The sequence below is a fragment of the Podarcis filfolensis genome, assembly GCF_964270895.1.
Source record: "Podarcis filfolensis genome assembly, chromosome: 8".
NCBI classification, from domain to species: domain Eukaryota; kingdom Metazoa; phylum Chordata; class Lepidosauria; order Squamata; family Lacertidae; genus Podarcis; species Podarcis filfolensis.
This window is the reverse complement of record NC_139611.1, coordinates 35,310,215-35,382,303: the sequence shown is the minus strand read 5'-3', so window position 1 is coordinate 35,382,303 and position 72,089 is coordinate 35,310,215. Positions and strand designations below refer to the sequence as shown.

Here is a 72,089-nt window from a genome sequence, read left to right as displayed (position 1 = left end):
GAATCGTTTCCACGTCAGCTTGTGGGTTGAGGGATCCCGCTGCATCTTGCCAGTGAAACCCTGTGCATCGCAGGGGCATTCTGGGAAATCAAGTGCTCACAGTGGGCTTGCGTCAGCTTTGCTGAACCTGGTGTTCTCAAGATGTTGAGCATTATGAATCCCATCAGCCGCAGGAAGCATGGACAATATTCAGGGGCAATGGAAACTGTAGTCCAACAACATCTGGGGGGCCCCAGCTTCCACACTCCTGTGTTATCAGGACCCCAATCACTTTACAGAGAAAAATGCAGGCAACTGTATGATTCTTCTGTTCCACAAAGGATCACTCCTTGACTATTCTTATGAGGGTGTGCTATGCACAGGACTCTGCCTATAAGTTGTTTTACAACTCGTAAGGAGAGCCGGCTGGACCAGGCCAGTGTCCCATCTTGTCCAGCATCCTGTTCTCACAGTGGCCAACCAGATGCCTGTGGGAAACCAGCAAGCGGGATTCAAGCAGAGGGGCCCTCTCGCTCCTGTGGTTTCCAGCTGTGGAGGCATTTCCATTGGACCATGCTTGGTCCTAATGTCTAGAGTAGGCTTTGCCAACCTCCATAAAGTTGTTGGACTAAAACTCCCATCATCCTTGATCATTGGCCATTTTGGCTATGGCTTACATGAGTTGGATTCCAGCAACACTTGGAGGGCGCCATGCATTTTCCACAAGCATCCTGAAAAAACCAGGACACCCCCTTTACCCCCACAAGAACATGGCCCAAGAGTTCATCCCAATATATCTCACAGCCCCACCCCATTCATGTTTTTGGGTGCCAGAATATAGCCATCTTGGCTAGTAGCCAAGCCATCAATATCCTCCTCCATGAATTTGTCTAGCCCCCCAAAACACCACAACTTTTTGGTCCCGATTGCCATTTGTTCCCGTTCAGAGCTAAAGATTGGGTTTCCCCAGAGGAAAGCAGTGGGGCACAAGTAGGTGAGGATAAGCCCTCAGGCAGGTCCCATCTCTGTTGTATTTTTGGTAGCCTTCTGCTGAAGACTTCCCCCTCTCAACAAGTCTTCTTAGTGGAGATTTGTATCTCAGTCAATATCTGCATATTATCAGTTTCAAATTGTCTTTACATATGTGGAACAGACTACTTCAGAAGGTGATGGGCTCAACTTCACTGAAGGTTTATAAACAGTTTGAATATCCATCTGTATCTGTGAATCCTGCATTGAAGGGGATGGATGAGATGACCTCTAGGGGTCCCTCCCAATTCTACCATCTCATGGCGCTGTGATATGTTTTAACTGTTTTTATATACAGTGGTACCTCTAGTTACGGACTTGATCCATTCCGGGGTGCCGTTCGCATCCCGAAAAATCTGTAACTAGAGCGCGGCTTCTGCACATGTGCGAAGTGTGCAGAATGCTTCTGTGCATGCATGAGCAGTGAAACCCGAAAGTATACACTTCAGGGTTTGCCGCGTTCGCAAACCGAAAAGACGCAACATGAACCTAACGCAACACAAGGTAGGACTGTGTGCAATTGTCTAGATGTGCTTTCATTATATTGTGAAATTGCTTTGAGATGCTTTCTAAGAAGCGATGCGTAAATGTAATAAGAATAATAGTAATATCCCCCCTTTTTCTCATATATTTGAAGAGATCATCCAAGACAATGAAATTAAATACTCCCGGTGGCAAGAAAGGTCATTTAAAAAGGATGTGCGTGTGTGACAATATTCACAAAAGGAAAAGAGGAGCTCAGCAAGCTTGGAAATCTATAGGACAGGAATTAAATGCTATAATCAGATTGTTTGTGTAGTCATTTACCATCTCATTTTCTTGCTGCGCAAGCAGAGGGACCACTCGAGACAGGCCATCTCGGAGAGTAACAAAGTGCGCCAATAACGAACATGGGATTAAAGGAATATTGATAGCCCGTGACAAGCGGCTTCCTGAGAAATGTTTCTTGGTCAAATAGCAGCAATCATTAAATATATGAGGGTCAGTCAATTTAATCTGCTCTTTTTATATGGATTGATTAGTTTAGCAAAAATAACAGAGTTCAGAGACAATTAATGGTTTGCCTCCCGTAGCTTTTCAGGAGGGGAGAGCCTCTGATTTCTTTTCTTTCTCCTTCTTTTTCTTCTTCCTTTTTTATTTTAAAGGAAGGCTTAAATCAGCAGCTTTCAAACTTTTGGGAAGCTCTTGCCCAGGATCCCTTGCGCCTCAGCAGAGGAAGTCTTAGGTGACACAGAGAATTCAGGGCCACATTGTGGGAAATATGCGGCACCAATTGCAAGAGACGGGGCAAAGCAGGGTCACTGGCTCGCCTTCTTCATGCAGCACATTGTTAAACTATGGAACTCACTCCCACAGGAGGCAGTGATGGCCACCAACTTGAATGGCTTTAAAGAAGGACTAGACAAATTCATGGAGGAGAAGGCTATTGGTGGCTTGGCTACTAGCCAAGATGGCTATATTCTGCATCCACATTTGGGGGCAGCAATGCTTCTGCATCCCAGCTACTGGAAACTGCAGGAGAGGAGAGGACTCTTCTGCTCAAATCCTGCTCGTTGGTTTCACACAGCCATCTGGTTCACCACTGTGAGAACAGGATGCTGGATTAGATGGATCACTGGTCAGATCCAGCAGACTTTTCTTAGGTAAACCCTCCCTCTCTGTGTACTCAGCATGTGTGTGAAGGAAACAAATGAACAAGCTGGTTTCAAAATCAGTGGTGTGAAATCTCCATCCTCCTCAGATACAAAATATGGATTTTCAATAGGGCTTATTCTGGCAGGGATGGAGAACTTAGACGTTGCTAGACTCCATATCCCCTCATCCCCAGCCAGCATGGCCAGTGCTCATGAATGATAGGAATTGTAGTCCAACTACATATGGTGAGCCATCAGCACCTTATCCCTGGCTACACTTTTATAATTTAGACACCAAGCGGAAACTTTTTTTAATTCTCCATGCTTTTTGGCTAATAAACTGATCTCTGAACTGCTGTTTGTTTGCTTTTTATCAGTTATCTTCCTGTTGCTATATTTATTTGAGGGGTTGTTTTTTGCTGTTTAAAATTGATTGCTTTGTGTGTGTTTTTTTTCCTAAAGGGCTTGTAAGCTCTGAACGCAGAAAATGACTGAAACAAAATAGATCAGGGATAGGGAAGCAGCAGCCTTCCAGGTGTTGTCAGATTCCAACTCTCATCGGCCCCAGCCATCTTGGTCACTGATCAGGGATGATGGGAGATGGAGTTCAGTAGTACATAGAGGACTACAGGTCTCCAACTCCAGAAACAGATAATTAGAAATTCCCATCCCCATGTATTAGCAGCAACATCTGAAAGATCTTTGGCTGAAAGTCCTGAATTTCAGCGACAGAAATGATGTTTTACTGTGATAATTGGAGGGTGTGCCTTTGCACACACGGAACATGTATGAAAAGTACCAATTGCATTTTCACGTTTGCACCTCAAAATGCACCTGGGCGGCCCTTCCCCAGAGACCCAGCATTTCCGAGCAAAGATTATGCCAAATCCCTTGTAGCATTCCCTTGGTTTCAGGTGCCCCCTCCTTACTCCTCATCTGACAGTTGTTTGACAGATGAGTCGAACCGCTGGCACACATTTGAAAGTTGAACATTTTAAGAAAAACAAATTACAGCGGAACATCTTTTTGCCATAATGCATCTTGACACCGACAGTTAAGGAGAGTGACACCGCTGGGGAAACGGGGTGGGGAATTAGGCTGAAAGCCTTTGGAAGAGCTCCTGTTTCAAGGTGACTTTGAGAGCGAGTTGGCTACTTCGGTAATTGCTCTGTGACCTGATTTGGGGGGGCTGGTCACAAAGGGCACCAATCCATTGGGAATCCTCCTAAGTGAATGCCCAGAGTTTGAATGGAACCTTTTTCTGAAAGGAAATCTCTAGGAGGGGGAGCAGTAACTCCCAGGCAGAGCTCCTGTTTTGCATGGGAAAGGTCCTAGCTTCCATCTCCAGCTTAAGAAAATTTAGGGGTGCAGAACTAGGAATGCTCCTTTAATTCTCCTCATCTAAATTTATCCCTGGATTTTAGAATTCTGAATGAGCCCTCTGTTTCTGAAGCGCAGCTAGTGATGCATTAGGAATTCTCCATAGTTCCCCCTCCCCCCCAAAGAAACCCCCACTTTGTATGGTATCCCGTGCTTGGGCAATTGTATGTTTTATTTTTTAAACTGTGGTGGTGGGGCAGTGCACTCAGAAGTGAATGCCAGAAGCATTCTTGAGCAAGGAAGATGGCAAGTAGCTGCAACCTCGCTTGGCACTTTACTTCTGCCCATTCATTGCCTGCCAACTGTTCTGTTCTTGTTTGTTAAAGGGTGCCGGTGACAAGTTATTGGTGAATCTGCCAGTTTCATTTTTTATCTGTCCCCACCCCATCTTCAACTCAGCTCTCCACATTTCCACAATAGTGTTCATTTCTTTAAAAGTCTCATGAAAATTCGCCAGCGTTTTAGTGCAAATTTCTCCCAATATACGTGTTTTTTATTGCAATTTTGCAAAGCACTTTCCCAGAATAAAATGCATTGCTGTATGTTCTCCTTCACAAATACAGTGGTACCTCGGGTTAAGTACTTAATTCTTTCCGGAGGTCCATTCTTAACCTGAAACTGTTCTTAACCTGAAGCACCACTTTAGCTAATGGGGCCTCCTGCTGCCACCGTGCTGCTGGAGCACGATTTCGGTTCTCAACCTGAAGCAAAGTTCTTAATCTGAAGCACTATTTCTGGGTTAGCGGAGTCTGTAACTTGAAGCGTATGTAACCTGAGGTACCACTGTATATGCCTTTTATGTCCATTTTTATACTAGGATATGCATTTTATTTTTATTTTATTACTAAGTTGTAATACTTGGTTGAAACTGCAAAAAGCAGGAGAAGTGCAAATTTCGCAGAATGGTTGTCTTCTGCACTTTGTTTGGGAAAATGTGAATAAGGTAAGTTCGCCTATATATGTAAACTGAATCGAGTGTCTCCCTCATCCCTACCTAGTGACTGGCATCAGGACCAGGGAATGTGAGCTTCAGGACCTGCCCCACCAAGCTGGGCACTGATACAAAGTCCAACCACTGAATACCAACTATAGAGGAGCAAACAGCAGGAGACGTTTGTTGCAAGCGTGGGGAATCCTTTGCAGTTTGAAGGCCTGTGTGACTTCCTGAGGTCCGTATGCCTATGGTGCATGGGACCAGGGGCAAAAGCAAGCAGAGTAACAAATGCAAATTTTACCTTTGTGCAATAGGCTATATACATTCCTCTCTATGTCCCATTCAGACAAGCAAGTGTTCAGGGATGCATTCCAGCCAGGGGGAAACATCTGGGGTAAGGAGGAGGGTCTGTGAGGGGTGTGGCTGGGAGAGCTTTCTGAGGCCCACAGATAGAGAGGACTGGAGGGCAATATTTGGGACCTGGGTCTTAGGTTCCCCACCCCTGGTCTGTTGGCTACATGTCCTACTTTGGGGCCTTCCTGGAAGGCCACTGTAGAGAAAAGGGTGCTGGATAGGATAAGCCTGGACTGATCTGATGCAGCAGAGCTCTCTTTATAGTCTCACGAACTGTGGGCATTGGAAGCTGTCCTGACTCTGGAGAGGCCAACTCTCAGGGACGTGTCCCAATTATACCCTGAGTGATCTATTCTTTGCCTCTTTTATACTCGAGCGATACAAAGTGACAGAGCAGGAAATATGATATGTTAATTCTCACCCAGTGAGTTGCTGTCAATGCAAATTAAGTGTGCATTAATTAACTGTAATTCTCTTTCTGGAGAGAGCACTTCCTTGAGATTATCACATTTAATTATGAAATATTATTCTTTGGAAAATATTTATCCACATTAATGAGGAGCTGATGTTCATAAATTTAAGTGCTGAATATTCTAGCTTATTTTTCCCTCCCTCCCTCTCTCTTTCTTTTCACATGATTATTTCTCAGTGCATTCATTAAAGTGCATGGTTTAATGCTGGATCAATGATTCTCTCCCTTCCTTTGCCCCAAACTGAACCAAGGCAACTGAAATTGCCCCTCCCTGCTTAAAAAAGAGAGTATATAAACCAATAGAATTTAGTTGAATTTGTATCATCAAGCATTACTTTATGCCGCTGGTGGTACTGGCATGTGAGGTGGGGTGGAGACAAGAAACCTCCCTCCCAATATTTGTGCTGCTGCTTATCTGGATGCCATTCAGGGCTCCGCCAGTAGAAAGCTAGCACATGAAGGTGAAAAGGATCTACCTGCTAGCACTTCACATGTGGAGAAAGTATTTGAATTTGGGGAGGGGACAAATTCAAATTAATTATGTTCATGACTCCATGTATGATCAACATCTGTACCTATATTTACGGCCAACTCCCACGAGTTCTAGACATTGACCATTGTGTGTCCAATTGGTCTGTGTCCTTGGTTCATATTGTCCAGCGTTTCAGATTAGAAAACAGGGGTCACAGGGGCTGTGCATGGAACCTTGAGAGGGGGAGGGGAAACCTGAGAATATCAGCCATCATACTAAGGAAATCAGCCTCTTTTGTCTGTATTTTCTTTTTCTATGGCTAGAGTGGAGAACTTCTTCCAGACCAAGGGTCTTATTCCCATCTGGACAGCCCTCGGAGGTGACCAGAGGCAAAAGCAGGCTGAGCAATCAATGCCAATTTTAACTTTATACAGTTGGTTAGTTTCTACAAACTTACACACTCTTCTTTGTCTTCCATCCAGGAAAGGAAGGAGCATTATCAGAGTTTAAGGACATATTCGAGCCAAGACAAAAGGGGGGGAAACCTCTGAGAGTCGGCCCCCCCCCCCCGCTCCCAAATTCTGGAGAAACTTCCTAGAAATTTCAAGCATTGCTTGCAGGAAGGAGGAAAACTGTGTGAGCATTGGTCATATCTCTGCACCTCAGCTTGGACATCTGAGGCAAGGGAGCCTTCACAGAGACCTCTAGCCACTCCAACAACTGATGGAGGCTCCTGAAGAGCCTTATGGCCACATCCAAATCATTCATTTAAAGCTCCCATATGTCACTTTAGCAGGCATTATGTCCCTGCAAAGAACCATGGAACTGTAGTCTTTTAAGGGAGCTGAGAGTTGTCAGGAGAGTTGTGGTGTAGTGGTTAAGAGTGGTAGACTCGTAATCTGGTGAACCGGGTTCGCGTCTCCGCTCCCCCACATGCAGCTGCTGGGTGACCTTGGGCTAGTCACACTTCTCTGAAGTCTCTCAGCCTCACTCACCTCACAGAGTGTTTGTTGTGGGGGAGGAAGGGAAAGGAGATTGTTAGCCGCTTTGAGACTCCTTAGGGTAGTGATAAAGTGGGATATCAAATCCAAACTCTTCTTCATCATCCCTATTCCCCTCACAGAGCTACAATTCACAGAGTTCCATGGGGATAGGGGCTGATTGTTGAAACACTCTGCAAATTGTGAGGCAAATAGGCAGATTTGGCCCCTTCAGTAATGCACATTACTTGAGTAATGTGCAAAAGGGGCCAACATTGTCAAGGTACATAGGGAGCTGCCTTACCCCAAGTCAGTGCTCAGTATTGTCAGAGATTAGTAATGTCTACACTGGCTGGCAGCCACCTTTCCACAGTTTCAGAGAGGAAACATTCCCACCTTACTTTAGGGCCTCCTGAATGTCAAGCAGATTGAAAATAAAAATAAAACAGGAACAGGAGAACTTCCCACTGCAACTTCATCATTATAAATAGTCTGTTGTTGTTGTTACTAAAGTAGTAAGCCTTTATTCAGACGGCCTGCAATCAATTTATCACTCTGTCCTAGTGAGCACCTGTTTGCAGGGTGGGGTAAAAACCTTTCTAAGAGGGTGAAAAGATCATCTTGATTGCAGCTCCCAGTTCTACATAACAAATGAAGTCTGGTGGGAATATGATGGGGCCTTCCATGTGAAGGAGGAGGGGGATGGGGGGACACGGGAGGGGAGGGGGCGGAAAGAAAGATTTTGTTAGCAATCAGGTAATCCAATCTCGGCAGCGACATTAAAACACACTGGTTCCTGAACTTGTCTGAAACAGATTGCAGGCTCTTGGGTTACCAGGTATCATGTGTTTGGCCGGAGCAGGGAAGGAGAAACAATTGCCATCAAAAATCTTTGTGAGCAGATTTTTTTTTTCCATCTCTCTTTCTCTCTGCTTTCTTTCGCCCCCCTAAAAGCCTCAATTGTATAAACCTCTTTCTTTGCAACACTTATCTGTGTGCACATAACATAAATAATCTTGCTCTTGTTCTGAAGTCAAGGAAAAGTTTTAAGAATGAAAAAGAAAAACCAGAAGCATTTTTCTGAAGTTAACAAATGGAAGCAGTAAAGGAATAATCTCTCTCTCTTTTCCTTTCAAATCCATGCTTTGCAGGAGCCAAAATTCAATCTTAGGCAGTGGTTTGGTTTTTTCTGGAGGTACGCAGGGGTATACATACCCCTAAACATTTTGTGAATCTTTGGTCCATTTACCGTATTTATTTTTCCTGATTTGAACTATAAAATGTTGATTTTCTTGAGTCAAAAGGAACATTTTTTTAAAGAAAAAAAGCACTGATCTTAGGTCTGATTTGAGTACCAGAGTTTGTATATGTAGAACAGGGGACCCTCCAGATGTTGTGGAAATCCATCTCCAATCATACCTGATCAGTGCATTTGCTGATCACAGCTCCCATCAACAACAACAAATGTGCATGAAAATTCATTTCCTGAAAAATATGGATTTTTCAATGCCTTTTTCATGTTTTTTCACCTGTGAATTCCATTGGAACTTAGGACCATTTATTTCAAAGGGTCTGTTTTGTATGACTAGCATTGACTATCACCTTATGACTCAGTATAAGTCGGGTTTGCATGCCCATCTTTTATTACACCCTTTATTCAGAACCACATCTGCTTTGCATGCAGAAGTTCCAGGTTCAATCCTCAGCATCTCCAGGTAGGACTTGGAAATATTCCTTGCCTGAAACCCTGGCGATCCACTGCCAGTCAGTATAGACAGTATTGACCTAGCTGGACCAAATGCTCTGACTCCGTAGGCAGCTTCTGATGGTCCTAAATCTGTTTTATGTTTTCATTGTTTTGCAAAATCGCTTCGAGCTGCTACCAATGAAGCAGTTCACAAATGAAATAAATATTAGCAAATAATAGATTCTGAGGTAGATCAGGCTTTAAACCCCAGTAGTTATTACGGTTCTTGTTGTTCTTTATAATTTCATTTCATTTATGATTCACTTTCTATGATGCATCTTGCAGGGATTTCACAAAACAGTAAACACAGTCACATAAACAGAGGCAGTACTCTGATATTTATTTTTATTTTCTAACAGCAGATAAAAGCTCCGGGAGCATCGGCCAATTCCGTGCAGGAGACGGGAGTTCAGGCCTGGGCTGGCTGCAAATATTTAACTTCCACCCCCCAATACACACACACACACACACACACACACACACACACACACACACATTCTGCTTCCTCTGCATCCAGCCACCAAATAAAATACAAATCTCCAATGCTGAAAAGTCCTTCCTTAAGCTAATAAAATCTGTCAGCTTCCATAACGGCTGACGCGACGAAAGTCCACAGGTGCGCAGCATTCTGCTCTTTGCGGCTCAGGGAGCCGCGGCTTATAATAAAAAGCTTTCCGTGTTACGGCCCTCCTTCCCCATCAATTCACATCAAGCATTATTAGAGTCATCTGCCACCTCCGTGGTGCTTCCTCTGTGCTTAGAGCTGCAGAGGCAACAATGACATTTCACCGCTCTGCAGGTGCTGCCGTGTGTGGTCGAGAGAGTGTAAGTGTGGCCCTCTTTTCTTTCCCACCAGCACTTTGATCTCCATCACAAAAAGCTGCCTAGCTGGATGCCCTGATTCATTTCCCACTGATATTCAGAGAGCAGGGGTGTGGGGTGAAGGCGGATGTGGTGGGGCTGGGGCTGGGGGAATGGGCCAATCCATAATATTTATTTCAACGCCTGCTCCAAATCTCTTTAAACATCATAAGAACATGGCTCATTAAACTACAACAGCCCCGAAATTGCGTTATAAAACCGCAAAACAAAAAATCAATACATCTGCTGGGGGAAGGAAGGAATGGCTATATGAGAAAAGTGGCTTGCATGAATCAAAAGAATATTATGGGGCATCACGTCTCATTCCCATACTTAAAAGTTAACCAGCTTGGGGAGGGGAGGGGAGGGGAGGTCACTTAAGCAGGTACTACAAGGTAGAGCTTAGCAAAGAGTCAGCATCAACTCGCATACATAAACACACACAAGCACACACACACTCTTCTCCTATAAATAATGTCAGCAGGAGCAAGGGAAAGGGCAGAGGGCTGCGTCAAAGGAGATCAATTCAACACATATTTGCTACCTGAGATTTAGCTGTTGTATTCCTTCAAAGTCTAATCAATACACCGGTCCATAAGAGCTCAGTGGAAAGTGACAACATCACTGCGATGGCTCGCCGTGAGTTTATTACTAGGCTAAAAGCATGTAGCTATTTCTAATTTGAAATAAAGATTAATGCTAGGAACCAGCGATTCAGGCGCTGTGCAGTGGCTTTTTTCTTTTTAAGTCACCGACAACTAAGTTATTTGTCTCCATTCGTCAGATCTTTTCCAGACTGACATTTCTGGAAAGTGGGCCCAAAGGTTTTTTTTTGGGGGGGGGAGAGGATTCTCTCCCCACCACCAAATTGACTTTCAATACGGCTTATCACTCTGTGAATGAAACCGAATCACCAAGACAATGGGTAATATTGGAGATGGCCAAATATTTGGGACCAATGTGCTCAGCCCAACTCAGGATCGAATGAGACTGAAATAGCAAATACTTCGTTGGGAACCATATCTGTGATGTGCTAAAAAATTAAATTATAGCAGACATTTGGGGGGACGGGCAGCATATTTTGAGAGGACCAATTCCTGAAGGATAAGGTGACCAGTGGCCATTAGCCATTTTGGCTAAGCTCTATCTCCATTGTCTGAGGCAGGTCTCTGAACACCAGTAGCTCAGAATCACAGGAAGGGAGAGCTGGACTTATGCTTGAGTCCTGTTTGCAGGTTTCCCTCAGATATCTGGTAGGCCTCTGTGATAATAGGATGCCAGAATAGATGGGCCTTTGGCCTGACCCAACAGGGTTCTTCTTGTGTACAGTTTGTCAGCAAGAGAGGGCCAGCCATTTTCTCCCCTTCTATTGGCCTGATAAAGAGTACCTCCCTCAACTGCTGTGACCCCAGCACAAAAACGTCTGCTGGCTCAGTGGAAACCTGTGTCTCTCTGTGTGTATGTGTGTGAGAGAGATTCATGCAAGAAAGGTTTCCTTTCCTTGCATGCTGTGCTCCCAACAAAAATCTCTTCTCTCGCAGCCCTACCTGCACCTTCTGCCTCCTCTGCTCTGACAGTTTCCCTCCTTTGGCAAGCCTTGGTGCTCGCCCAAGACTGCCAGTGCTTCAATGTGCATTGCTATGGTGTCTATAAGGACCAGAATTGGCTGGTGGATAGAACACCATCTCTTAGATTCTACGGCTTAGAATGGCATTCAGAGGATGCTTGAATCAGGGCCCGGGAACCTATCTTACCCCCCAGTAATGGACAGTAATAGGGAGGTCCTCGCCAGAGGATGGATAACCATACAATTACATTATCTGACTCAGCGAGGGGCTCTTGAATAAATCATGACTCTGGGAGCCAAGAGCATCTCACCTCACGCAGACATCCATTCACACACACTCAACTCCACTGGCCCACTCAGCAAGATAAATCGGCGTCAGTAATGAGGCCAGGCAGCTGAAGGAAGGGTTAAGACATTTAATTACATCCCTGAAGATCGCTTTCCTAACATTCTGATTACACCCAGGAAATGTGCCCAGGCCATTTTACGCTCTGGGGAATCTAAAGTAAAGGGTGAGGGCGGGGGATAGGGGTAGCGTTTCGCTTCTCTCATCTTTCATTTCAGGATGCGCAGGGTTCTAGCCCTCATGACGAATTTAGGAAGAAAGGTCAGAATATGTTCCGCTGCTCTCTGAGGAAGGACAGCATCAGGCAAGGCTTCCAGAAGTTTTGGGGCTTATATGAAGCACATAGCCCTCTCTCCTCTTTGGGTCAAGAGGTCAGGAGCAGCCCAGACCCTGAGATTTCAGGGGCCCAACCTGAAAACTAGGGGCAGCTCCTGGTGATGTTACAGGGATGGGCTCTGGAGACAGAAGTTAATTGGGAGAGGGGAGGACAGCAGACCCCTGACACACACCCCACCACCTCAGCATGTCTGTACTATAACTTGCAGCCACTTTGTGCTGGGCTGAAGCTTGCACACTTTTTAAAATACATATATATCAGTGGTGGTCAAACATGGCCCTCCAGCTGTTTTGGGATTACAGTTCCCATCATCCCTGACCAGTGGTCCTGTTAGCTAGGGATGATGGGAGTTGTAGTCCCAAAACAGCTGGAGGGCCAAGTTTGGCCATCACTGGTATATATTAAAGGCACTCTCACCCACCTGCAGATTCCAGTCCTCCACCTGGAGGGAGCCAGGAAACCTGGAGACTTCAGGTCAGACTTGAAGGTCTGCCAACCCTAGCAGCAGCTCAAGGCTTGCATTATGATGGGAAATTGGGGGGCTGGGGTACAATTTTAGCCAAATCCATACTTCTCCAAACCCTAATGAAAACAGTATAGGGACCCTCTGCCTGCCCTCACCCCATAATTAAAACACTGCAGGGGGTTCCCCTAACACCACCAGCTTTTATTTACTTTTTAAAAGTGAAAAGCAGCTGTACTGTGGTTGCAAAAGTCCTAAGAGGAGCCATGGAATGCCTGCTTAATCTGTTTTTGGGGTTTTTTTTGCCCCAGCTGTTTACCCATTCCATCCTCTTCCTGGACCTCCCCCCCCCCCCGAGAAAGAAAGGGTCTGAAAATGATTTCAAAATATGCAAATGATGTTTTGAAAGAAAAGAACTGAGCAAGTTACACGGGTTTGCTGTGGGCCCACTGAGTCGGCCTTCAGATGGCAACAGTAAATGGAGATGACAGCGCAGACAGGGCAGCAGTGAAGAATGATGGTAGTCCAGAAGGAATTGGGGGAGCAGATGGCCATTACTGTAGGCAGTAGGATGGTGTGTTCACCTTAACACCTTAGAGGGCAATACATTTCGCAGCTCTTCCTCCAACTGTTCACATCAGCACAGCTTCATTAGTGTCAGATTCATTGGAGAAGGATGTCTTGAGGCTCTGCAAAAACACTTAGGACTTCTCAGAGAAAAAGTGAGTTAGAGGTGGCCTGACATATATAAAATTTTGCATGACATGGAGAAAGTGGATAGAGCAAAGTTTCTCTCCCTCTCATAACACTAGAACCCATGGACTTCCAAAGAAGCTGAATGGCAGAAAATTCAGGATAGAGTGGGAAATGCATTGTTAAACTATGGAACTCCCTCCCACAGTAAGTGGGCAATAGCCACCAATTTGAATGTCTTTAAGAGAAGATCAAATTCATGGAGGAAAAGGCTGTCAATGGCTGCTATCCATGATGGCTATGCTCTGCCTCCATGGTCAAAGACTGCAATGCTTCTGAATACCAGTTGCTGGAAACCACAGGCGGGAAGAGGGCTCTTGTGCTCGGGTCCCGCTTGCAGGTTTCCCACAAACATCTGGCTGGCCCCTGTGAGAACAGGATCCTGCACAAAATGAACCACTGGCCCGATCCTGCAGGCACTTCTCATGGCCACACCTTGTCTAGAGCCAAATAAGGAATGGCTCCAGTCAATGGGAAGCTGATTTGAGTGCAATGCATCAAGCAGTAGGATTTTATCAGCCTACCCAGGTGTTTAGCTAGTTGGTGTGAGCTTTAGTCCATTTTAACTTTTTGAAAACCTTGCTTTAGGAATGAGGAACCTGTAACCTTTCAGAGGTTCACGGACTCCAATTCCCATCAGCTTCAGTGGTTAGCATGACGAATGACCATGCGAGTTGAAGGTGGGAGTTGTAACTCAGCAACAAAAGAAGGGCCAAAGGTTCTCCATACTGACATAGATTCAGGAGAGTTAGAAGGGGGCTTGGAAGCTATCCAGTCCATGGAAGAAACCAGAGCTACAGAAGGCTGCCTGGCCTCTGGCTGGAGTCCTCTGGGATCCTGGCTTGCAACAGCGGTCTGGCGTGTGCTTCAAGCAAGGGTCTTGCAGTTGGAGCCTGAAAGGGTCTTCCCCTTACAACTTAGTAGATTAGAGTGTGGTACTGATAACACCAAGGTCTCAGGTTCAATTCCCATAAGGAGCAGTTGCATATTCCTGCATTGCAGGGGGTTGGACTAAGCAAACTTCAAGGTCTCTTCCAACTCTACAATTCTGCCTCTCAGCAGAACTCCAATGAACCAAGTCAGGAGTTTATAACACCAATAAAACCAAGAACTGCACACATACACCAGAGCGGAAAGTTACATGTTTTGTTTTGTTTTTTTAAAAAAAATTTAAAAGCATTTGGGCTGAAAAGACTTTAGGTAACCGAATCCCCCTCCCCAATGCCTTTTGCCTTTATTTTATCCATTTGACAAACACCGATTGATTTACCCCCTCTGCTTAAAGGCCTTCGAAGGCTCCTTGAATGTGTTGTTTGCTTTCTTCTATGCACGCTGGCTTTTATTGATGGTGCCAGCACGAATATGCACAGCTCCAGGGAGAGAAGGTTGGTTAATTACTGCTTTGACAAAGCCAGCAGAGAGAGCACAGCCCATTGTTGTGCATAGGTCAGCCCAGGAATAGAGAGCAGCCCTGCGCTGTGGGTGAAATTCTGGCACTGTTTATAGCAAAGCAACACTCTGGCCTGGTTCACGAGACTCCCTACCTCTCTCTCTTTTCTTTTCTTTTAAAAAAGGGAAAGAATTTGGGATAAAAATAAATATAATTAATGATTCCCGAACTGTGAGGTGTGCTCTGTGTGGTTGAAGGTGCTTTTTAAAAGCCATGCAGAATAAAACAGAGAGCACAGAAATCACAGGGGCTAGAAGCTTAGCTATTGGTTCATACGTGCATGGGCACTGATCTTCCCCATCACTTGATTTTTATTGCACCCATTTCCTAAGAAGTGGAGAGTGACATATACTCTGTTCTTCTGTCCTGCCCTTTTGCTCACACACAACAAGCCTATGAGGTAGGTTCATCTGAAAGATGCTGACTGGCCCAAGCACTGGAGGTCCAGTTTGTGAAATTTCCCTCCATTTGAAAAGGAGGAGGAGATGCATTTGCACAGAAGTGGCGCAAGAACTCCATGCTCAGAAGTGACAGCGCTTGCAGCAGGGGAGGCCCACAACCCTGGATCTCCATATGGGAAAGGCCCACTACCCACCCAGGATGCCTTCCTGCTCCTCAGTGAGCTCTTTCTCACCCAGGCCAGGTGCGGATCAAACCCACACCTGACCAGCTCCCACAATGCCACAGTTCAGGTGCTCTTGGGACACTCGCCGTGCCAAAAATAATCGAGAAGGATCCGGCTGAAATGGGAACGGCTGCCACCTGATACTTCCAGGTACAAAAGCACAGGCCGGTTGAGCCTGGAGTTATTTCACGACCTTCCACATTCTTCGCGTTGGGTGTCATTTGTTTGTGTTTCCTGCCCTTCTCACAGATGCTTCACTCAAGGGAGCAGCACCTGATGTCTGCATCCAAAAAGTAGCTGCAGGCGCTTTTGTGCTCAAGCCCAGCTGGCATCCTGTGCCAAGGATTTCAATAGAGCAAGGTTTTAAGAAGCAAAGGAACAAAACAAAACAGCTGCTCTCGGAGCAGAGTCTCCTCTACACGTGAATTGTACAGAGCCACTGGTGGAGCAGCATCCATCATTTAAAGACAGGAGACGTAGGAAGCTCCCTTGGACCCAAAAATCTATGTAGCCCAGGATTTCAGACAGGGGAGCTTCCCAGCTTACCAGGCACAGCTTAGAGCCTAGGACCTTCCGCATGCAGAGCAAGTGCCACTGAGATACAGGCTCACAGAATTACAATTCTCAGAGTGGTTTAAGCAACTCCATGTCTTTTTCCAGGGAACTTTGGGAATGGGAACGGGGCCTCCTAACAACTCTCAGCATCTGTAACTACGACTCCCAGGATTTTCTGGAGAAAGTGACATCATAGTTCTTTAAACGTATGTTGTAAATGTGGCCTCTATTTAAAAACCTTCCCCCCCCCCACAACTTCCACATTTAAAACAATTCAAACTAGGGGTGCTTAAAGATGGTTGTGTGTTGCAAGACAGGAGTTCCTAATGCATGTCGGGGGTTGGGGTTTGGGGTGGTACAGAGCCCACAAGATGCCACTGGCATCTAGACACAAATGGATTTTCCTTCCATTTAATCCATTTCTGGGGTAAATCCAGTAAGTCCTTTATTTATTTTTTTGTTACCAATAGGCCCAACTGAGTACACATTTACCAGCTTAAAATGCAGCTGAATTTCTCTTCTGCTCAATTCAGATCGAAGCTGGTTTGTGGGGAAACACAGTGTTTCCAAAGAACAACAGAATAGATTTGGATTGTGGCTGATGACATGCTGCTTCCCAAACCAGCAGTGGGAGCACACTGGATGCAGAGTAAATGGCAGTGTGTAGTCACAGCCCCATATCTGAATGACCTGTTGCCAGCATTAAGTCCCCACCTGGAAGCCCCCAATTGCACTTTGAATACATCTTCTAGGAAGTGGGGGCAAGGGGAGCAGAAGCTAAGTGGTGGACCTTTCCCCCAAATACTTGCCTATTTTAAATAAATAAATAAATAAATAAGCAGAGTCACCAGCTACCTCTTTCTGCATCACCCCAAAATGCATTGTCCGTTCAATTAATTATGTCGTCTTCCTAGTGAGAAAAGGGATCAAAAAGCCATCTAGAACTATCAAGCACCCTAAGCCTGTAGAGAGAGCAACTTATGCAATTCACAGGACAGAGAGAGCAGGCAGGGTTAGAAAAAGGAGCATGAAGATCAAAGAGCTTCAGATGACTCAGGACAATGAGCCAGGCTTTGTGGGAGAGATAGGCAAAACCAAAACAAAACCACACACAGAAAGCCAAAACCCATAAAGCATCTGGGCAAGAGTCACCCTTCTCTAAAGCTCTACAACATATCCCCCCCCCCAGTAAAAGCAGTTGGTGGGAAGCCACAAGTCTGTCCCTTTCGAAGAATTCAGAAAATAAGTTAGAAATGCCTTGTGTCTGATGTCATATATGATAGCCAAAATAGCCCTACAGGGCGTGGAGCCAAGGATTGCCCCATACTTTATTTAGACAGTATTAGTAGATTATAAAGTGTCTCTGGAAATAAATGATCAGGAGACAAATGCAGTTTTACTTATCAAGGAGGCTCTGAAGTCATGTAAGCACTTTGCATCTCAAGGGAAACCACTTTTAGAAGCTGGCATACCCAAAATTCATGTTGTTGGTACAGTGGAGGAGGACACCCACTTGTCCTGTTCCAGAACTGAGCTATCTGTAATCCGATTGGTTAGTTCAAAAAGCCACGCCTATCACATAGCCAGGTTGCCAGGTACATTTCCAATGATTATGTGGAGGGGGACTGACTCTTTAAAGTGATACAACACTGCTTTAAATGTATAGTGCAGATGGGGTCTGGGATTTTGACATGTTCTACAGAAGCCAAGAGTCAAAAGTTTTGCAGACTCTCCAAGTGTCCCTATTTTCCAGGGACATCCCTGATTTAGAGAAGCCATCCCAGTTTCTCATTTGATCCCGGAATGTTCCGCTTTTCCTTAGAATGTCCCGATTTTCATTGGAGAAATGTTGGAGGGTATGGAGTTATCCGACCCCCGAGCCGTTTGAAGGCAATCCTGTATAGGGAAGGTTTTATTTAATGTTTAATGTTTTATTATGCTATTATATATGATGGAAGCTGCCCAGAGTGGCTGGGGCAACTTAGTGGGGTATAAATAGTAAAATTATCATTATAGAATGGGATGTCCCTATTTTCATCAGAGAAATGTTGGAGGGCATGCGTATGCAGCTGCTTCTGAGGGATGTGGGTACCCTTAGGAGATATCTAGGGGAAGTGGGGCAGGAAACTGCAGTGGGATCCAGCTTTAGCAAGGGGAGAGCTCCACCCACTCCCAAGTTGCCTCATTTTCCTCAGTTTCCCCATTTATAACTGCAGCTTTTCCCCACCCAGAAGTACCTTAATTCAACAAGTGCTTGTGGCCAATTTGTATAAATAAGGCATCCTCACAACTGCATCAGCTCATATTGCAAATAGTTTGTGCCCCCCACATAAATACAGTGGTACCTCGGGTTACATATGCTTCAGGTTACATACGCTTCAGGTTACAGACTTCGCTAACCCAGAAATAGTGCTTCAGGTTAAGAACTTTGCTTCAGGATGAGAAGAGAAATTGTGCTCCGCTAAAGTGGTGCTTCAGGTTAAGAACAGTTTCAGGTTAAGAACGGACCTCCGGAACGAATTAAGTACTTAACCCGAGGTACCACTGTATTATATTTTGATCCTAATCAAGCTGATGGACTAAAGGTTTGATTCACAATTTCAAAAAGTACAATTCGATCCAGATTCAAATAGGAAGAGTAAGAGCAGGCATTTTCTGTTTTCCATTTCCCTTTTTAGCATTTGGTAATTGCTTCCACATCATAGGATTTAAACCTTTAAAGAAAGAAAGAAAAACACCCATACGTCATAGAGCAGAGAAGGCAGTCCTCAACACTTGCCAAAGCCTGACACAAAGGTGGAGGATTTACCACCAATTCTTTATCACATCTGTGACAAGTGTTCTATCTCCGCTGGCTCACAAGAGCTCCTTCGGCAGCCAGATTTGCAAACTGGAGAGCCAAAACCTCTTCAGAGCTATTAACACATGTGAAAAGGAGTCAGCTCAACATTTCACTTTGCTCAGGCCAGGTATAGTAAACAGAGGGCCAATGCATTGAATACGGAACTTTTCTTTTACAGTGGTACCTCGGGTTACATACGCTTCAGGTTACAGACTCCGCTAACCCAGAAATAGTGCTTCAGGTTAAGAACTTTGCTTCAGGATAAGAACAGAAATTGTGCTCCGGCGGCACAGTGGCAGCAGGAGGCCCCATTAGCTAAAGTGGTGCTTTAGGTTAAGAACAGTTTCAGCTTAAGAACGGACCTCTGGAATGAATTAAGTACTTAAGCTGAGGTACCACTGTATTTGGTTGGAAATCAGGGTGCCAATTTTTTTAATTTAATTTAATTTTTTTTTAAAGAAACATGCAGATGTCAAGCTGCCCACTGGTTAAAGGATTGATAAAATAATATGCTGGAATAAGGGTTGGGAAAGGGTTGTAGCTGCAGCATATACAGCTTGAGTCTTTTAAAAGAGACCCCGTGGAACATGAGTACTCTGTATCGACCGGGCCTCTTTTAAAGGACTCACCCTGTACTTTGCATGCAGAAGGTCCCAGGTTCAATCTCAAGGTTGGGCTGAGGTAAGATTCCTGGAGAGCCACTGCCAGTCAAAGTGGGCAACACTGAGCTGGATGGACCAACCATCTAATTCAGAATAAGGCAGCTTCCTTGGCACCTTTGTTAATTAGAAAGGGAGAAGGGCCGTCTAGTGGAAATTAAAAACCGGACTTGGAAATTGTTGCAAATTGAAACAAGTTAGAGAGCACTGGTCCCAGTACCGATATCCCTTTCCATTAAAGCTACTCACTGCATTTCAGTGGAAGCCTCTTTAAATGCAAATAGCAGCTTCAGGGGGGTGGGCAGGCTGGGGTTGGGTTGGGTCAAGCCTGCGGAGAGGAGAGAGGGAGAAAGTGTTACAACTTCCCCTCCCTGTGGCTGCCCAGGCTTCCCACAACTGCAGCTTGGTGGTGGTGGTGTGTGCATGCTAATCGTAACATGTCTAGCTTGGACCTTAGTGCAGGCAACACAGCCAATATGAGATGTGGGGAATCTTTGCCCTGCTGACAGCGCTGGACTAAGCATATGCTTAGGGTAGGGTTGCCATATTTCAAAAAGTGAAAATCAGGACACAAAAGTTGTAAAGCATTTTTTTTTTTGGCAAAATCTTGTGTGTGTGTGTGTGTGAGCTATTTTTTAGGAAATTCGCTGGAAAATCAACACTTCCCATATGGGCTGCCATACACACAGATTTTCCTGGAAATTTTAACCGTTTTTGGAAATTCTGCCCAGAAGCTATTTTCAGTGGATGAATCCTGGGTAAGCCTAGGAAACTGTGGGTATATGGCAGCCCTAGCTTAGGGCACAGCAGTGCAGGAGCACTTTAAAAAAAAGAGACATTTTTGAAAGAATTCAGTATTTCAAAAACCAAAAACTTCAAGCTGTCGTCATGGGGAAAAACAGAATTTAGACTTTCTTACGCTCTCCACACTCTTCTCCATTTTGCTGTTCTCTGTTCTTTACTTATCCTCACTTAAACAAAGAGGTGCACTCAGACTAGTAATATAGATTGAAATACCACAAGTACATCAGATCCTGTCATGTGTTGCTCAAGACACGAATGTACATTTCAGTATACAGTAAAGTTTTGCATCACTTAAAAAATATATTTCATGGGTTAGTGTTGTTCTTATTTTGAATTACATGGGGGGGCACCATAATCTTTTTAATGCTGAGGATCTCTCAAGGTCCTAATCTGGCCCGGCCTCCCAAAGTTGCTGAACTACAACTCCCACCAGCCTCAGCTAGCATGGCCAATGATCATGATGGGATGTTGGGAGCTGTTCCCAATATTAGTTTTCCCCACCCCGCAAAGCATTTCCCAAAGCAGGTGCACTAGAATTATAGATCTACCTGCATCTTTTATATATATAAAAAGCAAGGAAGCAGTCCTCTCCAATCGGCACTTTGAAATATCAGCATTATCCAATCATTCTCCCCAACGTTCAACGTCAAAATAACTCTCATAAGAATAGTTAATGCCCATGAAAACATTACATTAAAAAAAATTAAAAGAAACCTGTTGAATTCCACATTAAAACAAGCATTGTTACTAGTCTGCATTTTTATTTTTATTTTTTGTACTAAGCCAGGAGGCTGGTGCCCTGCATTTCTATGCTGGCTACATAGAAAAGTGCACTTCTCTGTGCCCAGCATAGAAACCTAAACTTACTAGCCTCTTACATAAAGGTAAAGGGACCCCTGACCATTAGGTCCAGTCATGGCAGACTCGGGGGTAGCGGCGTTCATCTCGCTTTATTGGCCAAGGGAGCCAGCATACAGCTTCCGGGTCATGTGGCCAGCATGACTAAGCCGCTTCTGGTGAACCAGAGCAATGCACAGAAATGCTGTTTACCTTCCCGCCGGAGCGGTACCTATTTATCTACCTGCACTTTGTGCTTTCGAACTGCTAGGTTGGCAGGAGCAGGGACCGAGCAACTAGCCTCTTAGCAAGCATGTAAAAAGGTAATTTAATCAAATAGTGTACATAAGAAGAGCCTTGCTACATCAGGCCAAAGGCCCATCTATCTAGTCCAGTATTCTGTTCACACAGTGGCCAACCTGATACTGCTGGGAAGACTGCAAATAGGACCAGAGCACAGAAGCATTCTCTCAATCTGTGATCCTCAGCAACTTGAATTCAGAAGCACCCTGCCTTCAACAGTGGAAGTAGAATTTAGCCAATATGGCTAGTAGCGCCTGATAGCCTTATCCTCCCATGAAGATCCCAATATACAGTATCTGAGGACAAGGGCTGGGAGATATCTGGTTTTCGGCATCATGATATATCACCAGCTAAATATCACAATATACCAATATATCACAATGTCTGAAATAAGGATGGAGCTATGTAGAGCCATTGGCTGGCTTCACGGTTTCTTCCTGCATTGTGATTTTTGCATAGCGCACATACACATACGTACTTGGGCTGGGCAATGTATTGATACATTGTCCAAAATCGGTTTGACATTCACATTGTGGTAACTGTTTCATAATATTCAACACTGCGATATATTGCAAATCATGATGCTTGGGTGTGCTATGTAAAAAAAAGTGTGATGTGGAAATAGCCGTGAAGCCAGTCATTGCTTCTCTCATGATTCCTTCTGTCCCTGTTCCTCTGTTCTATAACATAACAGTTGTAACGATATGTTAAAGGTAAGTAATAATGTATCAGTTTTAGACCCCTAGTAGTAGCAGTTTCCAGGACATTACCCCATTTACCTCTGCATAGTTACATCCTTATTTCAGACATCATGATATATTGGCATATTGTGATGTTTAACTGGTGATATATCACAATGTTGAAAGACATCGCTCAGTCCTAACATACATCATGATTCGCAATATATTGCCAGGTCAAAAATTACGAAACAAGAATCACGATATGGACTTCAAACTGGTTTTAGATGATATCCCTATTGAGGTCATTCAAACATCCATCAAATACATCAATGTTTGTATTCTTAGGTAGGCTAAGAATCTGTTAAAGTTCTTGTATACTCTATGGAAAGTTCCAAACTCCTTTCTGCTCTAGAGAAGCCTTGTAAAAATGTCTATTCAAGTTAGTAGCCCTTTCAACACAATGCCTGCTTTGGTCATTTGCCCAGGTGAAAAACAATCCAATCAACTTTCGTTGTCCTCAAGGAAATTCTGACTAGCCACAAGTAGTCATTTACAAGCCTAATCAAGAGCAGTGTTTTTCTCATTGGGGACTGGGGACTGCTAGGGAGCCTTCGCTTACTTTCAGATGGAACTCAGCTTTGTGGTCCCACCTGCAGGGCTTTTGGGTGGGCCAACGCCAGCCGTCGCAGCTTCCGATATATGGGTCAAATAGGTGGGAGCTGGAGAGGGTGGTTGCAGCTTACCAAGTTGAAGGGGAGGAAAGGGAAAAAGGGAGAGGAGACAAGAAAGGCAATGGAGGGAAGGTCCACACAAGTGAAAGGGAAGGAAGAGAATTAACTGGAAGGAGAGAGAGACAAGGGATGGATGGATTGAAGGAGAAGAAGATGGAGAAGCCAGTCCCAGAATGGGATTAGAGATAAATAGAAAAAGGTGGGTTCTATCCAACCAAATTCACTAGACCGACAGAAATTAACAGACTTAAGTGAGTCATGTCTCAGATTACAACTCCCATCATCCTTCCTGAACATTGGCCATGAAGGGGTTTTTTGGGGGGTTAGTATACTTGCACGTACACCTCTGTGTGTAATGTCATATACCACATCCCCTTATTTTCTTAAAAGGAACATACAACCCAAAGGGCCACAATCCAGAGCCGTTCTGGAAGAAAAGCCCTTCTCTTTTAAACACAAACACAGAGAAAATTACCAACGTCATCTGTTGAAAAAAAATGTATTTGATTACTCGCGTAAAATTACAGTATCTCTGCTGTTAGTTAAGTATTAAATGTTAGAAGAAACTGGACCTATTTCCTTTCAGTTATCCAAGAAAGTGCATGTAACAGTCCAAAGGCTTCTTCCCAATCACCCCCAGACTTAATACAAAATAAAACGAACACTATTCTTGTTCTCTCGGTCAAGAAGTTGGGTTTGAGCTCATGGGGAACATATGTACATTTTAATGAACTCGAGATTTCTCATTGTATATACAGGAGCATCTGAATTTGTCCATGGAAGGTTGATCAAGATGCTTTTTATAGCAGCACAATGTCCAGCACTTTCCACCCCATTCTCTCTCTCTCCCTCTATGTGAATATACCTACAAGGCAAAACGTTTCAAACTACCAAAAACATTTTTGGACCTCCTCTAATCATCTGCTTGCTTGTTTACTGTACAGAAACTTATTAACATCTAAGACAACTTCAGTAAAAAAACAAAACAAAACCAAAAACCTCAAGCACAGTATGAAGGACAATTCAAAAAGGAGGGAGAAAGTTAAGTCTTAACACACACACCCTCCCCACCAAAAAAAAGCTGTTTTAATTTTAGAATAAAAATTTCAAAACCAAAAAACAAATCGAGCCTGTTGTGGAGGATGCATATAGTTGAATTTTATATTGTCCATTTTCAAATCCTGTGCGCAAATCTGTTTGGAGAATTAAACAACGTATTTGCCGATAAATCTCTTTTTCCCATCGGGATCGAAGTATACACATATACAGACTTTTTGTTACGAGGGGGAGGGGTGATGGGTGGGTGGGAGAAATGGATTACGGAGGCACTGTGTCGCCCCCACAAAAAGTTCATGTTAATCTGGATATAGAAAATAAGTTAAATGCCAGAACGAGACCACCTAGCTGAACAGACCTGCATTGCCATAAATGTTACAGCACTCTAGTCAATTAGTATTTAGTTCAAAATACAGAAGACCAAAGTTAATGCTTGCATGTGTTTGCAAAGCAAAAAAAAAAAAAGTTATATCACTAATAAATAAGCTGTTTTTAGAACTCTAGATGTCGAACAGGGTACAAAAGAATGTCTTTTTTTAATGTCACTTTGTCAATTCGCCCCCACCCCCCCAACTTTCCAAAGAAAACAAAAACCTGCACAACCTTAGGTTGCAATATCTGCCGGAATGTTCGTAACACGTGTCCTAATTGGTTACAATCTCTTTGCCGTCTTCCACAAAGCGCGTGAAGCGGAAATTAGTCCCATTCTCGCTGCCTGCCATTTTCTCCAGACCAGCTAGAGGCGCGTTAGGTTCCGAGTTCTGGAGCTTCTCCAGACTGCCCGTCAAGCCGCTAATCGGGGAGCTGCTCCCATTGCCCAGGCTCCCAGGAATTGGAGGGATGCCACCATTCTGAATGACCGAGATCTCATTTGTCTTCATCGCCAAGCCGTTGGAGAGAGCCGCGGCGTACTGATTCCAGAAGCTGGACGGGTCTCCATTTCCCGACCTCACGGCCAACTCTTTTGGAAAGATGTCTGGGAACTTTACAGGGTTGCTTCCGAGAAAAGTCATGGGGCCATCCACAGAAAGCCGTCTGCCTCGCCGGGCAGGTGTGCTGTTCCACATGTGCGTCCCCATGTGAACCTGAAAGAGAGACTGGTTAGCAGCGGCAGGCGTTATTTTCACGATGGTCAAAAATACCTGAAAACACTGCATCGCCATTGTTGGTTCTTGCTGTCTACAGAAGGGGTGGGGAATATCTTTTGAGCCCATGGATCACATTCCCTTCTAGGCAATTGTCCAGGGGCCACAAGCCAGAGACCAAAGTGGGTGGAGATATATAGAAATATATGCACAGTTGTGCAAAGTGGGCAAGTTTCTACACACACCTCTCCCTCTTGGTTCTCAATCCAGGCAAGTGAGAGGCATCATCAGAGAGCAAGGATACATTCTAGCCAAGCAAAAACAATCCCTAAAGGTGGTATCAAGCAATGCTGGTGAGGGTTATGGCTTGAGAAGTAGGGCTATGACTAAAGGAGGGTGGACTGTGGCAGGGCATATTTGGGCCTTGGGTCTGAGATTCCCCACCCCTGATCTATAGCAGAAAGATGTCAGCTGGCAGGCTGCGGGCAGTCTATGGCACCTCAGTTTTCCCTAAGCCTAGTTTGAGGACATCTGACACAGGCACCTTGCTGAAGCTATGTAGGATTGGCTCTGGTTTATGTCTGGACCATGTAGGAACTGCCAGACATCCCTCAAGTTCTGTGACTGAGTAAAGGTGGGAAGGGAAAAGAGGCAGCAAGCAAACACCAAGAGGAAGGTTCAAACAGCCCGCCTACGCTTTGCACTTGCCAAGGAAGGGGGTTGGGGAAACAACATTGAAAGTTGTGCAAAAATAGAGCTAGTTCACACCTTTAATGAGACATCATTCTTTGGGATTTCAGAGGCAAGAGAACCGTTGAAGTACCTGTTTGCTGGGCATGCTACGCCTGGGTTCTGATGCCAGAACAGAGCACCACCCAGCTCTACTATGGAGCTTAACCACTTTGCGGGGGAGCCCTTTATGCTGCAATATACACTTTCATTCCTCAGATCATTGCCTGGATAGCAATGTGTGCGTGTACCCCCGCTCCTAGAATACAGACATTGACCATTCCCATTCTAGAAGGCCATGCGAAAGGCTAAAAGGTTAAAATTCCTCTTTTTAATCAATAACCAATGACAGCTCATCTGGTTCAACTAACAGCCTAAGTTTCTCCTGCCTACAAGATGGACTTTACAACCCCTCGCTTTTATTAAATGTGTTTTGTTTAGCGTGGCCATACACAGTTTGATCTATTTTCGTCACCCACTGCCATCACAATGCCAACTACTTTATTAGACACCCCTTTCCCCTATAAATGTCCAGTTAAACTGGTTGAAAGAATCCTCCACTAATTGCTCATTGGAGAGCTTAACATGTGCAGGCCGGATGCCCTGAAAGTAGTTATTCATCTTGTATCGCCTCTGCAAAAAATATCTAGAGGAAAAAACCATCTGCAGGGGGTGGAGGGGAGATGCGCATTTGAAAGTGTTTCACCGGTGTAATATACAGTCCTTTTTTCAGGCGGCGGGGGGGGGGGGGGGGACACATGGGTACGCATACCCCTAAACATTTTGTGAAATTAAGTTTGGCCTCACTGAGGGGCAGTATTTCAATATGAGTAGGAAAATGAAAGTACCCCTAAACATTTTTTTTTTTTTAGAAAAAAGCACTGGTTATATAAATGAAGCACATTTGCTTTTTCAACACATGCCAGTAAGAAACATCAGCTAGATTTGCAATTAAAGCTAGGATCTTGCTCATATTTAGGACTTCGTGGTACTCTGCTTTAACATTATGAAAAGAGTAATTTAACTGTAACAAGAGAATTCTTTTGCTGTTCTGAGTATATATACAAAGTGCACTTTCTGAGTGTCTTTAATTGGGGAGCCTATAAAATTCTGTATTCACCAAAAAGAGTGGAGGGGGGGGGATGAAGTTTGAAAACACAAAACAGTGATTAGATTAACACAGATGTATGCAAATATGCTTCTAGCTGTTATGCATGGAAATAATTGGCCAGGAACTGAAAATACATTCCTGGGTGCAGCCTGAGGTGGATGCACAGGAAGCCATCATCTTGCTAAAGCTAAGATGATTAGTGCCTTGATAGGTGATGACTTAGAAGCCACATGCACACTCCAGTGCTAGAAACTAGCCAGGCACCAGGTGTGTTTGGTGGGTGCAATTGTGACCACGTGGAGATCTCTGGATACCAGGTTGGCGACTGGGGAAAGCAAAATGTCACTAAGAGAAGGATTTGAAAGATTTTCCTTGAAGCTTGTATTTGTTTTATTCTGCATTGTTTTATCTGATGTTTTAATGTGTTGTAAACCACATTGAGATTTGTTCTATGAAATATAACTAGGTAACCAAATGAAATGAAATAATAATGGTGATTTAAAAAAATCAATTGGGGTGGAGGGAATGACACCTAGACAATTCATTGTGGTGACTGTAACCTAGGTTTAAGGTGCCATTTGATGATTAGATTATATATCTTAGTTTCTAACACTAGTATGCTCCCATGGGTAATGTAGGAGAATAAGTTGGGTTATGAGCATGAGAAAAGAAATAAACATTTTTGGCAAATGAGGAAAAAGATTAAGAAATTCACTGCGCAGAATACTGTTGTGTGCTACTTTGAGTGGCCTTCATCTGGAAAGGCAACCTATAAATATTTTAAAATAAATAAATAGCACAGTGGAGGCTGGTCCACTAGGCCAATCTGGGACACTGCCTGTCACCTTCCTACTCTTTAATCTCAGTGTTGCCCTTACAAAACTCAACAGGGAGGAAGACGGGGGCAAAACTAGAATTCCTTGGCTCTGCCAGTCATCGGCTCTGGCACCATCTCCTTTTGGGCTCCCTGCCTTCTGCTCCACCAGGCACCTGACACCATTGATACCATATCCAAAAACAGTAGGGATGAAGGATATTGAGGTCTGGGAGCCTTATCTTCTGATTGATGGAAGCAACACCCAGATTACCTTTCTAATCTAGAGTTTCAGCAGAAGCAGAAGCTTTCCCCCTCTCTTTCCCATTTCCCAAAAATCATAGTTGAAAGTCCTGGGGAAAGCAAACCAATCCTTCTCTTTATAAGTAGATGGGGTAACACATGGTATAGTCATACACACATATTGACACCCCACACAGCTTTTGCCTTAGCATCAGTCCCCAAAACAGAGCTTCCTGCTCCTTTATATTTGCCATCAGGTATCAGTAATCTGAGGGCAATGCCCCTCCATTGCATGCAGCAAGCACCATTGCTGGGTATGCGCATCACAGAACCATAAAAGGATTGAAGAGGTCCATCTAAGAACACTTGCTACAAAACACAATTTGGCCCAGGTTTCCATACATGTGAAAATGAGTGTATTCCATTCACAATTTACATGGGAGTATCAGTGTACAGGAAGGGTTTAGGCTTGCCATCTAAAAAATGTGGAGCTCTCCTGAGACTGCAGACAAAGGACAGGATGCACAGCATGAAATGCAAATGCCCAATTTACACACAATGCTAGACCATAATTTATTAAACCATGGTGTAGTGTCATGTGTGAACCCTGCCCAGCATGTTAAGTTTGATTTGTTTCCTGCCAACAAACCTGAATCTGAAGCCATGACTCATGGGTGGCTTACAAACTTTGGTTTCTTTTAACTGTTGCTTGGCCTTACTGTGCTAACCCAGCACCCTTTGCTTAACCATGGTTTGTTTGACCACCCTCCCCAAGACACTCAACCAAACTACAAAGGAATAAGTCAGCAGTTGGAAAACAGAAACAAGAGGTGGCTTGTTTTGATCATCTGTGGGAAAAATTGTGGTTTGTTGAATAAACTATGGTTATGCACAAACTAGGCCCAAATATGTCAAGTGCAATTTGATGCCAAAAGCAAGACAGAATATTATGACTATAGAGGTGGGGAGGAAAGTACCTTAAGATTGCCTTTTGTTGTGAAAGCTCTTCCACATATAGTGCAGGCAAAAGGCTTCTCTCCAGTGTGAGTCCTTTCGTGGATCTGCAAAGCACTGGAGGACGAGAAGGTTTTCCCACACGTGTTGCAGTAGTGCTGCTTCGGCGTTCTTCTGGGGAGAGCCGGAAGCAAGACTGGTGATGTAGCTGAAGGTGGCAGAGGCCCCGAAGGAACCAGGGCAGGCGACATCTCTTTGCTGTCCTGAGGAGCGCTGTGTACAAAACCGTTAACCTCCGTCTTTATCAGAGACGAGAGTGAGTTAGTGGGCATCGCTGACGAAGAGTTCTGATTGGGGCCAAGGGTTGAATTGGGTTCAAACAGCTGTGATGGTAGATCTCGCATTTGATGTGTCAACATATGCTGCTTCAAATTACCCTTTGTGGAAAAGCCACGATTGCAAACTGTGCAAATAAATGGTCTCTCTTTGGTATGACTTCTGTAATGAATGTCCAAGGCACTCTGACATGCAAACGTTTTGCCACAAATGTCGCAGGCCGTGTTCTTCAGCTTGCCTCTGTCTCGAAAAGGAAACAGCATGCTCAAGGACTCTTCCTTAATCATTTTCTCGGGGTTGCCAGACGTCAAATCCAAAGCACCACCGTTTGCAAGGGCTGGAGGCCAACCATTGGCAAAATCGTTCGGTAACATTTTTGGTGGTTTCTCTTCGATGCACGGCGACTTGTGGTACTCAGCCATGCTGTTGGAAGGGGACAAGGCCTGCATGGAAGAGGTAGACTCTGAAATAGCAGGACTCCCAGCACTTTGGCTTTCCATATCGCCACCAATGGATGACGAATCATTCGTCATGATGTCCCCTTCCACTGACCCATTCTCAACAGATTTTAAGCTTGCTTGAAGCTGCTCAGCAAGCCCCGCATTTATCATCTTCATCTGATTTTCTAAAGCAGCAATACTTGACATTTCCAGTGGCAATGGGGAAGATGATAAACTATCTTGAGATGCATCAATGGATTTCGGGGTATCTGGTACGCTGCTGTCAGGACAGTCTTCCATGTTTTCATCAGAAAAGTTATCCAGATCATCAAAGTTCTTCTCATCAAAAGAACCCGTGTCAGATTCCATCGACTCGGGATAGTTTTCTGTCACAGGTGTGTTGGGTATCTGTCCGCCCATGTGCATCCGGATGTGCTGCTGTAGCACAACGGCATTGGTGAACTTTTTCTGGCAGATCGGGCAGGAGTGTTGCACTCTCAGCGGGGGCATGGCACGGTGAACGCTGTAATGGGTCTTGAGATTTCCTTTTGTCGTAAAGGCGCGGCCACAGATTTTGCATTTAAAGGGCCTTTCACCAGTATGTGTGCGATAGTGCATTTTCAAAGCACTCTGGCAACTAAGAACTCGGTGGCAAATGACACACTCATTGGGATCGGTTGCCTTTTTGTCAATATTTTCCACTAGCTGCTGCAGTTTGGAGGTCTCAGAGGTCGGCGTTGCGTCCAGCAGCCCCCCAAATGGAAACTTGGCCTTAAATTGCTCCGACATGAGAGGCATCAGTGGATTGGTGAAAGTGACCACATTGATGGAACCTGAATCTGCTGCCGGCGAGGTTACAGAACTGTTAAGACTAGCAGAGGCGCTGGGCATCTGGGTGCTTTCCTCTGGCTTGTCATTGGAGGAGAGCAAGGGGCCCGTCTCCCCTTCAACTAAATGCCCGTTGGAGTTCTTCCCAGCAGGATCAATGGAGCCAGAGTCGCTTTTCACAGAACATGGGGGACTAGATGAAGGGTGAGTGATGGGAATAGGCTGAGGCTCCTCTGTTTTGATGAAAGGGGTCAAGCTTGGAATTGTGGGAGGAAGCGGTAGGCCAACTGATGTCGTCAAAGTGGATAACACTGGCTTGCTGTCCAGCCAGCTTGTTACAGGCTTCTCGGGCGGTATCGACATTCCATACGGGATACCTGTGCTTGTGGGAATGTTGTCCAAATGCTCTGGCACTGGGTACGGGTTCATTTGAATGTGAGGGTATTTTTCTTTATGACGCTGAAAGTGGACTTTTAAGTTCCCCTTGGTGGAAAACCGGTTTCCACAGATGTTGCATTTGAACGGCCTCTCCCCGGTGTGAGAACGCAAATGGATCTGCAAGGCACTGTCGCTCCCAAACACTTTCGCACAGAACCTGCATTTATGCTTGAAGAATGCTTCGTCTGAAGCACTTTTCGCTTCGAAGGTGGCCAGGCTGGGGGGCTTGCTTTTCCTTTGCTGGGCCAGGGCAGCCAAGGAGCTCAAATCCTCTACAGGCGTTCCAAGACCGGACAAAGGATTGGGGAACACAGAGTTGCTAGGGGTGGGTTGAGGTAGAAGAGGGTTCGATACAGGGCTTAATAAACTGCTTATTGCAAAAGCTGGTGAGGACGCCGCCGTCACTGGCGGGCTGCCAAGCTGCGAGCCACCAGCATTTGTAGCCCCTTTGTCAGAGGATGGTGCCGTAATTGCCACTGCGGATAGGTTAATATTTGGAGATGAGCCGCTACTGGATGGAATTGCCGGGTTGCCAGGATTGCTCTGAGGTAGCTGTATAGGGGGCAGTTGCTTCACACCACTGATGCTGGCAGACTGGCTAGCTAGGCTTTGTGCCAACCCAGCCGCCGCAGCCAGCTGCTGGGATAAATGGGAACTTAACGTGGACAAGGGGTTGGCAGATGTTCGTAACGTGCTCTGAGAGGGGCTGGGAGACGTTGGCAGGTCCACGTTCTGTGAAGCCAGCAATAATATTTGGTGACGAATTTGTTCAATCAGCTGCAACTGGTGGATCTGTTGCTGCTGCAATGCCAACAGTTGCTCCATGAGGGAAGGGATGGCCAGCTTCCCAGCCGAGGCGCCATTGCACCGTGCTTCCTGCGAGAACTGGGCGACCGCCACTTTCGTGCTCTGAAGGTTTTCAATGATGACATTGCTGTTGATGACCGAGAAGTTGCCTAGCGTTGTCAGGTCCCCTATTTGAGGTAGAGAGGTTGTGATAGCTGAGGTACCCATGGTGGAGCAGTTACCACTCACAACGCTATCGCTGGCGCTCTGGGAACTGCCGCTAGTGCCGTTACTAACGCCGGAAGCCTCCACGTCCATGGATTCTTCTTTGTCAAGTTTGTTGTTATGCTCAGGATGGCTGCTGCGGTCTACTTGATCCATGTTATTAACTGTGTCATTCCTCTGCTCGTCAGGATTATCAGTAGGGGAGCTGGGAGGGCAGGCTTCAGAAGGAGAAACAGGATTTTCATTCACAATTAAAACTAATTGATTTTTACTACAGTTCTTCTTGTGTTGCAGGAGATCCGATAGTTCAAAGAACTCAGCACAGCATCTGCCACAGACGTGGGCATCCTTCGCCTTGGTGGTTCGATTTGTTTGACCCTTCTGCGTGTCTCCTAAAACATCAAGGCAAAGGGAGGGGGGTAAGAAAAAGAGCAAGATTAGCAACTGAGCAGAAACACAAATCTGATCTGTAGGATAGGCGATGTTAAGATTTGCTAGAGTGCACCTATCTCAAAAAGGTTTCCTGCTTAGTCTTCAACCACCCCTTCACTTTCCTACACTCTTTGCTTGTGTCCCCAAGATCTCCCTGATATTTCTGGTACCAGTCCATGATAAATAAGTTACTTTCCCTATTTCATGAGTGACTTAAAAAAAAAGTCAATGTGCAGCCACATGGTCTTAAAGCAGGGGTAGCCAATGTGGCACCTTCCAAATATTTTGAGCTACAACTCCCATCAGTCCCAGTTGTCATGGTCAATAGTCAAAGATTATAGGAGTTGCAGTCCATCTGGAGGGCAGCTTGTAGACTACATTTGGCCTAAACTCTCAGGCCCCTTCTAGATGATCCCTAGAAATTAAATTTCTGGATGAGATGGGGTAAAAGATGTAATTTGACTTCTGCACACATGGAGGCGGCCGAAACGAAGAGCGCCGTTTAGTGCACCGGGCACCATTTCACATGTTGTGGCTGATTATGTTTGTATTCAGCGCAACATATTGTTGATTCATTCCATTTTTCCTCCATTGTTAGCCTTGTTTTTATGTTATCAGGTCAGGCTACTGTAGAGTAAAGGAATATTGCACACAGCATGCACATAACAGCCTTAAACTGGGTCTGCAAAGGAAGATGGGAGGTTCAGGCAGGCAGTACTGGTGCCAGAATTGGGGTGCTGGAAGCTACCGAAAGAGCATGCAAATTTCCATCTAGGGATTGTGTGTCCCGCTTCCCTAGCCTGTAAATATCGCTTCCTAGCAACAGTGCATGGCTTCAAGCACCAGAGAAGAAACCTGTAGGCCTTGCATTGCATCTTTCTTTCTCCCTCCAAGACATTTTGGTGAGATCTGCCACTTTCTCCCACTACCAAAACAGACCAAGACTGGCCATACATGTGAAAAAAATCAATATTGTGACTTCACAAAGGTTGCCCATGACTGATTTTTAAGACTGTACAAGGGGTACTTTTTATGGCTACCTGTGTCTCAGATGATCATTTCCTCCAGATAATCCATCAAAAGATAAAATAGTATGAACCAAAGACATTGGGGCATAATGAAATTCCATAGCAAGGTATTGATTTCCAATGTTTCATACTGCTTATTGCCTAGTTGTCCACCGAGTGGCAAATCAAGCATTTGAAGGACTCATTAGACTCTCAAGCTCCCCGTCAACCTTGTTCATCCTCAACCGATTCAAAGATATCAGTGACAGTCACCCCGTCACTAAACTAATTTGTAGTCGTTCAAGGTCCCAATCAGTTGCTGACAAGAAAGAATGGGGGGAGGAGAGAAGGGTGAGGGGGGGGAGCACATATCGCCCAAGCTTCAGGTTGACATGAACGAGAAACAAACAAACAAGCTAGCTTTCCCATTCCTGCATAACTCAGAGCTAACTCTGATCCTCCTACAAAGCATTGGTTTTCCCTTCCAAAGTTCACCCCACAACATCTAAAGCCTTTGTTACACATAAAATGGGAAAAAATGAGAAATCCCTTGTCAAAGAATAATATTCATATTTTCACAATCAAGCATTTGTTGCCTAATCCTACTTATGATGCTTACTTGAAGACCGCAGAGTCCTTTCCACTCTGCTATATAGCTCCACAAGCCCCTAAGTCGCCCTCAACATGCTATGCATTTTTTAATTTGCTAGTCAATTGCTTCATCCAGAACTGCAGGTCCCCAGCACAGATTTCCACACTTACTCCAAAGTAAGCCCCACTGAATTCAATGTGGCGACTTCTTCATAAGAACGCTTAGAACTTACATCCAACTAAATGTGCCTAGGATCGGGGTGTTAAGTTGCCTTTTATGATGCCAATTCTAACCTCAGTGGTACCAGTGTAAATCTCTGGGTAACCCCATTGTGAGTATACAAGATCCCACAACTGCCTGCAGTCATTGTACTTTACAACCATGGAGATTAGATCAGAGTATGACCTCATATCTATAAAAGCAGCATTAAAAACTTTACATTTCTGGGAAAGGGGGGGGGAGAGAAACCATCAAAGGGGGGGGAGAAGATGAGCTGTTAAGAGAAAATGTTTCTATACAATAAGAAATCAATCTGGGTTGTTAAGGTTGATAACCCTCTGCAATCTCCCTTGTCTGAGTGCATATCAAAACTATTTGCTTTTAACTCTTGTCAATTGTTTAGCAGATAACTCGGAACCTTTCATTAGAAAAACCCCCTTTCATTTCATGTTTGTTATCACTGGTTGCTCCCTTTTCTTATCGCTGAGATCCATTTGTAAATTAATCGTTACAAAAAGAAGAAGAAGCCTCTGACTTCAAACTAGCTGATCTTATTCAAAAGAAAGGATGGTTCCCTATTGTTTTCTCAGCATGAGGACACAGAATTTGGTTGTACAGATTGTGTGTGGTCAATTTAGAAAGCCAGGGAAGGGTGGGGGGAGCTCGTTTAATTCAAGGATTACCTCCCTGCCTGTTTTGCTGCAACACTAAAATCAGATAATAGGTAGTTTCCATGACTTCCAAATTAAATCTCAGAAGAAAACGAACATTAAAAGTTCCTGGGAAAAGGGGGGGGCGAAGAAGGGTTTGCTTTTACAAGTTAAAACTGATCCAAGTTTACACAGCCATTGGACCCACCGAGAGAGAAAAAGAACTGCACTCGGTTTCCTTAAACAGCAAATACTTTAGAGTTCTGCATTTATACAGAAGAGCAAATGAACTCGTTTCAAGATATACTATGGGGCAAATATGCCATACAGTCTTTGCATTATTTTCTTTTTTAAAAAAATGGATACCCCTCTATAAAAGTTTTTACTGGGAAAGGATAATTATCAATCCATTTTAAAATAATAATATTTGGTCACTCTGCCTCTTGTCACATCCTAGCATATTAAGGCTGCAATTTTGGTACTTCGCTTCATGGGCGTAAAAAAAGGTAAGGCGAAATATTAAATGCAGTCTATTTGCATACACTGCTTTAGTTATTTCCCTGTTTCGTGCAGAACAAAATATATAGATCCATCGTGACAAACATTCCATTTAGAGCATTGTATTTTGACAACTAATTTCAAATGAGGCATCCATTTTAGATGCTTATTTTAAAACCAGGGAATCCAATTCTGAATATAGCCGACCGAAAATGTTATTCCTTTCTTCCACATTTCCATATGTAATGGTGATGTTTCCATCTACTTTTACAGCCAATTATGAAGGAACAAAAGCTATTCTGTTTGTTCACACATTTTCAACAAAATGCATTAAAACTATTATGTCAGCATGTTCTATTAAGCTCCACATTCAGTCGAAAATACTTTTCAACCAGATCACATTTATCAAAACATAAAGCCCACTTTAAAACATGGTTTTGCTTGGTCAGCTGTGCTTAGACAAATAATGACAGATTCAAAACTAAATAACTTGCGGGGGGGGGGGGGAGAGAAGAGAGAAATCAGAAAACCAACTGATGAATTGTACACATGACAGTGGATTTGCTTCAAATATTTAGCACGCCTGTACTGAAAATTAAAACCTGTTCCAATTCCCTTTCTTCACCCTTGCAGTAGATTATTATAATCCTGGTTTACAAAGGCCCTGTTATTTTACCTGCCTGATACTTCGCTGCACACAAAATGCAACACATGTCCTCCATGTCAAGTTGCAGTGCTCGCTATTCTTTCGCTACCTTAAGTTGCAATGCTCAGCACAACACGTTCCAGTTACAGGATTTAAAGTACCCATCGCTTTTTTAAAAAATAAAGTAATGTTATACTGCACTCATAAGGGCCAGTTAAGAAGAAACAAAACGATGAGATTTTCTCGCAAAACCTGTACCAAAAGAGGTACGCTAAGGAAACTTTATTTCCTCAGCGTTAATACCTAGTGATTATTTTTTCCTCAACAAATTTGATATGTGCATGCTAAATATTCTAAAACTGACACTGGCATTGTCTCCTCTTACCACAGTTTGGCACACACAGGGGAAAATGCTCACATGCTAATCAGGAATAACCTAAATTCACAATTGCTTCTCAGGTTCATTAAAAACAACACGCTTAGAAATTTCAGAAACTGAAATACATTACAGCTTAAAGCAGCTTCCACTACTTTAAAGTCATATCTTTTTCAAAAAAACAAAACCCCGAAATGAAACAAAAATTAAGGCAGTGTTTCCTTAACGGCTTTTTAATCAGAGTAATTGGCGACATGATGAACCAAAGCAACTGTGCCTATCACCTGACAGAAAGATTTAATCTTTTATAGATCTTGTTAAAAAGAAGCATGATAATATATCTGCAGGCAGCACTTTTGAAATGGAAAATTCAAAGAGATGTATTTATATCAAGATGTATTTATAAGAAAATGAAGTTTCAACAGCAGACGCCTATTTTTTAAAACAGAAAAGGGAAAATGCCACCCAGGGAACTTTGCTTTCCAAGGCCTACAACCACCAATCAAGAGCAGGATCAATAGGTTCCTACAAAAACTGCAAGAATTCTGCTGCTAACCTTAACTATTCATGCCAACTTGATTGCTTTCTCCAAAGGGAGAAATTTTGAACTGCTTTGAGGCAAAAACTTCAGAAAAAAATTCAAACATTCAGTCATCTTCCACAAAACTTGGAAGAGAGGCAAGCCCTTTCGCTCTAAGTGTCTATCTGCAAAGCAATGAGATTGGACAAGGCCTTTCCACTTTATGAATAAATATTCTTTGGAATGCATTTCTGGACATTCACAGAACAACTTCACATTGATATTTCAATTACAAGAATAAAGTTTATAGATAAGTTAGGATACACATATGCAAATCAAGGTCAAACGTAGTCTCTTCATTCTCATATGCAATTTAAAAATGAACTTTGGGGGGGTCACAGCTGTATTTATATTCAAACATTAGTAGAGGCATTATAGGGGCAATATATTAAGAATATATACCCTCTCTTCCCAACAGTTTCCATCCTTCCCTACAACAACTAGCAAACAACTATTTTCCCATCCCTTTGAAACCCCTCAGAAAAGGATTCTTCCACCCGAGATCAAATACACAGACGCGCCTTTCAATTAACCCAATTGTTAATTGATTTGCACTGTTTAAGAGCATTTCTATTTTTAAAAGCCGGGAGACGGACCTACCTACGTAGCTACTTAAAATAAAAGAACTCTTTCCTACGGCTGAATCAAAACGAACACTAGGTGGGGTTCCTGCTGCAACAGTTTCTCCCAAAAAGTTGAGAGCAGTTTCATTGTTCCAGTGAGAAACCAAAGAGAAGGGGAAAGAGAGGAGGGGAGAGAGAAGCAATATCTAAACTTTGGCTATGCAAACATTGGCAAAGGAACAAGAAACCAAATCCCTGTTGTTTGGAGTGGGGGGGGAGGCAAAGGCGCTGTGGCAACTGGCTGTCAATCCCCTCTTTGGGGGTCTGGCGTCCAAGGGGGTGACAAGGGAATAAGAGTTAGCAAAAGCAGCGAGGCTGATAAGGTGAAGCTAAAATAAACTATCAGCTTCCTGCTAAGCGCCTGGTAAGACTCTATTTGGGGGTCACCGGCAAGATATTGAACTGCATATTGTGATCTGAACTTTGTCACCTTTGACTGGAAGGAGGCTGGCAAAGGTTAAAACATCCAAACACTTCGAGGTTTCCCCCTAGCACGGATTGGCCAAACATCCCCAACTAATAGCCCTCTGAGGAAAGACACTGCTGGGAGACAAGTCTGCTTTTTGGCTCCCCCCCCCCCCGAAAAAGGACATTATATATATATATATATATATATATATATATATATATATATCTGAGATATCACTATCCACTTTTGGAAAAGGTAGAAGAGGCGTTGATTGGGGCCCTCTCTCAGGTTGCCTTTACCAGCGGTTATCTGGAAGTTTCTTCCCACAATCACCCTCCACCAGTTTATTATCAATTTATTCCATCTCTCCCCTCCCTTCTCCAGCTGATACCATTTGCCACAGTGATCAACAAAAAGGATGTTTCTACACCTAAGAAGTCCACCCTTCTGGAAAGGATCTTTATCAGGAGTCAAACGGGAAAAAAGGAAAGGAAAATCTATTGAAACAGCTACTTTTGGAATTGATTGCACAAAAGTTAAATGAGGTTTCTGAGGACGCAAAACATGCAGCTCAGAAAGGGGCAAAGGACGATATTTCGTGAACACAACCCCAGACTCTCAAAATTGTTTCACACTGATTGTATAACTGCAACTTTAACACATCTGTACAAAAGCAATTGCCATTCATTTAAAACAAGATTTACTTCTGAATCAAAGTATTGAGGGCCGTTCATGAATTATTCTTAGCATTTCTGCCTGTGTTGAACTCGTCTCAAATATTCTATTTTGTTAAAATGTAAGTACATACACAATTGTGCAAAAATAGTTCGGTCTTTTGAAAAGAAATGCCTTATCCTGTAATAAAGGGGGGGAGAGAGAGAGAGAGAGAGAGAGACCATTGTTCAGCAAGCCTGATTTCAAATGGTGTTAATTGAAAATGTAATTAATTATAACTTGGATAATTATGTCAAATGTGTAGATAGTCAGGGTAGGTTAATAGTTCACTATGAATCCCAGAGTTTGTGTTTCCCATGCCCAAAGGGAATTGTTAGCACCTTGTATCCTCTGGATTATCCTTCTGTCCCAGTCTTTGCAATAGACTGAATAACTCTGCTACAGAAATACTGCTTCTGTGTTAAGATTAGGCCATTACCCTCTTTTTTTAAAAAAAAAAAAAAGCTTAAAGGGGGGGATATACAGCCAACTCTAAATGTAACAAGTATTCTAGAAACCTTACAGCAGTGCAATCCCACACATGTCTCCTCAAAAACAAGCCAAACTGAATTTGAAAAAGGCTTAGTCTCAGGTAAATGAGGATAAGATTAGAACCCTAAATTTGAAGAAGCAACTCTTCAGCTGTATATTTTCCCTAACAGCAGCCAATGACTTGTTGAATACAATTTATGTCTGGAACTCCAGATGTTTGCTATACCGTTTCCAGTGTTAGGGAAATTTTTTTCGCCCAACAGCACCAAAACCGTTCTTGATTTTTTTCAGCAGCACAAATGAAAAGAATGAGAAAAGGCCAGCAGAAGTTTTAATAGCAACGCGTCAGAAAAGGTACCTGTATAAAATTCTCAAGAAAAGATGGATAAAAACTAGGCCACAGAAGGGCAAGTGTTTCTTTAAATAAATAAAAGCAGACAGCTGCAGGTCGAGAAATTTCTGAGATCTGAATTCTAAAACAGATTACTAGAGGGGGGTGGGGAAATAAGCAGAAAATGAAACCAGCTCTAAATGGGCAATTTTATGACATTTTATTTGTAAGATATATAATTTGTTTTCACAGCAATTATGTCTAGATTAACAGTGATAGAAAACACCGTGCTTTCCTGAGCTTTTAATTACCCTGCCTAATCTCAGCTTGATAAGAGTGTATGTGTTTCTGTGCATGCATATATATATATATATATATATATTTATACATATATGAAAGGCTGTGTACAATTTTAGGGCATCAAAATATAGATCATATAGTGAAGGAAACTGTCCATATTGAAGGCTTTAGCATCACCATTGTATACCAATATTATTACAACACTCAATCCTGTTAAACACTATTACAAAATATAGCCTCCAGGCAACTTAGTCAAACTTATTGTCCAAGCATGTAAAGGGAGCCATAACCTAAATCTATTACCAGTAAGGAAGGGGAGGGGGGAGAAGAAGAAAGACTAAGATAGCTGTTAGAAATGCTAACTCTTACAAATGCTTTCCCGAAGCACAATGAACTAGCAAAAAAGGGGGGGTTGAGAAAAACTGGCTTGCTTTACATAGTTAATTCAAGTGAGCTAGTGACTAAAAAGAGCTGGACCAGTATTGTCTTCATATCATTGTGCTTTGATGAAATCTAGTTATTTTAAGCACATCAAGTTAGCAACAGGCATGAAAACTCCCTAAGATGAATTTCCTCCCTAACTCTGCAGCAGGGTGGTTTTGGAAGAGGCGTACAAAGAAAACGAATCCAGAGACTAAAATATAGAGGGTGGAGAATTGTAGCTAGCTAGGTCTTAACAAATCGAAGATGCCTTGACCTATCAAAGAGTAGTAGAAATTTTTATTTTTGTGGGGGGAAGCAGTCCCCTCTCTTGCACCCAACAAGGTAATGATAATAATTTTGCTTATTCCTATCCCTGATCCAGCTTGAAGACCACAGAGTTCTTCTTTTGGAGCTCTTGTCGAGAAATAAAGATAAAAAGAAAAAGGAGCGATCTAAAGTGTATTCTTGAAATTTCAACCTGGAGTTGGTGGCAGAAAAATTAAGTTGCAAAATATATGTGCCCGACCGATTTCTGAGAAGAGAATTTAGATAATAAACTGAAGGGACATCAACTCATCCAAAGTCGAAAGAAGGTCAAGAAGTTTTCTTACAAGAATTCCAACGCATGTCAAGAATTTGAGAAAGGATAGGACATGAATTTTTGTTTTTGTTTTTTTTTTAAGTTGCCAAAATGTTGCCTTATAATAAAACCACCAAGGGACACTTTCTTTCCAGGGAAATAGAAACTTGCTTGCAGTTCCTTTGGCACAATTTGTTGCCGAACTTTTCTAAGGTCTCTTCAATACAAAAGGGGGGGGGGAATGAGGGATGAGGATATGGTAGCTGATGGAAACGGGGAGAAATACTAAAAAAGAAAGAAAAAAAGTGGGGTGGTGGCATAAAGCTGGCATGAAAAGGACAAATGAAAGAACTTCCATGCCTTCCGCACTGGCTGCCCTGATCTGGGTGATGCTGAAAGGTTCGGGGGCTAGAGGGGGCTTGTCTGTTGACTGCTACTTTTAATGACTAAGCTGGGGGTTTAAATGGGACTGTGGGAGAGGCACAGCTTCTATTGGTGACTCACTCCACACAGACTCTTGCATATCACCCCCCTGGCCAAATCCCTTAAGACAGACAGAAATTTGCTCTGGAAACGTGCAGGGTGTTTGTATATGTGTGTGAAGGCAAGAGGGGGAGGGCAGGAAGAGTTGTTAAAAAGGAGGATTAGGACTGTTTCCTTGCAAAAAAAAAAAATCAAATTGAAGAGCTCCCGCGCTATATATATATATATAAATATATATTCTTCCTATACAATCTGTATTATTGGAAACACAACATGGTCACCATCCTTCTGTGAAGATTTTTAGAGTCAGCTTTTATCAGGCTGCCCACTGTCCTTGAAGTGCCACTCTAACTGCACGTCTGAAAAAGAGCTGGGCAGAGTAGGCCATCCTCCTCCACCACCAATTTCTCCCTTTTTACAGCCTCTCTCAACCCCCCTCCCCACGGAAAAAAGTGTAAAGCAACCACGCATTTTGCATACTTTACATGCGGACATTGAATCCACTGACAAACTCACGCGCATTATCTGTTGTGTACAGAAATTTAGGGAGATGAAAAAGATTTTTCCAAAACACACACGCACGAAATAAGAGTTACCACAATCCAATTCGCACTTCTACAACTGCCGTGAACTCAAGAAAGGTTTACTCCCGAGTAAGCCTCCTTGGGAAAAGTACTCCGTCCACAAACATCCTCCTCTCTCTTGCCATCCTCTCCTAACGATCCTGGCCACCTTCCATTGCTTCTTCGGCGGAGGAAGAACGGAGGGACGCGCAGGGACGCTCTCCGTTCTTAGGTCTGCCACAGTGCCTTCTCGTCCCCCCACTTTCCTTTGCTAAAAACAAACGGAGAACTTTGCATCTCCTGCTGACGATCCGAGCATAGCGCACCCCCAAACGCCGCCGCCACCCCCCAAATCCCCCCCACAAAACAACTTTGAAGCAAGAGACACGCTGCTGTGCCCTCCGCCTCTGCCTGCAGGAGAAACTGACAAGCCTGGCATCGAAAAGAAAACTTTCCCTTGGATTCGGGGCTTTTCCACAACAAGCCCCCACTTTCTGCTGATGATCCACGCACGCAGCGACAGGCCTCTTCGCTGGCTTCGCCGCCCCCTTCCCCAAATTCAGAAACTCACCCGGTTTTCACAGGCACAGGTAAAAACGGGGGCCCCTCTCTACTCCCCCCGCATTATCAATACCAAAGGCATTAAAAGGCAGGCCGCCACATACCGAGATAGGCGCGCGCAGCACTTTAAATAGAAATTTCCCACGATCGCCAAAGTCTCCCGTGCGCGCCGAAGAACCTTTGGCATACACGCCCCCCCCAAAGGCAATCATAGCCGAAAGGGACAAACTCGAACACAGATCCGCCGCGACGATAAGAAAATTCAAGGCGAGAGTGGAGCCCGGCGGAGCAGAAGCTGAGCCGGCCAGCTGGGCACGCCGAGGAGGAGAGGGGGATGAAGGAAACGAAAGAGGAAGGAGTGCATCGCGCCGGGTGCCAGGAAAAGGAGATCTCGCTCTCACTCACCCATCGGGGCCAGCCGGGAGCGAAGGAGGCGCTGCCAAGCCCCCCCCCCACCTACCCCCGCTGTTGGAAAACGTGGGATTAAAAAAACCACCCCTTTTCAACTTCCTCTAAAATTCACGTTGGAGAGAGGAGGGGGGAAAGTTGCAATATTCCAGGGCAACCCTCTCAGGCAAGGCTGGGAAGGGAAGCCGAAAAAACACTCCATAAAAAATAGGGGGGGGGAGAGAGAGATCTTTGGATAAACTACGGTATGTTTTATTTTAAGATTCAGGACCCCAGAGATGCACCCCCTGAAAGATAAGGGGGGGCGTCAAGGTCCTGCGCATCTTTCCCCAAAGGGGAGGTGGGGAAAGAGAACTCCCCAACTCCGCTTCCGATCAACGTGCGAGTGGCAGCGTGCGTGTTCAGGGAAGGGGGGCGGTGCGGCTAATTGAGAGAGATCCGGTCTCCGCTTGCCAGATCGAAAACGATCCAGCGAGGGAAAGATCCACAGAGGGCAGCGACGGGGCTTGAGGAGGGGGGCGGGAAGAGAGGAGGAAAGAAACCACCCAGGACTCGAACCATCCGCAAGAAGTCACAACTCCAGCTGATCAACTTCACGCTCTTGCTTCCAAAGTCTCTCTCTGACTCTCTCTTTCTGCCTCTCTCTCTCTTTCTCTCATCCCTCCACCGTCTCTAACCCCGAAGGTAAGTTTGTTCCGATTGTTTGTGGGGGGATCCATAATTGCTTTAACAAGAAAGAGATAGACATATATCAGTGTTCTATGGGTCGGAAGTGAGGGAAATCGCGCGCAGGACAGAGCGAGCGAGAGCGATTTCTTCCTTTTTTTCTTTAAAAAAAAGGTCCCCCCTCCCTTACAAAAAGCCACCCCAACAGGACGCAACTGCTCACCCCCCTTTAAAAAAAAAAAGCTCACCATTGCGCTGAGATCTCGAGGCCAGCTCGGGGTCGGTTTGGAAGTGCTGCGGCTTCGCCTGTTTCCTCCGCGACATGCTGGCGCAAACATCAGCTGGGGCAGAATAAAAAATTACTAAAAAAAAATCTTCTCAAAATTACGGAAATCGAGCCTGGCCCCCCTCCTTCTCCTCCTCCTCCTCCTCCTCCTGGCGCTTCCCCTCCCTCTCCCGCCTCCTCCCGCTTGCCCGATCCTCCGCGCACCGCGCATGTGTCTTACTATAATTGTGATTATCAATAATGCATTGCGATTAATCATACAGGGGGCTCTTTGAAAGGCGATTGGCACAGGGCCAGCTCTATTCAAACGAGCTCGCCTTAATCAATTAGCCGCTGATTTGCTGGAGACCCTTGTCTCTCCGCCGCTCCCGCCCAATGAGCCGGCCCATGTGGCAAGGGTTCCACCCGCTCCACCCCCCCTCGCTCTACCCCCCCCCCCCGCTCGCGCGCTCTCCACCTTCCCCAGCCTAACCAGAAAAGCTGTTTGGATACAGTTTTTAACCCTCTTAGCAACCAGCTGGGACTGAGCACGCCGCTGCTGTTACTATAGGAATGCGCTCCAACCCCCCACAACTTTTCTCTCTCTTTGGCTGGGGATGCTTCCTCCCGTTTCAGGAGTTTTGCTTCCCTCCCCCCACCTTCCTCTCTTTTTTTCCCAAGGGGGGTGGGAAATGTTATCCTATTTTAGCCAACTTTTAAGAGTTCAATGTTATCCTATCTGAGCCAACTTTTAAGTGTGGGTTCAATCCTGTGCCCTGCTTACTCAGAAGTAAGTCCCACTGTTTGCAATGGGGATTGTTCCCAGGTAAGTGTGCATGGCATCGCAGCATCTTGGGGAGGAGGGAGGGTCTTCTTCCTTCTTGAAAAACTGACCCGATCTCACCCTGCATGTTTTCTCTCGGGAGCCTTTCTGGCTTCAGGGGGACTTACTTCCGAGCAAGGATCGTATCGTGTTAGAAGAGCGTTCGGCTTTCTTTTGATGCAAAAGAAAGAAAGAAAGAAAAGTAGTTTAGGCAGAAGGCGAATGGTGGTCTCCACTTAGTTAAGATCTCGGGAACGGAGGGGGTTGGTCCTGAGAGGCGACGATGGCAGCAACAGAGAAGTGGGGAGACGGGCAAAGGGGTCGAGGAAGAATCTCTGCTGCTGCCCTCATCGCCTCGCCATCGCCCACGCTGGAACAAATAGCACCGATTCATGGACAGCTGTCATTTTAAAGTTTCGGTCTCAGAGCAATATTTGAGGACTTTCGAAGCAAACCAACCCAGTAATACCTTTGCTAAATCATCTCCGGTCTCCTCTTCTGTAAGGATGTTTGCCTGATCTTTTGGCTAATGCCGCCGCAAAAAAAAAAAAAAAAAAAATGAAAAGGGGAAAAGTTCCATTTCTAGGATTTTGGTATGTGTGTGTGTGTTGAGCAACTCCCACCTTTGCTCCCTTCCCCCTTCCTCCTCGCGCCCCGCCTTCCTCGCCATCCATCACGGGCCCCGAAGGGTGCTGAAAAGAGGAAGCTGGCCCGCTCGCCCTTTAAGCCTCGCGCCCTCCCAGGACAATCGCAGCAATCTTTTTCGCTTGCTCGCTCGCTCGCCCGGCGGCGGCAGCGGCCAAGGGGGCGGGGCCGCTTCCCCGCAGCTGCGGCTGGCGTTGGCTGAGAGCGGCGTCAATCACCCTGAGCAGGCGGCTGGACGAGGTTGGTGGCGGAAACGACCGGGCTCGTCTCCCTGGCGGAATCCTGGGGAGGAGGGGGCGGGGCCAGGGAGGAAGGGGGCGGGGCCTCGAAGGGGAAAGGCGATGGCGACAGCCGCACGCTGCACTTTTCCTTCGCTCTTCTTTCTTCCCACTCGTTTGACAGGCTGTGCCGTCTTCTACCTGCTTACCCGGGCGTAAGCCCCATTGAGCTCAGTGGGATTTACTTCTGAGTATACATGTGTATTGGATTGCGCTTTGAAGTGTTCTTTTGGTTACATATTAACTGACTTTCCCTTTTTGATCATTTCCCCTCACTTCCCGAGCAACTAAAGTTTCTTTGCTTCTCCTAAACTTCCTTTTTCTCTCTTTCTTAGCTTTGTTCATTTTTCACCTTTCTCTCCTTCCTCCTTTTAATCATCTGATGTAAATTTCTCCCATAAGTGTTAATAATGGATTGGTTTTTTAAAATCGCTGAAGACCAATAAACTGATGGTGGACCGTGTGTGTCTTGTGTGGGGGGGTGTTTGTATATATGGTGCCGGACATGTTCCGAGAGGAGACTTTGCTATCCCTCGGGCTGTTCCTTATCTCTTCCCACTATCTGCACCTTCCCTCATCCTTCTCTCCTCCTCCCCAACCCCAAAGCATTGCCACTCCTGCAAAGAGCTGCTTTTTATTTATTTTTTTAAAGCCACAACATCGGCGTGTGTTTCAGGAAAGGAGAGGAGAGGATCCCTTTTGTGCCCAGAAGAAGAAAAGAGGGTTGAAAACCTGGCGATCCTCAAAGCGCTTAACTCTTAAGTGGCCTGCGCCTCTTCTGCTCCGGATTGAGTGACTTGCGGGTCGCAGCCTGAAACGGCCGCGTTCAGGCAATTCGAATTAACGGATAACTTTATACGATTTTTAATTTTTTTATGGGGCAGGGAAAGCCTACTAATTTAATTTCCCCTCCCGATCTGGTGTGCTTTTGGGGGATCGGTTCATACCGTGTTGGGAATCGCCCTGTGCCCTGCACAGCTTGCACAGAGGGAACCGATCCTCCGGTTAAAAGGTCCCTAACGCGCTTTGGGAAACGCGGCGTCTTAACCTGGCCGCGTAGCGCAATGGTGAGCGCATCGGCCTACTGATAGCCGTCTAGGTCTGGATTCCACACGCGCGCGCATCCGCAATGGGTACCCTGTCTCCTGATCCAGCCTCAGGCTCCCAATTCCAAAGCATGTGGGGCTGGACCCACGGATCCCCTCCTACCCTCTCCAACAACCGCCACGCAACCACCCGAGCCTCAAAAACGCTCAGCGCCTTCCAGGCTCCAGAACTTTGGGCACCGGCTCCCCAAAACGCTGGGTGCTCAAAGTTTTTCGTAGGGGGCCTCTCTCTCCCTTTCTTCCCCTCTCGTCCCGTACACAAAATAACCAGTCTCTCTCTCACACACCCCGGCAGCAGTTTAAAAGAAAAAGTAGATTTTCGATCCGTTCTTAACTCGCATTAAGCCCGGAGCTGACACTGGGATCCTGGTCCTGTAACCCTTTGGAGAGGTCCGCTCCTCTTTCCTCACCCAGTCACAACTCCGCCCTTCCTTCCTTCTCCTCCTCCTCCTCTTTTCCCACCCTCTCCTCCGGCTTATTTACTCTGTGATTGAAACGACTTCTTTCCCTGGGTATCAATATTAACAAACTCTCTGTAATAGCAGACGCTTGATCAAATACAACTCATTACAATTTCAAATGAGCCGGTTAAAAAAGGGGGAGGGGGGCTGGGTGGAAGGAAAAGATTGCCCTCCTCAGTTGGCCCAGACTTCATCCCCACCCCCATTCCAAAAAGAATCCTCGCTTCTTTTAATTTAAAAGAGGTAAAACCCTGATAGCGTTTACCAAGTGGGTGGGAGGCGATGCGCACCTCCAAAAGCATAAAGGCGTGCTGGCCAATGGATAGAATTGGGCGATGCCTCTCTTGCAGGGATCTCTCTTGGAAGTGTGTGTATTTCTCGATATTTCTCGCTTCTTCTTCTCCCGTCTCTCTCCCCCCCCCCCCCGCAATAGCGGGTACAGTAAGAGTTTGATCAAAAGACAAACGGAGCCATCAGCTTGAGAAGATGTTGAAAAATGAAGATAATAACGCGCTCTTCGGATGTCATTATTTTGCACTGAATATTTAAAGACATGCTTCGGCAGAGATGAATATACTCGGGCAGGGAATCAGACACCACCTTCGTCCTCCTGGGCGCGCCTCTCTCCTCCTTGTCAATTTCAACCGGCGGAGAAACTTACATACTGTTGTTCCCCGTGTGTTTCCCTAGACACAACACTCTTAGGAGCAGACAATGTGTATACACCTATTTACACACCAGGTCGGTACGCTTTCCCGATTCGGGATTGCCTTTGGCCAAGCAAGTACTTAGGTCCCTTTCAAGTTCTTGCAAGCTAGAGACGCGCTGGAAATTAACTCGCATTTGCAACCACATTACGCAAGGTTGGGGTTTTGTTGTTGTTGTCGTCAATTAGCTTGCTTCCCCCACACCGCCTCTTTTCTTTCCCAAAAGTTCTTCCCCATAGGATGCAAATTATCTTTCGACATCGCACCGTTTTTTTTTACTAGACATGACAAAATAAAATTTCCAAAAAAGTGTATTTCTGATTCAGACTTCCCAGGACGCTTAAAATACGACCAAAGTTCACAATTGCCATTAATATATATACATGTATCGATCTATTTGAGAGAGAGATCTCCAAACTATCAAGAAAAATGAGAAAGCTGCAGAAAGCCATTTAAAGTGAAAAACAAGCAATTGGAGAAAGTTGAGGTTTTTCTTTTTAATCATTTCCCAGCAGAAAGAAACAAACAAAAAGAAATTGCCTGGTGCTTAATTTAAGGCTGCAGATCCTGTGCGGGCATCCTCGGGAGAAAGCCCATGGCATTCCGTGCGATTTACTTCCGAGTAAACATGCCTACGTTCGGACTACAAGGATGGTTATTTCTTGCAGGTTTTTCTTCACTTTTGCTTAGGGTATGTCTGGGGGGGGGGATGAGGGGGGGTTGCTCCAAGGGAGGGCGGGGGGTGAAGGGCTGTGTGTTAGGAGAAAACAGCGCTGTTTTCACGGAGAAAGAAGAATCGGCCTTTATTGTATCCTGCGAGCAATCATTCAATTAAACGTCATTGCTTGGAACAGGAGTTGGAAGTGTTTACACACGTAAAGACCGCGATCTGGTCCCCTCCCCCATCCCCCAGGGAGATGGCAAAATGCAAGAGATTTCACCCCCTCTCCAAGATCTCCTCCTCCTTCACCCTCAGGAATTGAAGGGTCTGTGAAGGTGGGATCACTCTCTTCAATGCAAATCAAGCCCGCGATAGGAGAGACAGCCGCACTGGGGGATCGATCGCGCGGAGGGAGTCTTGGAAGGAGCCTGCAAACACGAGGATAATTTGCAGCTCAGGCCGGCGGAGAGAGGCAATGCGACGCACCTTTGCTCCGGATCATTGTTCTTACGCTTCGGGATCAGGCAGAGCAACCTTTACCGCTCAGGGGTTAAAAAGGCACAGAGCCCGCGCGGAGTTTGATAATGAAGGCATCGCTCCGCGGCCAGAGAGGGGGTGGGTGGGAAAGCCCATGGATTTTCCGAGGGCGATTTCCTACGCCGCTTCCCGGTCTTGAAAAATTCAGCCGCGATTTCTGGCGTTTGTAGAAAACACACTTCACTTCTCTCCAAGTTTCCATGCGCCTCTAGCAACTTCTGAGGAAGACATCTTCCGGTTGACTTCAAAATATCAAAAACGTTATTAATATCAACATGTATATATCTGTATCTATATACACACACACATATATACATATGCATAAAATAAAATTTAATTTTCAAATTTTGAATTTAAAATACGCACACCCCAAAACTGCACACATTTCCACCGAAGCGTTTCTACAGCCGCCTCCGTCGTGAAACAGGCGCTCACGAATCCCGCAAAGCCATCAGATTAGCTCGTCATCGCCGCAGAGCAAAAATAGGAGAATTTATTGGCATTTATTTACTGAAGTCATTCCAGACTACATTGCGGGAGATGTCAAAAATATTCCACGTTGCCTTTTTAAAATTTTGCGCATGCTAAACCTCCATGTGGAGGGAAAGTAGGAAAATATATACTGTACAGTATTATTTTGTAAAATATTTTTCGCAGTTATGTTAGCGCTTGGGGGAAAAAACCGCGTGTTGTTAGTTGTGGCCCGAGAGAGAAATCAGTTAAGCAAAATCTCCATATCAATATCTGGTTTGGGGAAATGTTGGGCAAATTTATTATTCTGCAGTGCTGAATTTAACCTTAACTGTGCAAAAAAAGACCTATGTCAGCCTCCATATCTTGAACAGACAAGAGACTTCCAATATAAAGAGAGACGAATAAATAAAAATGGGAGCTTCGGCGCTTTCAAAGATGCACATCAAACTTCCACGAGAGACTTTGGAGTTTGCTCTGTGGCCATCCCAGAAGATGCAACGAAAATTGTTTCCTGAAATTGCCTGTTTCCCTATCAATCTCCTGTGATCAAGCGGTTCATTTCAGCCCCTCGACTTTGACAGAGGAGGGGTGGGGAGAAAAAAGGGGGCGGGAGAGATGACCTCCCCCTTATTTTAAGCGGGCCGTCGATAGCTCCCCTATCCCCCTCCCGTCCCCCCCCCCCTTTTTGATTTATTTTCTAATGATCATCCTGCAGAACGCCAGGGCCAAAATCGAATGCTTCGCCATTATTACTGACAACTAATAATTGATCATTGCTCAGCCAGCTCAGCTTTTAGCCTTATAATTGAATCATAAGCAATGTCAATTGAGGAGAGAGAGGGGGAGAACAGGTGGGGGAAGCACCCAAGTGAAGGAGGTGCTTACCTAAAAAAAAAAACAAAAACACACGAGAAAGGCATGAAATTGACCAGTGTCATAAGCAGCGAAGAGTGAAAGTATTTTACTCAGTGGCCTCCCCCGCCGCCGCCCCCTCTTGCTGGCTTTTCTCGCTTTTGTTTTTTGCCTGCTCGTTTTCACACCTCAGCTGCCCCCGGATCTTGGATGCAAACTGATCATCTGGAGATTTACAGCTATCACATCCGACCTGCAGAGGGAAATAATCAGATCGGCCCAAATCAATCAGACTCTTGTATGGAGCCTTCTTAATTTGCTCTTTTCCGCTGTTTTATTATAGTTCTGGTATGGAATATGCTTGTTTCAGGTGAGGAGGCAAACGTTCCAGAAGGACGATGTCAGTTTCGAGAGGTACAAATTGTGGGCTAGGCAAATCGGCTGGAATGGGAAAAGGCTTACGTGCGGTACAAGATACTTTAAGAAAGTTAACTTAGGTCCTTGGGTTTCTTTACAACAACACAAGTGTGCTTTCTGATGAATGTCTGATGAATGTGAATGTCAGTAATAAACCAACCTGGGCAGAATCCAAAAAGCTGTGCAGCCCATCCAATTGGACTGCAATCCCCAAATTGGACTGCAATTTTGTTTTTTTTTAAAAGGCATTTATATTCCACGTTTTCCTCCAAGGAGTTCAAGGTGATGTGGGGATTAAGGGAGAGAACCATGTACAATAACCCTGTGAGGTAGTTTAGGCTGAGAGGCAGTTAGTGGCCCAAGGTCACCTAGGGAGCTTCATCTGGCCAAGAGAGGATTTGAACCCTGGTCTCCCAGCTCCTAGTCCAACCCTCTAACCACTACACCACGCTGGCTCTCAATTCTACATGTTGCTAGGCTTCTTAAATTAATGGGGGATAATTCAGCCAAAAATCAACCACAGTTACATCTCATGGACTTAAGATAGTTACAACTAAATCCAAAACTGTGGTATAGACATAGCCAATTGACTGACATCATGTGTATCAAGATCTCAGGATATATATATATATATATATATAGAGAGAGAGAGAGAGAGAGAGAGAGAGAGAGAGAGAGAGAGTTGTTGATAATTAAAATTATGTAACTTTGTATGTTTGCTTATTTGTTCTGGAAATTAAGCCAGTAAATTAAGAGCAAGATTCGTGGCTCAACTCTGGTTAAGGTTTTTTTGCTTTCTGTTCTGTTATGGCTTACCCAAATAAATTATTGTCTGCCTAACTGATTATATGTGTGTTTATTGAGATGAAGTTCTACTTAATTCAATGCGGCTTATTCCCAGGTAAGTATGGCTTACTGTTGAATCAACTGATCCCTATGCTTCCTCACAAACTGTTTCTGAAGCTTCTCTCATCTTCAAGAGAGGTTTACCCTGTTCAGGGAGATTTGCTGCCCTAAGATCTTGAAAAAAAATTACTATTTGCAGCATCCTTTGGTAACCATGTCATCTGCATCTCTTCCACCTACCCCTCTTGCAGATGTTAACAATGCAATGACATCAACTTAGAAGACGGTGCTAACAGCTCCATCAAGACTTCTGGGTACACAGATCCCTGTATCAAAACTCTCACCATCATTTGAAGGGGATCAGAAGTCTCCTTCCCTCTCCACTTTGCCTGATGAAGAGGTCAGGTTACCCATGTTTTTACGATGTCCTTTTTTGCCAGGAGGGAACTTTCCAACCTCCCCTGCAAAATGGAGTTTGTGCCCCCCTCCATGTTGTCTGTTGTGTGTGGATTTCTCAGCTCATGGCATTCCCTTCCCCTGAATTCCAGATGTTGGGGAGAAGCAAGGCTGTTGGTTACCTCCATGCCCAGTTTCTGTGCTTCCTGGAGCTTCCATCTGGCTTGCTGCTGGAGGAAGCAGAGCACCAAATGAAATGCAACTTTGATCTAATCCAGCAAAGCTGGTTTATAAAGCATATCATAGTCCTTCCCATACAAATATCTCATGCACTATAGGAAGCACTGGTAGTTGTGCTGGCCCATAAAAGGGGACAGCTCTCCAAAATCCACAACTGGGGAATAATTTTATTAGAAGCAGCAACAAAAAATGTCACAAAAGTAAGTTTTCATGTTTCCCAAAAACTCTTCATCAGGCAAGAGGTTTCTCAAAGCAGGAGAAGGGGTAGAGGGAGGCACAGAAATTAGGCTGGGTGTTGTAGCCGTAACATGAGCTGTTACACTTCGTTCCAAAGAGTGGAAATAAAAAGGAAAATGGCAGTCTGTATGTTAGCAAATCCAGAAATTAATTTGGGGTGGGGTTCTAAGTAAAAGAGTCAATTTATGCGTTATCAAATGGTTGGAGCGGAGGGTGCAAAGCCCCACTTCAGGTAGTACAAAATCATCTTCCTCTGGCTGCAGTTTCCACCCTGAATGGTTAGAGGTGGTATTCTCAGCATCATCTAAAGAATTAACCGCAGTGTTTCTGAGTATTTAACATTAAACTTTGAGACAGATGTCAATGCAGCCTCAGCTTTTGTAAGCTGCCTCTTCAGGTGTTCTGATTAAGTTTACAGATGCAAAACTCATTTTCTTTTGTGTGTCCCCCCCTCATTAATTTGGCCAGCATGATTATTACTTTGTAATATTGATTATGTGGAAACCGTGATATTCCTCCTAGACAGGACCATCCACTGATTAAGGAGCTTTGCCCGCCAATTGATTGCCATGCTTTTAGCCAATGGATCAATCTGTGCTTCTATTAAAATCAATGCGGCAGTCAACAGGATAGGATAGTTAAGTGAGGATATTTAATAAAGCTAAGTTTCCTTTGACTAAATAACAGAGAGGAATAATTTGTTAACGGCTGGGGGGGCAGGCAAAGTGGATCATCTTAAATGCATTGTCTGAATCAGGAGAAGCACATAGATTATTTACAACAGGGCTCTTCAGTGCTAAAATGGCATTTCTCAAGGGACAACTCCAGGTTAATATGTGCTTTAAAAGTCCGCATTTTAAAATATGTGATTGTTATGGGGCAATGCTAAAGGTGTACACTTTGGAGTAAATCACTCTAAGCTTGGGGTTGTTGTTTTTTTACTCCCTGACGTGTTTTTAGAATGCTTTCAGGTGTTTTAGAGTTAAAATAGAATCCCAGCACATTTTTTAAAAGATGTGTTTGGAGAAGCAGAACAGCAAATATAACCGAGAAGATGTCTGGCATCATACAGGAAACGTGTTCTTGGTCAAAGACCACAGTCCAGCATACTTGAGCTTATTGATCCTGTTACATACTCCGGGGGCACACCATACAACTAGACAGATGAAGCTTAGCAGGCCTGGATCCGGTCAATGCCTGGATGGGAGACCATGATGGAAATCCCAGCTATGCCCCCTGGAGAAAGGTGACATATTAGTTAACTAATTACAAATTAATGTCTTCGGGTTGTATCCAGCACTAGTCACATTCAGAGCAGATCCTACTCTGGGGCCATATATACCCTATATCTTTATAGCATATAGCTTCCCCCAAAGAATTATGGGAACTGTAGTTTACTCCCACAGTACCCAGCACACCAAATAAACTACAGTTCCCAGGATTCTTTAAATCCCATGCTCTTTAAATCTGCTTTAAACAACTCTGTTTAAACAGAGGAACAACTCTGAGGATGAATCAAATCATATACAGTCCTAGATGTGCATGCACAAAACACCTCTCAGAATCCTCTGGAATGTGAAATGATTCCTCAGGGTCAAGCCAACTCTACCATTGGGCAGAGTGAGGTGGCTGCCTCAGGTAGCAGATGCTGATGTATCGTAAAGGGCCAGCAGTGACCAGGCCCTCTGGGTGTTCCTTTTGAGGTCGCAGAACATTCTGCTTTGCTGGAAGACAAAGCTGTGTATGCCACATTGCTGCATGCCCTGCACTCCGAAAAGTAGGACTGAGGAAACTATTCTCTAATCAATGTTGAAGAAAGATCCAGCTGCCAGTACAGCTGGCATCAGGATACGATGTGGGTTGAGGTGCGGAGACAGCACTCTCTTCTCCACAGTAGCAAAATGTCTTTGGTTGACTGTGGGATTCCTTAGCTGAGATACAGGACCCTGCCAAGTCAAGTGGATGGGGAAAGCATTCTCTGCAGGTAGGAAGGCTGGAAACATCTATGGACACTCATTTCTGCCTTCAGCAGTCCAGAAACAGTTCACTTCTGAGTGACATCCAATGATAGCCCTACTCAGAGTGGACTCATTGAAGCTCATGGACATGGCTAACTTGGGTCTATTAATTTTAGTGGGTCCGCTTAGTTAGTTTGTTTACTGCATTTGTCACCCATCTTTCTTCCAAGGAGCTCAAGGTGTTACACATGGTTCTCTTGGCTCCCCATTTAATCCTCACAACAACCCTGTGAGGCAGGTTAGGCTGAGTGGCGGTGACTGGCCCAAGGTAAACTTCATGGCTGAGTGGGGATTTGAACCCTGGTCTCTCCCGAGTTTAACCACAAACCCATACTGGCTCTAGATGCAACCTTCTACTTTTATTTGCTTTAAACATAGCTCTGTTCTGCTAAATCTGAACTGGGCATCATTTTGCTTGCCGTATTTGAGGCTGCTTCTTGTTCTCTGAAAGTCTGCAAGGAGCAGTAACTTCAGATGGGAAATCCTCCATCTCTTCCTCCTCATAGATGCTGGCCAGGTCCTCCTGAGCCACTGCTACTCCCATATAGCTTAATTTAATTGGTGCATCAAAGCTGCAGTGGACCTTCAAATCACAACCTGAAATGGCATCTCCCCTCCCCTCCCAGCATATATACAATGCAATTGCTGGAAATCAAATCCCAGATGAAAGGCATAACTTGGGAGGAGGATGATGATGATGGTGATGATGATTAAAAGCATGATGCAGACATACAAATGTCAAGAAAACCTCTATGATAGCAGTTTAGGAGGTGGCTATTAGTCCCTGTTGATTGCAACCTTGGAGCGCTGGGCTTCCGGCTGCGCTAGGGGGAAACTCCACCACCCCAAACAACATTTGGCATTTGCAGTAGATTATGATCTGAATTGGATGTGAGGTGCAATCCTGTCAAATGAAGCAAATGGGCAGTGCACTGATTGCTCACTGCAAATTAAACCTAAACCAAAAAAACCTTGCACTTTGGGATGGAGTATCAAATCCGTCCCCAGCCAAATCCACTCTTGTGCTTCTACTTGCAGTGGGTTAAATATTAGAGCATTAAAAAAATGTGACGTCCCTCTCCCCACAGTAATGGTAGAGTCCATTCTGCCACTTGCAGCATTTTACTGCATGAAAAATTTACGGTGTGATTCGACCTGCACCTCCCATTTTCATCATGTCCAGTTGTATTTATTAGAAGGCAAGGCCAGGGACTTTTGCATTGCTTCACTGCCACCCTGTGTGGGGAGCTACAGGGCAGAGCAGCAGTGGGGGAATCTTGAGCATCCTCACAGGGAACCTTCTGAGGTTGGTTCTCCTAATAACTCTCAGCACCCTTGATAAACTACAGAGAGTCCTGAAGGTCAAACAGAAAGACCTGGAGGGCCACATTCTGCCCTCTAGACTGCCTGGACAGAGCAGTCCTTGTGCAATAAAAGGTTCATGAGCTGCAGTGGCCCCATAGTGGTTACTAGCCATAATGGCTATGCTCTGCCTTCATAGTTGGAGGCTACTATGCTTCTGAATGCCACAGGATGGGAAATTGCTTTCATGCTCAAATGCTGCTTGGTGTTTTCCCACTGCCCTCTGGTTGGCCACTGTGAGAACAGAATGCTAGACTGAATGGGCCATTGGCCTGATCCAGCAGGCTCTTCTTATGTTCCCCTGACCAGGAAGATTACAAGAGTTTCCTGCCTGGGGAGCAACAGAACTCCCTGCTCCTGGCTTCTGCTTGATGGGTTGCCTATGATATTAAGTGAGACAGTAAAATACTTGATTTATGCTTCCAAAATGCCCATTGTGCCGAGGGTGAATATGAAACGGCAGGACAGGAAGATCTCCCAGTAGAAGGTGGGAGATGCAGCGTGACTTAACATTTGCAACTAATAAAGTGAACCTAATTTCTTTTGCACATTTTCTTAAAAAGTTGCACTGAATTCAATATAAATGCATTGTTAAGTGCCGAAACTGTATTTGCATAATGTTAAAGGTGGCAGGCGTTTACAGTGCGACAGCTTTTGTACTATTTGTGTCAAAACAGGAGACTCTTTTAAGAGTGTTTAGTTTCAGTATACTAAACGTGTAACTGTTAGAGAGACCCACACTCCCCCCCCCGCCTTGCCTTGCCAGAGGTCAAGATAAAAAAAGAAGGCATTGTATCACATGATCTTATGTTCCAGGGCAGTCAATATGGTGCCTTCCAGATGTTGCCCATCATCCCTGATTGTTGATCAGCTGAGCGGGGACTGAGCTGGAGTCCAACAACAACTGGAAAGCGCCATGTTGGATTCTCCTGTGATATGCAAATAACCAACTCAGTTCTCCAACTGGGTTCTTTGTGCAGACAAAATAGCACCATGTGCTGATAAGATGGAGGCAGCAAAAAGCCTGGGGCACTCCAGGGTTAGCAGAAGTACAAATAATATTTAGAAGGAGGAGAGGTCCCAACAAAACTCTGAGGAGTATGAGACCTCCAAATACAGTGGTACCTTGGGTAACAGACGCTTCAGGTTACAGACTTTGCTAACCCAGAAATAGTACCTCGGGTTAAGAACTTTGCTTCAGGATGAGAACAGAAATTGCACAGTGGCAGCAGGAGGCCCCATTAGCTAAAGTGGTACCTCAGGTTAAGAACAGTTTCAGGTTAACAGACTTCCGGAGGCGGCGCGAAACTGTAATGGCGGTCCTCTTCTAGTCTGAAGAGGGGCTCCGCAGGAAAGGGTCGTTTCGCTGCGGCACAGCGACGACCCATCAAGAAAAACCACGAGCAGAGTGAGCTCGTGGCCGTGGGACTCGGCGGGCACCTGGAGCGACCCCGAAATCGCGAAAGGAACCCCGTAAGGGGCTCCGGAGTGAAAGAGGGGTAGCGGTGCTGTGAGTTCATCGCTCTTTCTGCGGGAGTGAAGCCGCGCAGCTGTTGCAGATGAGCGCCGACCTTTCTTCCTTTAAAGATTCGACTGAAACAACAAACCCGTGAGTAAGGACGTTAAATTCGGCAGTAAATTCTTGAAAAAAATTTTGGCTGTAACCGGGAGACGTTAAAAAGGAAGTCCGCCTCCCGGAGCTGCTTACAAGATCAAAGCAAGGGATCAGAGAAGCGAAAAGCGGCTGAAAAGGGATGTTTTAAAGAGGGACTTTCATGCACTTTCAGAAGTGACTGTTAACGAGAAAAGATAGACTTATTTGTGAGCAATTTTTTAAAAGGAAAATTGGAGCGATCCTCCCCAGTAAGATCATTCAAAGCTAAATTCCAAATCGTCGGGCTGCTGGAGGGGAAACTGTTTAACTGCGGAACTGTTACAAATTGTTACAAACTTCTACAGACGTATGGATACCCTTGAGCTTTTGAGCTTTAACAAGCTGGACTGGATACAAATTGTAGGCACCTTTTTGAAACTTTGTTAAAAGTTTAAAGTACTCTGCAGGACTTGTTTATTACCATTTGGGACTATTGCATTTCTGTTTTTTAACATACAGGGGACTTTAATGGCGGAAAAGTTGCCTTCTTCTTTTTGAAACTTTGGTGGTACTCCCCCTAGAGGATTTTGGGAATATAAGGCCTGGGAACAGCTTTTTATGTTTACTCTCTCTCACTGGATTGTTTTTAAATTGGATCTGTCTTTCCCATGGGACAATAACAATTTGACCTTGAACATTGACTGATGAGTGGTACAGGAAAGACAAGAGCAGCCAAAGCCAAGGAAGCTAAGGAGAAGGAAAAGGAAAAAAAGCAGGCACAGCTTGTACAAACAACTTTGACTCAGGGACGCAGATCATCAGTTCCAGCTGTGCTGGGCGTACAAAAGGCAGAAGCCGAAAAGTCTAAAATTCCAGCAGAGGAAGATATGGCAGCAGGAGCATCTGAGGGAGTTCTGAAACAAATCTTGGAGCAGTTGGCAGCTTTAAATCAAAAGGTTGACAACCAATCATCAAAAATTGACCAAGCTACATCTTCGATCCAGAAATTGACAGATCAGGTTTCCCAGCATACACAAGCAATTGAAAAATTGCAAGGAGCTACACAAGAAAACCGTAATTTGGCTGGGGAAGCTGTTCAAATTGCAACGGCAGCTAGAAAAGAGGTCGAGGAAGTTAGAGGTGAAGTTAAACCTTTGCATAAACAAATTGGTGAACAACAAGCCTACCTCTCGATGGTGGAATTGAAAAATCGTGAGAATAACCTCAGATTAAGAGCAATCCCAGAAATTGAACAAGAAGATTTAATTGGATTTTTGACAACAGAATTTTCAAAATTCTGGGGCATTAAGGAAGAAACTGACTTTAAAATAGTGTCAGCTTTTCGGCTGGGAAGATTGGTAAGGAAGGACAGACCCAGAGATTGTTTGATAATTTTGAGATCAAGGGAAGAGAGAGACAAAATATTAGGCCTACATTTCGCAAATACATTGGTGATACAAGATAAAAGGGTGGAAATTTACCGAGACATCCCAAAACAGTTACTGGACTTGAGAACCACTTATTCAGAACTGGCAAGACTGCTGAGAATCAACACAATTCGTTATAGGTGGGAGTTTCCACAAGGGTTATCATTTACTTATAAGCAGAAGAAGGTAAAGATAAAAACACCAGAGGATTTACAAAAGTTCCTGCACGATCACGGTGAAGATCTCCAAAAAGAAGCAGCAGCACTTTGTCCTCTACCACAAGCTGGGATTCCGCCTGGAGGCGGAGCAGGCCCTACACCCTCGGGACCAGAAGATACACCACTCTAGGTGTAACAAAACAGTACAGGATGTCTCTGCAGCTACTTAGTTGGAATATAAATGGCGGAAATTCTCCGGAAAAAAGAAGGAAAATATTTCACATATTGAAGAAAGAACAATTGGACATTATTTGTTTACAAGAAACCCATGTGACCAGGCTTCACAGAAAAGTCTTAGTTAACAAAAGACTAGGCCAAGAATTTATTTCATCAGACAAGGTTAAGAAAAGAGGCGTGGTGATATATGCCAAGGAGAGCCTGGCACCAAAATTTGTATTTAAAGATGAGCAAGGAAGAATCTTGGCGATTGAAATCCAGACACAAGGAGAAAAAATTTTGATATTAGGAATATATGCGCCAAATGACGGGAAATCAGAATTTTTTAAGAAGCTGCATGAGACCATGTTGGACTATATGGACTACAACAACATCATAATGATGGGAGACATGAATGGAGTGGTATCTACACATATGGATAAGTCTCAAAATCAAAACTTAACATCAGATGGCAGACTGCCTAAAACTTTCTTTGAACTGATTGACAATTTGGATCTGATTGATATATGGAGGACAAAAGACCCCCTAGGTAAAGAAGGAACTTTCTTCTCTGAGGCCCACCTGTCATGGACAAGGATCGACCAAATCTGGACATCTAGAGGGCTGGCACCCAAGACTAGAAAGGTGGAAATCTGCCCAAAAACATGCTCCGACCACAATGCTTTGAAACTAGAACTTAGACTTACCCAAACCGGTTCCTTCAGATGGAGAATGAATGACACCTTATTAAGAGATCAAGAGATTGTGAAAAAGGCCCAAAAAACGTTAAAGGACTATTTTGAAATCAACCTGAACACTACAGTTGAAAAAAGAATGATCTGGGACGCAAGTAAAGCCGTTATGAGAGGGTTCCTGATACAACAAAATACAATCAAGAAAAAGCTCTGGAATGGAAAGAAGGATAAAATATTGGAGAAAATATATCAAGGTGAGAAGAAACTGAGAACCAATCCCAAGTCAAAGGAAGTGCTGAGAGAAATCAAATTCCATCAAGCACAATACTCTAAACTGATAAATCAAGAGATCGAATGGAAAATCAAACAGATGAAGCAAAGATCGTTTGAATCAGCAAACAAATGTGGAAAGCTGCTAGCTTGGCAGCTGAAAAAAAGACAAAAGTTAAATACAGTGACAAATCTAGAGATTGAAGGAAGAATGGTTCAGAAACCAGAAGAAATCAGGAAGTGCTTCCACAGATACTTCAAAGAACTTTATGCACAAGGGCCTCAGAAAGAGTTGGAGATAGATCAATTTTTAAGGATAAATGGACTACCAAAAATAACCCAAGATAAAAGATCAATCTTGAATTGTAAAATAACTCAACAGGAAATTGAAGGTGCCATTCAGAATATGCAACTTGGCAAATCTCCAGGCCCGGATGGGCTTACCTCCAAATACTACAAGACTTTGAAGGACTACTTGACACAGCCTTTGATGGAGGTATGCAACCAGATCATGGAGGGGAAGAGGGCACCGGAAACGTGGAAAGAAGCATTCATCACATTGATACCCAAGCTAGAATCTGAAAAGACCCAGCTTAAGAACTACCGTCCCATCTCACTCCTGAATGTGGATTACAAAATATTTGCAGACATTTTAGCAAGCAGACTTAAAAAGGTCTTAAATGAAGTAATTCACAAGGACCAAGCTGGCTTTCTCCCTGGTAGACATTTATATGGAAATACCAGAAACATCATTGACATTTTGGAACTATTGCAAACCAATAGGAACACAAGGGCGGTTTTAATCTTCATTGATGCGGAGAAAGCATTTGATAATATATCTTGGAAGTTTATGAAGAAAAATTTGGAAGGGATGGGAGTGGGACGGGGGTTTGAAAATGGAATAGAAGCAATCTATTCAGAACAGAAAGCTAAATTAATAGTGAACAATGTGGTGACGGAGGAATTTAAAATTGAAAAAGGGACACGACAAGGGTGCCCTCTATCCCCTCTTTTATTCATTTCAGTCCTGGAGGTGCTATTGAACATGATTAGGGAGGACCGGTTGGTACAAGGGATAGAGGTCGGAGTGAAACAATATAAACTGAAAGCTTTTGCAGATGACTTAGTTTTGACATTACAGGAGCCAGAACCCAGTACAAAAAGAGTTTTAGAACTTATTCATGAGTTTGGTCGGGTTGCAGGATTTAAGTTGAACAAACAAAAGACTAAGGTTTTGGCCAAAAACTTGACATCTACAGAAACAGAGGGGTTTCAGAGAGAAACAGAATTAAATGTGGTTAAAAAGGTGAAATACCTAGGGATCTATTTGTCTTCCAAAAATTTGAACTTATTTAAAGACAATTATGAAAAATGTTGGTCGGAAATTAAGAAGGACTTAGAAATTTGGTCAAGATTGAAACTTTCCTTGTTGGGTCGAATAGCAGCTATAAAGATGAATGTATTGCCGAAAATGTTATTTTTGTTTCAGACCCTACAGATCGTGGACAGAGTGGAATGTTTTGGAAAATGGCAGAAGGATATATCTGGGTTTGTCTGGCAGGGCAAAAAGCCTCGAATAAAGTTTAAAATACTAACTGACTCGAAAGAAAGAGGAGGGTTTGCCCTGCCGGACTTGAGGTTATATTATGAATCTGCAGCCTTCTGCTGGTTGAAAGATTGGTTTTTGTTAGAAAACACTGATGTCCTGGATCTGGAAGGGTTTGATAATGCTTTTGGTTGGCATGCATATCTATGGTACGACAAGGTTAAGGTTCATAAACTGTTCAAAAATCATATTGTCAGAAAATCAATTTTTGCAGTCTGGATGAAATATAAGGACTTATTAGAGAGTAAAACCCCGAGGTGGCTATCACCAGTGGAGGCCAAGGCTCGAAAAAGACCCAATATGGAGGCCTATTGGCCGAAATATTGGGAAATAATCGAAAAAATTGGAGACAACTGGAAACTGCAGAGTAAGGATAAACTAAAAAATAAGGTGCGAGATTGGTTACACTATGCTCAAATTCAAGAGGTTTTTAAATTGGATAAAAAAGTTGGTTTCCAAGTGGAAAAATCGAAATTGGAGACAGAATTGTTAGAACCAAAAACTAAGGTATTATCGAGAATGTACAACTTGCTGCTTAAGTGGAATACACAGGATGAGACAGTTAAATCTGCCATGATAAAATGGGCACAGGATGTCGGACATAACATTATGTTTGAAGACTGGGAAAGGTTATGGAACAACGGGATAAAATTCACGGCATGTAGTGCCCTGAAAGAAAATATTATGAAAATGTTATACCGGTGGTACATGACCCCAGTCAAGCTAGCTAAGATATATCACCTGTCTGATAACAAATGTTGGAAATGTAAGGAGGCAGAAGGGACATTTTTTCATCTCTGGTGGACCTGCCCAAAAGTGAAGGCCTTCTGGGAAATGATTTACAATGAACTGAAAAAGGTATTTAAGTATACCTTTCCCAAGAAACCAGAGGCCTTCCTGCTGGGCATGGTAGACCAGAAAGTGTCAAAGAAAGATAGAACTTTGTTTATGTATGCTACCACAGCAGCAAGAATACTCATCGCAAAGAATTGGAAGACACAAGATTTACCCACGTTGGAGGAATGGCAGACGCAGTTGATGGACTATATGGAACTAGCTGAAATGACCGGCAGAATCCGAGATTTGGATGAAGAATCAGTCGAGGCGGATTGGAAAAAACTTAAAGACTATTTGCAAAAATACTATAAGCTGTATGAACTTTAAGACAGTGCATGTTTTTGGAAAGGTTACGCTTTAGCAAATATGATTAAGCAAATGGTAAAATTAATGACAAATGAGAAAAGAAGTCAATGTGAATCAAACATTTTATGTTTATTTTAAAAGGTAACAAAGTTAAGATACAATATACTGAATATGGGTACATAATAATGGAAAGTTCCAACAAGGTTTGAAATAAGGTAACAAATTGCTGATATTGCTACTACAAAGAACGCAGATCTGGAAGGTGTGGGGAAGTCCAATGGTTTTCTTTTTTGTTAAAAAAATCAAAAATTGTTTCTTGTATTTGGGTTTTTCTGTATTGTATTGAATTGTCAAAATTATGAAAAGAAACGTAATAAAAATTATTTAAAAAAAAAAAAAAAAGAACAGTTTCAGGTTAAGAACGGACCTCCAGAGAGAATTCAGTTCTTAACCCGAGGTACCACTGTAGTAGAAGCTGGACCAACAGGGAAAATGCAGCACTGCCCCACTAACCTCAGCCAACCCCCCATCTGCATTTGCCGAAAGCTGTATAATGAAGATACAAGACACAGATCTGTGAGGTGGGAGATCCCGAACCTATCACCAAGAATGCCCTCTCCAAGGATCCTCCAGTTTTGTCCCACATCTCTGCCAGTATTAGTAAGTAGGTATATTTAAAAATTCATAGCCAATTTGGAGAACAGAAACATGGCACTCTTGGCTTCACTTGTCTCAGAAAATGTTTTAAATTTGGAAACGGAAAAAGCCCAGAGCTGGTCATGTACCTCCTCCTCCTCTTCCTTCTGGTTAGACTGGGGCCTTGGAGACTAGGGTTCAAATCCCCACTCAGCCATGAAGCTCACTGGGCGACCTTGTGCTAGTCACCATCTCTCAGGCTAACCTACCTCATAGGGTTGTTGTGAGAATGAAACTGGGAGGAGGAGAAGCATGTACACCACCTTGAGATCCTTGGAAGATAAAGCTGGTATATCAGTGTAATACATAAATAATAAATAAAATTCTTCTTCTTCCCTTCTGTGTTTTTCTTTGAAGCACTTTCTTTCACAATACCCTTCTCTGCCACCAAAGTCACTTCATTCAAGTATTGCAAGATGTTATTGTGTGGAAATTAAGACGACAATCTTATACACACTAATCCAGGCAGGGTGTGTGTGTTATAATATACATTTAAAACACATGGCTTCCCCCCAAAAGTCCTAGGAACTGTATTTATGCCCACAGTGCTACAATTCTTAGCACCCTTAACAAACAACAGTTGCCAAGATTCTTTGGGGGAAGGCCTGTGCTTAAAATGCATGGGGTGGATGTGACCTGAGCGCTACTTAGAGTAGACCCATTGAAATTAACAAGTCTAAATTAATTTCAGTGGCTCTACCCTGGACAGAACCCAGGAAGATTAAGCCCTATTCAAACTCAGTAGAACGTACTTCTGATTGCAGTGCAAAGGGTGGCCCTTCAGATGTTGTTGGAATCCAACTCCCACCAGCTTCTGCTATGTGGCCATTGGACAGGACTGATGGGAGTTGTAGTCCAGCAATGTACTGAGAGTTGAAGACCCCCCCCCCACTCCTGAACCTATCACACAATGAATCAGTTAAAAGCCAAACGTTTAATTGGCTAAGAGATATTTAATTGGCCAGCAGACCTTCCAATAATCCTTTGCACGTATGAACTGATGCCGTCTCCGCAACTGTTCTTTGTTGTTGGCAACATATAAATCATTTTGCATTAACACTGTTGTAAACGATGGCGTATCATTTGTAAGGGTCTTAGCTTGTTTAAACATTCCAAATAATTGCACAATTTGTATCTGGAAAGAATTAGGCTTCTGAAAGGACTTATTAACAGTGTTGGAGGTCTCCTGAGTTCCTCCGTGGTCTCCTTTTAATTTTCCATCTTGGGGGTGGGGAAGTTAACTGAAATTATTTTTTATTTTTTATTTCTAAAAAAAGTCATACCCTGCCATTATCTGAAAGTTTGTGGCAGCTTCTAAAGCATAAAACAGCAGAAAAAATACCTTACATTAAATACTCCCACAATACATGGTTTTTAGCACTGTACTTTTTGGAACAGAAAACTAAGCATTTGCTTGCAAGGCAAGAGACATGCCCCTGTCACAATGGTGATGCATAAACACAATTTTGGACATTGGGCCTTTGTGTAACCCATGAACATTTGGGTTCTATGGAGCTTAAAAAAGGTAAAGGGACCTCTGACCAGTAGGTCCAGTTGTGGCCGACTCTGGGGTTGTGGTGCTCATCTCGCTTTATTGGCCAAGGGAGCCGGCGTACAGCTTCCGGGTCATGTGGCTAGCATGACTAAGCCACTTCTGGCAAACCAGAGCAGCGCACGGAAATGCCGTTTACCTTCCCAACGGAGCGGTACCTATTTATCTACTTGCACTTTGATATGCTTTCGAACTGCTAGGTTGGCAGAAGCAGGGACAGAGCAACGGGAGCTCACCCCGTCGTGGGGATTCAAACCACTGACCTTCTGATCGGCAAGTCCTAGGCTCTGTGGTTTAACCCACAGCACCACCCGTGTCTCTCTATGGAGCTTAGGAGGAATCAAAATAGCAAATAGTTAGGGAGAACCATAGTTATACAAAACAAAAGAATCAGTTGTCCACAAAGAGCTAAATGCAAAAGCCATCTGCTAACACATGAAGGATGCAGGAGTCTCTCTGAGTCAAAAGAGAAAATAGGTTAGGTGTTGCATGCAAACTTCTAGTACCATTGCACGCCAAAACCTGTTCCTGCATCTACTATAACTTTTGGAAAGTGGTTTGTCTGTCTGTTCTCTGTAAGCAAGTTCAAATGCCTCTTGACATTTCTCCGAACTTGACATGAGTCTTTCCAAGGTGAGAGCAACAGACTTTGTTGATGTTCAGATGCTGAACACCATTTTGAATTAAGAAGGTGGCTGGGAACATGACTTTGGTGTGACACCACCAATTTGGGGGCATAGATTGGGTCGCCTCTCAAGATATCGTTGCCAAACTCGGCACAAGAGTTCCCAAGGTGCGAGAGGCAGACTTCATCACCACCTGGGTGCCAGGTGCCATTTTGAATAAAGATGGTGGACTGAAATGTGACCAACCAGATGCATGTAGGAAACCTGCAAGCAAGACCCAAGCACAAGAGCACTCTCCCCTCCTGTGGTTTCTAGCAACTGGTATTCAGAAGCATTGCTGCCACTGACAATGGAGATAAAGCACAACCATTGTAACTAGCAGCCATTGACAGCTCTTTCCTCCATGAATGTGTCCAATCCTCATTTAAAGCCATCCAAGTGGGAGTGAGTTCCACAGTTTAACCATGTGCTGCATGAAGAAGGACTCTCTGTTATTTGTCCTGAATCTTCCACCATTCAGCTTCATTGATATCCATGAGTTCTAGTGTTATACAAGAGGGAGGAAAACCCCTCTCTCTCTTTCCAGTTTCCCTCATGCGTTGCATAATTTGATAAACTTTCATGTCATCTCTCACTTAGCTTTTCTCTAAAGCAAAAAGTCCCAAATGCCTCCTGCTTTTGTCATAAGGGAGTTGCTCCATTCCACAAGTCTCTGGGAAGAGGGGTTGGACTGTTAAACTTCTGACAACTTTAGCTCTGTCTGTGGCTTCTCCTAACAATTCTCAGCACCCTTAATGAACTACAGTTCCCAGGATTCTTTGACTGTGATACGAATTGGTTCCCCAGCCCAGCAGCAGGCAGCTTTGCAGCCTCCTATAGTTGATTCAAGAAGGAGGGTTGTGACTTTGGGGTAGAGCACATGCTGTGCAAGCAAACGGTCCCAGGTTCAAATCCTGGCATCTCCAGGCAGGGCAAATATGCAAAATGTATTGGGCAACCTAATTTCTCTCAAATATGTGCTAGAGTCTTGGGATTCTGGTGGCATCTGTCTAGAACTGCCCAGAATCAAAGTCACTTTAAATGGGTTACACTTTACAAACTTCCCAATGAAATCGTCATTGTTGATAGACATTTCTTTCTGCATGTGTCTATCACTTTGATGTAATATGCATTTTCAGTGAAGGTAAATGGGGGGGGGGAGGTTTAAGGTGGCAATTTAGCAGCAAGACATGCTGTGAATTCCAGATATCAGAAAATATTCGGTTTTCAGTTGCTGGCATGTATAAATAAGCTAGGAAAAGGAAAAAGTTTGACTCTCTCTCTCTCTCTCTCTCTCTCTCTCTCTCTCTCTCTCTCACACACACACACACACACACACACACACAGTGCAAAGCATGGCCAATGTAGTGAAAACTTTTAAATATTGTATCTTAGGATTCATGTGTTTTAAACTTGCTCTTCTTCCAAATATCTCAGGCTGCTTTTTTTTAAAAGCATAACAGCAACCCTTAGAGGCAGACTAGACTGAAAAAGAATGACTTACTCAAGGCTTAAACAGTGAGCACCATGTGTAGGCAGACACCTGAATCCAGGTCTCCTTAGCCCATGTCCAATATTGCTTGCTCTATCTATATCTATTAGTACACACACACACACTGTGAAATATACTCAGAGTCCTGTAGTGATTTCATGCTCTTTATTGCAGCTTGCAAAACAGTGATTGAATTGCCCCCCAAACCTCAGGCTTTTATATACATTATTTACACAATGAGTCCCATCTGATTGGCTGATTCTGCTTCCCTCCTGGAGCCTGATTGGTCTTTTCCTGCAGGCCAATTACAGTGGTACCTCGGGTTACATACGCTTCAGGTTACAGACTCCGCTAACCCAGAAATAGTGCTTCAGGTTAAGAACTTTGCTTCAGGATGAGAACAGAAATCGTGCTCTGGCGGCATGGCGGCAGCAGGAGGCCCCATTAGCTAAAGTGGTGCTTCAGGTTAAGAACAGTTTCAGTTAAGAACAGACCTCCAGAACGGATTAAGTTCTTAACCCGAGGTACCACTGTAGTTGTTGCATTCTACGATCCTAATAGGCTGATTAACTTCCTCCTGGAGCCTGATTGGTCTTTTCCTGCAAGCCAATCAGTTGTTGCATTATAGGATCCTACTTGCCTATTGCTCTAGGATCCAAGCTTAGTACATAACACACACACACACACACACACACACACACACACGGCTGTCATCTCTACTTGCTCCACTCATCAAACCTGCCTACTCACTGGCCCCTTTGCTATCACCTCTTCCCCCACACCTGGCCAACCCCTCTTTCCTTTAAATGTGCCCCACCCCCTCTCGCTTTACATCTCACCCGCCCCTCACCTACCCCCTTACAAATTGCCCCACCCTCTTCCCTCACAGCTCACCCCAAATCCTTCCTCCTCCCTACACAACCCGCTCCTAGTTCCACCCCCTTTTAAATGAGGTGGGAGGCACTTCAGAGAGCTTTATGGACGGTCTCAACACTTACTAAACTTCAAAGGTTGCTGAAAGCTCTACTTATTTTGATTTAGGGAAATGATTTAAATTAATTGCTGTTGGGTTTTGCAGAGAAATATGTAATCCAATACATTTCTCTGTGCCCAGCTTTCAATCACTTACAGACCCATCAACCACTTTGCTAATGTTTCCTCTTTTGAAGAAATTAAATGCAATATAGATATGAAAAGCATGAGGGTAATAATGGGAAAGCAATATTACCTGTGTTTGACTGCTTATGATCTGGCCCAACTGTTCGCACATACTGTATCTATAAATCTTGGATAGCCAGATGCCGCTTATTCTAAGAAGTTATTATGATTGCCACAAGTCTCTTTGCAAAGTCGCTCTCTGCCTGTCCCAGAATATCAATATCCCATAAGAAATAGAATACAGTTCCAAAGTTTCCCTTACCCTGGCGTAGAATTTTTCCCCCTCGCAAACACAAGATCATTTAAAGTCCATTTATAGCACATTATTTCCCCAAAAGAATCCCAGGAAATGTAATTTGTTCAGGGTGCTGGTAATTGTAGCTCTCTGCAGGGATCTGGGATTTAAATATGCTTTATGTGTATGGCGTATATACATCCAAACGTAAGCAGTGCCTTGTGTGTAAAACTGGAGAGCTCAGAACACCATGATTCTTAGCATTTTTATAGTGCTTGGGCTCATCCACACTTGTCCTGTGCCTAGAAAGCATGAGTCCAAGCGGTTTTCTGCTTGCCCTATGCTTTCTAGGCATGAGTCTGTGCATTTCCTTTCATTTGTCCCACCACTGTTCCCAGGAATACCTGCTGTTTACCAGTGAATCTGAACATCCATAAACAGAAAAACCAATTGATTCAGCAGTAAATGGCAGGTTTCCCTGGGGGGGGGGGAAGTGGTGGAGCAAGTGGAAGCGTGGGACAAGCCCTTTATCAAGTGTTCAAACTGCTTCCCATTGCATTGTCCGATTCTAATGTTACAACAACCTTGTAAGGTAGGGATCAGAAACTCCATGGGAATTTCCCAAGCCTTACCCTTCCCTGGTCCTGATCACATGTTTTTGCCTGCCTGGAATGTGTCCTTGAGTTCTGATCATGCTTCTTCCTTGACTGAGTGGAGGGCAGAGGAGGGTATGTGAACATGTGTAGGAACTAGTCCAGGAGTCAGCAAACTTTTTCAGCAGGGGGCCGGTCACCGTCCCTCAGACCTTGTGGTGGGGTGGGGCAGACTATATTTTGAAGAAGAAAAAATGAACAAATTCCTATGCCCCACAAATAATCCAGAGATGCATTTTACATAAAAGCACACATTCTACTCATGTAAAAACATGCTGATTCCTGGACCGTCTGCAGGCTGGATTTAGAAGGCTATTGGGCCGGATCTGGCCCCCAGGCCTTAGTTTGCCTAACCATGAACTAATCTACTGCACAAAGATAATATTTGCATTTGTTGCTCTGCCCACTTTGGTGACCCAGAAGGAAATGTGGCCCTCAGGATGGAATGGGTTCCTGTGAGGTGAAGCACTGCTTTGGGTCAAAAACAGATTATCAGCATGATTCTCCTGTGTCTTTCCTTCCCCTTGTCATATTTTACAGAGAGATTTAAACTATATATGCTTTGAATCCCCTTGACAGCAATGCCCACAAATCCATCTGGCACCCCTCATGTTGATAAAGATATATCACTTACCGATAATAATAATAATAATTTCAATTTCTTACTCTCCCTTCACCACTAGGTCTCAGGGTGCACTGCAACAATGCAAACCTACAATATTAAAAACAGTTCAAACACTTACACAACAACATGGTTCGCTTAATAAGTCTCCTCAATCTTCCTAATGATAGGGCCGGCTCTGAATGTCATCGCAGCCCTTGCCTTGCACTCCCTGAACCGGATGAGTTTACAAATCTCCCAGTAAAGAAATGAACAAATGCGAAGAGAAAACCCACCAGGAAGGGGGGCACCGCCCTGCACTTGAGATGGTTTATTTGCTGCAATCTGGACGTGGGTCTGGGAGATGTTTATCAGCAGCCACCAGACATCCATGCAGAAGAAGGGGTCTTAATTTCTGTCGGAGACAGCCTCTTACTGCTATTGATGGCATGCGCTAGTGTCCATCCTGAGGAATGGCTGGGCTGCGGGCAACTTCACTCAAGACGCCCTATTGATCGACTGCTTTCTTTTCCTCCCTCGAGCGAAAGACGAAAACTAAAAAAAGAAAAGGAAGAAAGATGGAAGGGAGGGGAGGAAAAGGAGGAAGGTGGCCATGGCGGTGATGGGGGTGAAGCAGAGGCATCTTGTCGGAAGAGATGTGTGTCAGGCTGCCTCTCGCTATCATTCAAAGGAAGATGTGTTTGTGCATGGATATTTCTGATCTTCAGCACCGGGGACAGCTGTAAATCACATTCACAGCAGCAATCACGATACGTTGCAATGTGCCGGTAATGCTCTCTCTAGAATAGGTATCCCTCAGATTCCATTTCTCGCCCCTCCCCCACCTTTTGCAGGAAACTTTTTAATTTTTTTTTTTGAGGTGGTGTTGAGGATGCTTTTCTCCACCACCCCCTCTTGCCATTGACTTTTTGCACATCGCTGAAAGCATCCCTGACACAATCAATCCAGATCATAATGGGAGGATGTGGCTGTTCATAAATAATACATATTTTGGAGCCATTCTTACCTGCATCCTGCAATGAAGATTTAGTAGGAAGGCAAGGGGAGGGGAGAGTAAGAGAAAAAAGAAAAACACACCCACCCTTCTCACAACTACAGGAAGAAAGATAGGAGGGTGTGGGAAAAGAAATAAAGACTCCTAAGTTCTTATGAGACTATATAATTATGATCAATTGATCAGGTCCTTGGCATCTCCAGGGAGAGAGGCCTTCCTGTAACCCCGGAGAGCCTCTGCCTGTCAGTGTAGACAAAACTGAGCTAAATGGGCTAGTGGTCTGATTCAATATAAGACAACATCCTATGTCCCTATCTTCAGCCATTTTAGATTCCAGACTTCATTACTTTAAGGGGAGGATGCTCTTGAGATGGTAATGTAGATTACTAGACTTCAAAATGTGATAAACATGTGATAATTCCGAAGCGGTATAACAATCAATCCCTCTCCTCCACTAACTCTGGGAATGTTTCTCTATGAGGCGAATAGGGGGCCTCCTAATAACTTTCAGCACCGTGAACAAAACTACAGCTCCCAGAATTCTTTGGGAGGTGGAGAACTCATAGCTGTTTAAAGTGGTATCGTAATGCTTTAAATGTATGGTGTGAACGTGGCCTAAGTGTTTGGCTGCTGCCTCATAGCGGCAAGAGGATTTAAAAAATAAATGAATGGTGTGGTCATGGTCACATAGGTGTATTTGTCAGGGGTTGAGTGGCCATCAGCAGTGCCATGCTGAGGGCTTTTGAAGTCTGGAGCCCGCCATGTTTGTGCATATATGCAACTGCTGTTGTTGGAGGGAGGGCAGTGATGAAATTTATTTATTTATTTCGTGCATTTATATCATATGCCACACTGAACGCAGGTGCAAGATGTACAGGTGTTTGTGTGAAAGAGCATACCCTTATTGATTAGTGCTGCTCAATGATTTGTATACACAGATTGTACACTTACTGAACGTAATGTGTGAACACCCTTTCGGTTTTGAGTAATCAAGAAACCAAATGATAGATGAATGCACAAACCAGCCCTTTAAGAGATTGCAGGTACATACATTCTATACATTCAAAGCACGTGACTTCCTACAAAGAATCTGGGGCACTTCCATTTGACCTTCACAAAGCTACAATTGCCAGCACATTTAGCAAACTACAATTCCTAGGATTTGCATTTTTTGGGGGGGGGGTTGGGGGAAGCCA

The 72,089-nt window shown here is 44.2% G+C and overlaps 1 protein-coding gene across 3 annotated transcripts; it reads right to left on the bottom strand.

Moving 5' to 3' along the window:
* Positions 1-23,496: 23,496 nt before the first annotated feature.
* Positions 23,497-45,230, bottom strand: SALL1 (spalt like transcription factor 1). 3 transcript variants are annotated; one of them, XM_083625994.1, is made up of 4 exons: positions 44,950-45,230; positions 43,641-43,733; positions 28,810-32,231; positions 23,497-24,935 (listed from the first exon to the last, which is right to left on the bottom strand). In XM_083625994.1, the coding sequence occupies exons 2-4, from the start codon at positions 43,714-43,716 to the stop codon at positions 24,495-24,497; spliced, it is 3,939 nt and encodes a 1,312-aa protein (XP_083482120.1). In that variant the 5' UTR covers positions 43,717-43,733; positions 44,950-45,230; the 3' UTR covers positions 23,497-24,494. The 3 variants fall into 3 exon arrangements, with proteins under 3 accessions (XP_083482120.1, XP_083482122.1, XP_083482121.1); XM_083625996.1 differs by lacking the exons at positions 43,641-43,733; positions 44,950-45,230 and adding an exon at positions 42,724-42,742; XM_083625995.1 differs by lacking the exons at positions 43,641-43,733; positions 44,950-45,230 and adding an exon at positions 33,127-33,184.
* Positions 45,231-72,089: the final 26,859 nt, after the last annotated feature.

Excerpts from the sequence above, each read along its gene's own strand:
- SALL1 (XM_083625994.1), bottom strand. The coding sequence starts at position 43,716 with ATGTCGCGGAGGAAACAGGCGAAGCCGCAGCACTTCCAAACCGACCCC. Across the intron at positions 32,232-43,640 it reads CTCGAGATCTCAGCGCAATG|GAGACACGCAGAAGGGTCAA; the intron begins GTGAGCTTTTTT and ends TTGATGTTTTAG. Across the intron at positions 24,936-28,809 it reads CAACAAAAGGCAATCTTAAG|GTTCACATGGGGACGCACAT; the intron begins GTACTTTCCTCC and ends TCTCTCTTTCAG.